This window comes from Curcuma longa, chromosome 20, assembly GCF_044706935.1.
Source record: "Curcuma longa cultivar G26 ecotype Majalengka, Jawa Barat chromosome 20, ITB_CL_G26_1.1, whole genome shotgun sequence".
Taxonomy (NCBI): domain Eukaryota; kingdom Viridiplantae; phylum Streptophyta; class Magnoliopsida; order Zingiberales; family Zingiberaceae; genus Curcuma; species Curcuma longa.
Genome location: NC_133880.1, coordinates 8,385,949 through 8,458,037, shown reverse-complemented (window position 1 = coordinate 8,458,037; position 72,089 = coordinate 8,385,949). Strand labels below are relative to the sequence as shown.

General features: G+C 35.2%; 1 protein-coding gene and 3 long non-coding RNA genes across 4 annotated transcripts; 3 read left to right on the top strand and 1 right to left on the bottom strand.

The window, feature by feature from the left end:
- Positions 1 to 18,242: 18,242 nt before the first annotated feature.
- On the top strand, positions 18,243 to 19,578 carry LOC141813953 (uncharacterized). Its single transcript, XR_012600416.1, has 3 exons — positions 18,243 to 18,479; positions 18,551 to 18,812; positions 19,083 to 19,578. It is a non-coding gene; the product is annotated as an uncharacterized LOC141813953 (long non-coding RNA).
- Positions 19,579 to 19,633: 55 nt separating this feature from the next.
- On the top strand, positions 19,634 to 20,553 carry LOC141814037 (uncharacterized). Its single transcript, XR_012600429.1, has 2 exons — positions 19,634 to 19,870; positions 19,961 to 20,553. It is a non-coding gene; the product is annotated as an uncharacterized LOC141814037 (long non-coding RNA).
- A 28,638-nt stretch (positions 20,554 to 49,191) lies between these two features.
- Positions 49,192 to 54,503, top strand: LOC141813799 (nuclear transcription factor Y subunit A-7-like). Its single transcript, XM_074701782.1, has 6 exons — positions 49,192 to 49,261; positions 50,261 to 50,518; positions 52,489 to 52,637; positions 53,052 to 53,123; positions 53,272 to 53,436; positions 53,918 to 54,503. Exons 2-6 carry the CDS (start codon positions 50,491 to 50,493, stop codon positions 54,143 to 54,145), a joined length of 642 nt encoding a protein of 213 aa, XP_074557883.1. The 5' UTR covers positions 49,192 to 49,261; positions 50,261 to 50,490; the 3' UTR covers positions 54,146 to 54,503.
- Positions 54,504 to 62,983: 8,480 nt separating this feature from the next.
- On the bottom strand, positions 62,984 to 65,839 carry LOC141812836 (uncharacterized). The gene is made up of 4 exons (XR_012600355.1): positions 65,788 to 65,839; positions 63,767 to 63,910; positions 63,583 to 63,687; positions 62,984 to 63,458 (listed from the first exon to the last, which is right to left on the bottom strand). It is a non-coding gene; the product is annotated as an uncharacterized LOC141812836 (long non-coding RNA).
- Positions 65,840 to 72,089: the final 6,250 nt, after the last annotated feature.

Below are 72,089 nucleotides of genomic sequence, written 5' to 3'. Positions count from 1 at the left end.
ATATGAATAAGAATAACTTGATTTGTCTAATTATAAAAAATAAAAATTAAGTTCCATTTAAAAGATGGTACAATGAACATTTGTCCAAATCTGATCAAAAGCATATTTTTATCGTTATATGATCATATTATAAGAAAGTTACAAGGCCGAGGCCTTCCAAGAATCTCTAATCCGAGGATTTAGAGGTTTAGGCATACCAAGTGTTTGAAGAAATGCCAAGTATTGTAGAAAAGAAAAAGATATTAAGTATTTTACTTTGAAAAGGCTAGTACCCGACTTCCGAGGTTGTCGTAAAACAAATCCAGGTGACCAATTCCGAGGTCTTGGCCCTGGTAGGACCGAGGTCCTTACCCTCTTAGGATTGGTGGCTCGCTACCCCAATCTCTATTAGGGAGCGCGCTTTGGTACTACGCCTGGGCCCCAAGAGAAAGTTGATTATTATTTTCAAGTATAAGTTTTAAGTATTCAAGACAAGTAAAGCAAGTTTTGCAAAAAGTTTTTATAAAAGTTTCAAGTTTCAGCAAGTTTAGTTAAGAAAGAGTATCATTTGCAATTTCCTGTTATGTAATGAGAATCTTTAGTAATTGCATGATATTGTAGCTTGAGCATGAAAGATCACATGTTTTATGTTTTAAGAGTTTCAAAGCATGAAAAAGTTTCTTATCATGAGCATGTAGTTTTCATACTTTCCGTATATATATGCACATCTCAGTTTTTGTGAGCTAGATAGTACTTACTAAGCTATCCGCTTATAGTTGCATTTCCTCTTACTGCAGATAAAGGAAAAGGAAAGCAAATGTGAAGGAAGGCGACAAGGGGATGCATGATGGTGTGTGTGGTGCCTGGACTATGGAAAGCCTTGGGAATTTGCTAAGAGCAAATTAAGATATTAAATTACTAAGAGAACTTAGAGATTTTACTGTTATGCATTGTTAAGAAAATCTTGTGAATTGTTAGTTTTCAGTCGTTAGATTTCTATTTGGTATTTCCATTGCTAATAATCAATAAGATTAGTTCTGGTTAGTATTAGTAACATATTGTGATTCCATGTCTTTTCAATAAATATTCATGTAATTACAAAGCAATGACATGAACCAATGCATGATCTGTTTTTGATATTGCTACTTTTTAATATTCTTGGCACATGAAACATAGGATTTGATACTTTGTGTTTAGATTAGTTTTAAAGAGTTTAAGAAGTTCATTTATAATCCTATGCATGCCATTATAGATAGAAATGCTTTAGGTTATTTTAGAACTAATAGTTAGGTGTTTAAATGGGGTTTAGATTCATGTATGAAGTTGTAGAAGTTCTGAAATCCTGAGACCAGTCGACTGGTGCAGATATCAGTCGACTGATGCTTGATTTCGAACTTCACAGAAAAATTAGTCGAGTGAAAACTATAGGCCAGTCGACTGAGCAGTCGACTGAGGCTATGGGTAGTCGACTGATGCCCAGTCGACTGGGGATATGGACAGTCGACTGGTGAAGTATAAAAAGGAAAGAAAGGAGTTAAAAGAAAAGTCTGGAAGAAAGAAAAGCCACCATGTTTAATACAAGTAATAAATGAGCATGCTAGAAAAGTTTCCGCACAAGTTAGAGAAATTTTAAATTATGGTTAAATTAGAGTAGCATTGCAAGTAACAAAGTAAGTAAAGTAAGTAAGTAACCCCGCTCTTAGAGAGCCAGAAGGGCGGGCGTTACATTAGAAATACTATATAATAATTTTAATAATTCAAATTGGAATAATTCTAAATTAAATAAATTGAAAAATTCAAATGTAGATCCTAAAAACAAGGAAAATTCATCTAATCTTAAAAAATTAATTAAAAATTCTGAATTAAATAATATTTTAACAAATTTAAATCTAACCAATTCAAATATTAAAAATTCAAATACAATTAATCTAAATTTACCTCAAGTAAATAAAAAATTAGACCAAGTCTTTAACTCTTTCAACCAACATAATGATAAGGTTAATAAATTAACTTTAAATAATTTAATTTCAAAATTTTATAATTTAATAAATAAAAATTCAAAATTAAATAATAAAATTAATTATAATTCAGTACAATTTAATTATGACATATTAAATAACTCCACTATAAGTCAAGAAAGGTGATATTCAATAATAATTAGTTTAAGTAAGAAAATAGCTAAGTCCGAAGACTTGGCTGAATCACTCCAAAAGAAGTAGGACTTCTCAAGGAGAAAGTAAACAAATAAAAATTAAATTAAATTAAAATTAAATTGAATTAAAATTAAATTAAATTAAAATTAAATTGAATTAAAATTAAATTAAATTAAAATTAAAATAAATTAAAATTAAATTAAATTAAGATTAAGATTAAGATTAAATTAATATTAAAATTAAAATTAAAATTAAATTAAATTAAAATTAAATTAAATTAAATTAAATTAAAATTAAATTAAAATAAAAATTAAATTAAATTTGTAACGACCGCCCTTCTTATCCCAAGGCGATCTGTTACTTATACTTGCTAAAATCTACAATTAATTTAAAATTTTTTGCTATGTGATAGTTGAGTAAACACATGTTCCCAAATAGATGATATAATGTCTAACCATCTTAATAACAATAACCAAACCATAATTACAATCTAAGAGCATGGAGAAGGGAGTAGCAATTCTAGTTGCACTAGTATCAGACGACTGAAAAAAACTGGTTCCATGACTTCCAACCTTACCTTCCACTACTAATTAGCATGCTATTGTAATTTACCAATTATCAAATAATGCATAGAACTACTATAATTGTTAACATTCGAAAGTGCGGAAAAATAAATAACTCATAAAGACTAGTCTTTAGCATTCTTAATGATGCAAGTTCCCAAGGCTCTTTATTCTAAGTTCCACCACATCACACACTTCACATCGTCTTTGCCGCCTCCGCTACTCGAATTTTCCTTTGCCCTTATCTGCAGTACAAGGAAAATGAAACTATAAGCATAAAGCTTAGTAAGTACCATCCTACTCACAAAACGATACATATTTTAAAATCATGCTTTTGAAAAATATGAAAGACAATATCTTCATGCTTGTCATTTATTGCTACTGAAATAAATAAGCTAGATAAAGATCATAGCATACGCATCATATTAAGCACATGAACTGAAATCATAAATTGAATTAAGCTGAATCTTAAAAACTAATTTCACTTCAAGTTGGTAATGAGCTTTTGAAAACTTATACATATAGTAAGTGAAAATAGTAATCATCCTTCTGTGGGCTCGACATTGTGCTAACTATGCGCGCATCCCTAAATAGATCCGAGGTAGCTAATCCCGAACCCATTAGGGTACTACTAGGCGATCTCGGAGCCCACCCATGGACGAACTCGGGTCCAAGCACATGCCATAAATAAAAGTAAAATACTTTCTTTAATACTTCTTTTCTTTAACCTTGCATATACTAGGCGATCTCGGGCCTAGGGGTGATCTCGGAGCCCACCCATGGACGAACTCGAGTCCATAATTACTCAGGCAAGGTAAATTATTTTCATAAACATTCTGTAAGAGAAACTAATCTCCACATACATACATAAATTTTTGAATAACTAAAACTATGGATTTATGCATACGAACGGAGCTACTTATACTGCAGGTGAGAGGTATTTACCTTCTGCGCTAATTTCCTTACAATTCTTCCGTTAGAGAAGAAGATCTTCTCGGCGATCTTTCTATGTCTACCCGTTCTTCTCGTGGAGAGGAGCGTCCTTGTAGAAGAAGTTCTCCGGAAGCTTTCCTTGTGATCCTAAGGGACGGACTCCTCGTTCTTCGGGTTTGGGGCGCCGAGAGGGAGGAGAAAAGAGGGTGACGGCGTTCTAGGCGAGAGGTGAGGGAAGGGTTTTCGAAGATAATCAAAACCCTCTTCTAAGCGTCCTATTTATATTAAGTGATTCCTAGACCTAACTCGATGATAAATAAAATTCGGTTCTTTTTTTTTTGGAACAGATCTGTTGTCCTTTTGGTTATTGAAGATATTTTAAGAGTTGCAGATTCTTATAGGTTGCGGTTTCAAATCTCACCTCGGACACTTTTTTCTTATTTATTTTTTTTGCTATTTCCGTTAATCCAAAAATTCCAGAAAAATATTCTAAAATTCTAGAAAAATCATATAATATTTCTAAACTAATTTTCAAGAATTTTTGGGAAATCCTACCTCGGACTTAAGTAATTCCAAGACCTAATCTTGCCTATAAATAAAATTCAGTTTCTTTTTATTTGGAACAACCTGATGGGCTCCTTTGGTTATTAGAAATATTTTAGGAGTTACAAATTTCTATAGGTTACGAGTTCAAATCCCTTCTTGGACATTTTCTTCCTATTTATTTTTGTTATTTCCGCTAATCCAAAAATTCTAGAAAAATATTCTAAAATTCTAGAAAAATCATAGAATATTTCTAAAATTATTTTTAAGAATTTTTGGACGTTACAAAATTAAATTAAATTAAATTAAAATTTAAATTTAAATTAAATTTAAATTAAATTAAAATCAAATTAAATTAAATTAAAATTAATTTAACATTCAAAATTCAAATTCAAACTTAAATTCAAATTAAAACTTAAAAGCTATGAACCTAATTAAAATAAATTACCTTTATTTATAAACTAAATTAAAATATTACCAAATAAAACAATAAAAATAAAATTCAAAGTGTGTCAAAGTGGGTTGACACATTCGTAGGTCCACATGAAATGTATCAAATCGAGAATTTGATACATTCTTATAAAATAAAAATTATTGTGTGAATTGTTTGACTCATGTATACTTGCCATGACATGCATCTGATTTATTTTAAATGCATATAACATGTCATGTCATCATGTTTACTTAACGCTTAATCTAGAACGGTTAGTTAAGGACACATGAATGATTGATACTTACCAACATAGTACCAGGGTGGGGCGAGATGGTAGTACGTTAGGGAGGTTAGGTTAAGTGGTCAAGAAGGGTAAGGAGTACCTGACTTGATTTCTTAGTCGAACCAAATTGATCGAAGCTACCTCGCCACATCCTAGACTAGTTAGACCAAGGTTTCTCAATAAATCGGTTAAGGTTATAATTTCTTGAATCAGTTTTGTCTTAGAAAGTGGTCGTTGTTCCGATACCCAAGAAGACCCCTGTGCCTCGCCACGGCTTGAAAATTGATTTTTGAAATGTGAACTTAATCGATTGACGGTTAAACCTGAATCTAACATAAGGTCAAATATTCATTACAAATTAACCTTAATTTAATAAAGATAAAATTAACAACTCATCTCACAAAACCTATATGGTAACCCTTGTTTGCCATGTACTGAGGCACATAAAATGGGTGAGATGATAAGGACATTAAATTACAAAGATTTGAAAAACTTTTTCAAAAATTATTATAAATATTTTTATAAAAATTATTTTTGAAATTTTAATATTTCCTTGAGTTTCATGCTTGCTGGTTGTATCTATATTATAAGTTTCAAAACTTTATATATTTGAAAATTGGTTGACCAACACATTAGATGTAACGACCCGGCCCGTCCAACATGGGAATTCTACTTATCCTGACCCCTATTTTCTTGTGGGTCATGGGCGGTCGACCATCGACCGTGTCGTTACCTACTAGGACTTTCCACCCTTGCCCATTGGATTTTTACCTTCCCGAGATTCGAACTCTAGACCTACAGGCTAAAGTACTAAAGTTCCTTGAATCTGGTAACCAAGTGAGAAGCTTCTCACTTGGTTACCAGATTCAAGGAACTTTAGTACTTTAGCCTGCAGGTCTAGAGTTCGAATCTGGGGAAGGCAAAAATCCACTGGGCAGGGGTGGAAAGTTAACGGCATGGTCGATGGTCGACGGCCCATGACCCATAAGAAATTAGGGGTCGGGATAAGTAGAATTCCCACGGACGGACGGGCCGGATCGTTACAATAAAAAGGCACCTTTTTATTGTAACGACCTGGCCCGTCCGCCCGTGGAAATTCTACTTATCCCGACCCCTATTTTCTGTGGGTCATGGGCCGTCGACCATTGACCGTGCCGTTACCAACTAGGACTTTCCACCCCTACCTAGTAGATTTTTGCCTTCCCCAGATTCGAACTCTAGACTTGTGATAAGTTATGGTTTTATGCATTTTTTATCGATTCATTTTGGGTTTTTGCATGAAAATAAATTATAAAATGAATCGATTTGATCTTAATTGTCCTATATTGCATAATCTGTAGCTTGATTATAATTTTCAAGATTTAATGGTAATTTTTGCATTAATTAGGTTTTAATTAATTTTAGGGCTCAAATCGGATCAAACTCGAGCTCAATCGCGATCAAATCAAGTCAAATCGAGTCAATTCGCTCAAATTGATCAAGCCCACGTGGAGGACATGACCTAGATCAAGCCTGATCGAGATCCCTCAAATTTTTACAAGCCCTAGACTACCCTAAAGCTCTAGATCAAGTTCTGATCATCAGATCAAAAATGGATGGCCCAGATCCTTTAATTAATCAACCGGTATATAAGCCAAAAATCAAGAAGTGAACAGTGGCTATGCCACTATTCATCTTCGTCCCGTGAACGCCAACCCCTGCTCGGCGACGTAACTCCACGGGCAGTGCCGTCCACCCAAATTGACTCCATCGTGTCCCTGATCCCTGAGGAGGTGGAAGCCGGCCGATTGGGTATTTTCAGGCAGGTGGAGTTGAGCGGCGGAGAGGGTTTCTTCGCTGGCCAAAACCTCTGTTTTCTGCGTGTTCCGACCAATCACAACACAATCCGGCTTCGCGATTCCTTTGAGGGGTTCTTCTAGGATATGTTAGTGCAAGAAGCACTAGCAGATCGAACCAGAGTTTTGATTATGGAATTAGGATCAAGTTAAGTATATGGTTTGGCTAACCAAGTTAAATTGAGCTTACAGGAGACAGGTTAAGCCCTAGTGCAACTAGGCATGAAGTCTTGGCAAAGTCAAAGTGCATCAGGTGAAGTCTGGGCTGGTCAGGAGGACTACGCCGCAGCAGAAGTCTGGGCTTGGTCAGGAGGACCAAGTTGCAGCAGAAGTCTGGGCTTGGTCAGGAGGACCAAGTTGCAGCAGAAGACTGGGCTGATCAGTTGCAGCGCAAATCCTGGGAGGCAAAGACAGAGCCGAGCACAAGTCCAACGAGTCAGGAGGACTCAGTTGGCAATCAGGTAAATTTCCCGAGGGGAGTGGGTGAGGGCGCGTTCCCAAGAGGAACATTAGGCGTCGGTCTAACCTAGGGTCTCACTGGAGATCCGAAGTTAAGACTCGTAGTTGGTTCGATGAACCAACTTAATCCTTTGCATGTTATCATTTTAGCTAACATTTTTTGCAGGAAGGAAAAGTCAGACGAATGCGAACTCCGGACAAAAAGTTGAATTTTCGGGTCTGGAGTCGACTCCAGCCGAGTCAGCTGGAATCCGGAAGTCTGCGCGTCGACTTTCCACCAACTCAGCCTGGAGTCGACTCAGGTAAGGTTTTGAGTCGACTCAGGGTCAAAAGTTATCGCCACTGATGCCACCGCGACTGGAGTCGACCGAGAAGTCAATCGGAGTCGACTCAAGAAGGATAATGGGCGAAGACGATAAAGATTTATCTGCCACGCAAGTTAGAGTCGACCTAGATCGACATCTGAGTCGACTAAGCATGGCTTTATAAGCAGCCGCGACCAGCACCCGAGAACATCAATTCCAAAGCCTCCGAACTCCATTCTCGCGACTCCCGAGCCCTCTATTTTTGACGTCGGTGCTGTACCTGCTCCAAGCTACTCAACTTCACACCGAGATGCTGAAATCTACTTTCAGGGAGCGACCAAGAAAGCAAAAAGTTCGGTAACAAAGCAAACTCTGTATTTCCATTCTTTCTAAACTTGTAATCAATTTTTGTACTATTTTCTTGATACACTTGCTGCCGGAAAGGGACAAGTAACTTAGTGGATTGTTCAGAGTAAACGGTCAAGGACCGTGGGCCTTGGAGTAGCAGCGTTGCGCTGTGAACCAAGTAAAAACAAAAGTGTCACCTGCTTACTTTATTACTTACGTTTTCGCATCGTTATCTGTTTTAGCTTCCGAATCGTTCGAAGTTTTACGAAAATTGAAAATGTGCAATGCGCTATTCACCCCCCTCCAGCACGTATTTCGATCCTACAGGATCGTCGAGCCTCCCTTGTCATCATCAATCCGAGCGGAGCACGAAGAAGAGGGAAATCCAGTTTTGCAACTTCAATCCCGCTGTGCAGCAATCTGTTCTTAGCCGGAGAGGGTTTTTCTGGCCGATTTCGTGGTGCTGGCAACGAGCAACCCCCATGACGACCTATCCGAAGCTTCCAAATGGATTCAAAAGCTGATTGACAACCAGCTGAGGGGATTTGAAGGAGAAGAAGAGGATTGGATGAGTTTTTTTCTTGTTTCTACATTTCTGTTTATCGCATTTGTTTATGTTCAATCCCATTTCCGAATTCGTGTTTCTGATTAAACCTTGTCAATTCAGTTTAACTAGTTAATGATTAGCTTTGTTTGGATTTTAAATTGTTTTAGTGTTTACTTAGCTTGTTTCTGTTTGTTTGTCATTTCTGATACCGAAACTCATTTTTGCTGATAGGGTTTGTTTCAATAGTTCGTGCAATGGTTTTTCAGTTAATGCTTGAGCTGTTGTAGTTGATTTGATAGAACTTTTTAGCATTAAGCTTTCAAACCCATTCGAATATGAAAGTTCACATCTGAAAATTCACTCCTGAAAACCCGAAATCATTGTTCTGTGCCATTATTCAGACACTGTTCCGTGCCATCATGTTGAGTTAAATACAGGTTTTAGGTTTTAATTTGGTTGTTCAAGTTTGTGGTGATTGTGTTGGATGAATTGTAGTGATTAGTTGGATTGCATCTTGCTTTGATTCTTTTTAAGCTAGATTAGTTTCTTTAAACTCATTTCTTGTTTTAGTTTAGTTGTTAAAGTCCTAAATTTCTTGCATTGCATTTCTAGGTTAAGGATAATTTGGTTTTACTCACAAGTGTCATTAATTCATCCTTGTTTTAATTTCTTTCATTTGCATTTTGATTTGAAAAACCCCAAAACCCCATTTATATTCGAAAAACCCCAAAACCCCATTTATATTCGAAAAACCCAAAAAGAACGATACGTAAGCTCGAATTAAGTGATTCTCTACTAGTCCTTGGAAAAATACGACTCGAGGCCCCTATACTTCATTTATTTGAATTTATTATGGGTTTTCGATAAATTTATAAATTCTAATTTGCAACCCTACTCGTGACACATACCAAATCTAGGGTTGTAAAATTTTTGAAGCTTCGTATAGATCGGTTTCGATGGCAATTGATTGATCTATATTTCTGGAATTGTGTGAAGTTGAGAAAGCCAAAGAATTCAGATTCAAAAGGATCAGAAAAAAAAAGTGAAGAAAACAAGAAAAAAGAGAAGATTGTAAAAAGAGAATGTATTGGGCATTTGAGAATTGGTTTCATGGCCGGATTAAAGAGCAAAAAGAATGTTAAACAAGTGTTCAGAAATGAGTTTGAAAAGGAGTTCCAATTGTAAGAATTGAGCTTGTAAACCAAATGGAAATCAAGTGCAAGTCACATGTGCCAAGACAAGTGTCCAATGTGCCAAGTTTGCAAATTTTGAAGCCCTTGAGAGCTATTGAGAAACAATTTACTGAAGTTACTGTGCTAAGAAGCTATTAAGGTTTTAAGAAATGAATGCTGTGCTTATGATCAGGAATCAAAGTGAATAGAAAAAAAATTGAAAAGAAAACAATTTGAAAATGGAAAGAAAAATGAGGAGTTTTGAAGTTGTTGATGAATTTTTCTTGGATTGAGTCAACAAATCAGTTGAAACTCATTTAAAGAAGTGGGATTGATGTGTGTTAATCATGGGCACAAATTCAGATTCAAAATGCATTACATCAGAAAAAAATTCAGAGAAAACAGAAAAAAAAGAGACAAAAAGAAAAGAGATGAGAAGGAATGTATCAAGGATAGGATCAGTTGATGAATCCTGTAAAAATCCACTTCCATTCAGTTACTTCCTAAACAACAAATTTGGATTCTAAACCTTCAAAGTGCAGCAGCAACAGATCAGAAAAGAATAAAAGAAAAACAGTAGAGAAAAAAATCAGAAAATAGTTTTGCAGTTTTGGTTTTTTTTTCACCCCATTCCTACAATTTTTGAGCTACTAATCCAAATTTGAATTGCACAGAACTTTGCATGGTTATTAGAATTATCAATCAAGCTTCATTATGGAAAAAGAATGGAGGCAAAATAGCAAGAAACAAGAGAGAACAAGCCAAATTTCAGATTGAATTTCAATAATTTTCAGAATTAAGCGTGCCATTAATACATTGAAATTGCGGTTTCATGTGAAGTGAATTTTAGTTTCCGATGAATGGATGCTATTTCTTATCTCTTGTGAAACCTAAATGTGAAGAAATTGGGTTAGATTTCAAAGGAGAAACAAAAATGACACATTTGGTGAGTTTTGAGGTAAAATGAAGAGAGGAAGAGAACTTTGTATCAAGGAGGAGAATTTCAAAGATTTAGATCAGAATTTCTTCATGAATTCAAAGAACACACTTAAAATGGAATACAAGAGAAAGAAATCAGAAAAAGGGCAAGGGATCATTGATTAGCATTTAACTATATTCATGTCTACCACTTCCTTTGTTATCCTTGAAAATGCTTTTCTCTGGAATTTGTCTTTCTACATTTTATAATTTCTGTGCTTCAGTTATTGCTTCCTTAAATTTTGAATAAGCCTAGTATATGTGGATTCCAAATCAAGAGTGGTGGTGGAGAGTAGAAAACAAGCAAGCTTATGGTAATGCATGAACTTGGGTTGCTTGAGTGAGATCCATTTCACTTTGATCATGAATTAGAAATTAGGATGAGAGCCACTGATTTTATTCACTGAAAATAACCTTGTGAGATTTAGTATGATACATTTATCTCAATTAATCATGAAAGGTGAAACTTACTATGCGGTTAACCGAGTACAAAGGTTAGTCCATGGATTTAAGCTTTTGAGACTCTACAACTTAGATAATTCTCTTTTAATTGTTTCTAATCATGATTAAGAATGACCTAGGTGGGGGTACGATCTTATTTCATTTTGTTGGCTTGAGCGAGACGCTCAAGGGTAAGTGTGTGGGAATTCGATGAGTTAGGATTTTATGCATTTTTTATCGATTCATTTTGGGTTTTTGCATAAAAATAAATTATAAAATGAATCAATTTGATTTTAATTGTCCTATATTGTATAATCTGAAGCTTGATTATAATTTTCAAGATTTAATGGCAATTTTTGCATTAATTGGGTTTTAATTGATTTTAGGGCTCAAATCGGATCAAACTCGAGCTCAATCGCGATCAAATCAAGTCAAATCGAGTCAATTCGCCCAAATTGATTAAGCCCACGTGGAGGACATGACCTAGATCAAGCCTGATCGAGATCCCTCAAATTTTTACAAGCCCTAGACTGCCCTAAAGCTCTAGATCAAGTTCTGATCATCAGATAAAAAATGGACGACCCAGATCCTTCAATTAATCAACCGGTATATAAGCCAAAAATCAAGAAGTGAACAGTGGCTGCGCCACTGTTCATCTTCGTCCTGCGAACTCCAGCCCCTGCTCAGCGACGTAACTCCACGGGTAGCACCGTCCACCCAAATTGACTCCATCGTGTCCCTGATCCCTGAGGAGGTGGAAGCCGGCCGATTGGGTATTTTCAGGCAGCTGGAGTTGAGCGGCGGAGAGGGTTTCTTCACCGGCCAAAACCTCTATTTTCTGCGTGTTCCGACCAATCACAGCACAATCTGGCTTCGCGATTCCTTTGAGGGGTTCTCCTAGGATTGTCGAGCCTCCCTATGTCATCATCAATCCGATCGGAGCACGAAGAAGAGAGGAAATCCAGTTTTGCAACTTCAATCCCGCTGTGCAGTAATCTGTTCAAGGCCGGAGAGGGTTTTTCCGGCTGATTTCGTGGTGCTAGCAACGAGCAACCCCCATGATGACCTATCTGAAGCTTCCAAATGGATTCAAAAGATGATTGACAACCAGCTGAGGGGATTTGAAGGAGAAGAAGAGGATTGGATGAGTTTTTTTCTTGTTTCTACATTTCTGTTTATCGCATTTGTTTCTGTTCAATCCCATTTCTGAATTCGTGTTTCTGATTAAACCTTGTCAATTCAGTTTAACTAGTTAATGATTAGCTTTGTTTGGATTTTAAATTGTTTTAGTGTTTACTTAGCTTGTTTCTGTTTGTTTGTCATTTCTGATACTGAAACTCATTTTTGCTGATAGGGTTTGTTTCAATAGTTTGTGCAATGGTTTTTCAGTTAATGCTTGAGCTGTTGTAGTTGATTTGATAGAACTTTTTAGCATTAAACTTTCAAACCCATTCGAATCTGAAAGTTCACATATGAAAATTCACTCCCGAAAATCTGAAATCACTATTCCATGCCAGCATGTTGAGTTCAATACAGGTTTTAGATTTTAATTTGGTTGTTCAAGTTTGTGGTGATTGTGTTGGATGAATTGTAGTGATTAGTTGGTTGCATCTTGCTTTGATTCTTTTTATGCTAGATTAGTTTCTTTAAACTCATTTCTTGTTTTAGTTTAGTTGTTAATGTCCTAAATTTCTTGCATTGCATTTCTAGGTTAAGGATAATTTGGTTTTACTAACAAGTGTCATTAATTCATCCCTGTTTTAATTTCTTTCATTTGCATTTTGATTTCCCACAAAACCCCATTTATATTCGAAAAACCCAAAAAGAACGATACGTAAGCTCGAATTAAGTGATTTTCTACTAGTCCTTGGAAAAATAAGACTTGAGGCCCCTATACTTCATTTATTCGAATTTATTATGGGTTTTCGATAAATTTATAAATTCTAATTTGCAACCCTACTCGTGACACATACCAAATCTTTGGTTGTCAAATTTTTGAAGCTTCATATAGATCGGTTTCGATGGCAATTGATTGATCTATATTTCTGGAAATGTGTGAAGTTGAGAAAGCCAAAGAATTCAGATTCAAAAGGATCAGAAAAAAAAAGAAAAAAAAACAGTGAAGAAAAGAAGAAAAAAAGAGAAAATTGTAAAAAGTGAATGTATTGGGCATTTGAGAATTGGTTTCATGGCCAGATTAAAGAGCAAAAAGAATGTTAAACAAGTGTTCAGAAATGAGTTTGAAAAGGAGTTCCAATTGTAAGAATTGAGCTTGTAAACCAAATGGAAATCATGTGCAAGTCACATGTGCCAAGACAAGTGCCCAATGTGCCAAGTTTGTAAATTTTGAAGCCCTTGAGAAACAATTTACTGAAGTTACTGTGCTGAGAAGCTATTAAGGTTTTAAGAAATGAATGTTGTGCTTATGATCAGGAATCAAAGTGAAAAGAAAAAAATTGAAAAGAAAACAGTTTGAAAATGGAAAGAAAAATGATGAGTTTTGAAGTTGTTGATGAATTTTTCTTGGAATGAGTCAACAAATCAGTTGAAACTCATTTAAAGAAGTGGGATTGATGTGTGTTAATCATGGGCACAAACTCAGATTCAAAATGCATTACATCAGAAAAAAATTCAGAGAAAACATAAAAAAAAGAGAAAAAAAGAAAAGAGATGAGAAGGAATGTATCAAGGAAGGTACCAAGAATCGGATCAGTTGATGAATCCTGTAAAAATCCACTTCCATTCAGTTACTTCCTAAACAACAAAATCGGATTCTAAACATTCAAAGTGCAGCTGCAACAGATCAAAAAAGAATCAAAGAAAAACAGTAGAGAAAAAAATCAGAAAACAGTTTTGCAGTTTTAGTTTTTTTCTGCCCATTCCTACAATATTTGAGCTACTAATCCAAATTTGAATTGCACAAAACTTTGCATGGTTATTTGAATTATCAATCAAGACACATACCAAATCTAGGGTTGTCAAATTTTGACGCCGTTGCCAAGGATTAACTAGTAGGAATTGTTTGATTTGAGCTTATGAATAATCTCTTTTACTGTTACTAGATCATTGTTGGGTTCTAAAATGTATAAAAATTCTTTTTATCAACAAAAGAAATTTATTAGGACTTTCTTTTAGATGAATGATATCGAGTAGATGTTTTCCAGTAAACTACATTGATTTTTTCTTTTTGTGTTCCGTTTGTACATTGATTTACATCAAGAAGGAAAGAGAACCCACTGTTGTATTTTTTTTCTTATCTTCTGTTTCTACGATGTTTTTTCAACGTATGCTTAACTTTGTCAAGTTTATCAACTTCATCAATTTCGTCAAATACTCCCCAAGGATCCTCAAGGGCATCATAACTAAATAGAATGAAATTGTGACTGGTCTAGATGCTTCTTCAAGAATAGCACCTCATCCACTCATTGCTAGACCAGTTGTCCCAATTATTTGGCATCAAATGCATGGATCTTATCTCTCCATCAAAATTGATGCAAGGCTAAATCATTTGTAATATTCTTCTCTCTCAAATCATATTGTATTATGTTAACTACTCTTCAGGATTACCCACCTGATGAAGCTCCTGACTTTGCATAGGTTGTCCAAGTGAAATTGCTTTGGTATAAGATTGGCATGCTTATGATAACCATCAAACTGGGAAATGATCACATTAGCATTAATTGTTATATGAATTCACTCAATCAAAAAAATTGGAAATCATAGTGTACTGCAATCCTATAAATATTTTCTTTTATCCTAAGAGGCAGACGACATATTTCAACAAGGAAATACCCATCCATTTAACTTGATTATTCCCTCATTTCTTTCGTAACAGTTGAAATTGCATTTCATATTCTGTTTCAGCTCTGTTTAATTTTAAAAAATTGCATTTCATATTCTGTTTAAAATTGCATTCCATCAATTTAAAAAAACTCAAAGCCTTTCAGTTGTTATGTAATTTTATGATTGTTTTGTAATAAGCTTTTATTTCAGGTTGGTATGGATGTTGTTCTTCTGAGTATAACAAATCCTTCTCAAAAAGTTGCGTTGGGAAAAGTATGTAGTGTGGATCCATCAACTGAAGTTGGAGACGAAGAATTAGGTTCAAATTGGTGTGAAGTAAATGTTCAGATTCCTATAGTCTGGGAAGAACGACTAATAAGGTCTTATGGATCATTCAAGATCATGGGAGATGCTACTGGTGCTTCAATCGCTTGGCCTCTATCTTTGGTATTATTATGAAGATTAATATTTGTTCTTTTATTGAATTCTTTTTATTTAGTTTAAATATTATATTTAATCATTTCATTTTTTGTTGCAGCTTCTAGTAGACAATGGTGAAAATCACTTTTGAAGAAGCTGTGTTGGTATTCTTGCACTTCCACTTTGCCTTACTGAAACTTTTGGTATAGTCATAAGACTCGGATAGTTTTTGCTAGTATGAATTGTCACATTTCGAATAAATGTATTAATGGATGATAGTTTTGACTTTGCGATTAAAGTGCAATATTCTTTTTTGGATGATAGTTTTGACTTTGCGATTAATGGATGATAGTTTTGTCACATTTCAATGTTTTGAAGTTAAAGTGCAATATTCTTTTTTGCAGTGGTATATACATGTAATAATTTTTGTCTTTTAAGGCATTGTAAAAGTCATAACAAAAGCTAGCGAGGCACAAGCAAATGCCTCAACAAATAACAAAAGGGGTCCATAATAAAGAAGTGCCTCAACAGATAAATAATTGGATATTGAAGAAAAAAAAGTGCCCCAACATATAGCAAATGAGTTGTTTTTTGTGTCTCAAAATAAAATTTATTCGTGCCTCAAAATGAAATTTATGAGGCATAATAAAACGCCTCAACATATAGCAGATGAGACACTTTTTCATGCCTCAAAATGAAATTTAAAAGGCATAATAAAACGCCTCAACTTATGACAGATGAGGCACTTTTTTGTGCCTCAAAAGGAAATTTAAGAGGCATAATAAAACGCCTCAACATATGATAGATGAGGCACTGTTTTGTGCCTCAAAATGTAATTTAAGAGGCATAATAAAACGCTTCAACATATGATAGATGAGACACTGTTTTGTGTCTCAAAATGTAATTTAAGAAGGCACAATAAAACGCCTCAACATATGATAGATGAGGCACTGTTTTGTGCCTCAAAATGTAATTTAAGAGGCATAAATTACCTCAATATATGGCACTGAGGTACTGTTTTGTGCCTCAAAATGTAATTTAAGAGGCACAATAAATTGCCTCAATATATGGCAGGTGAGGCACTGTTTTGTGCCTCAAAATGTAATTTAAGGGGCACAATAAATTGCCTCAATATATGGCAGGTGAGGCATTGTTTAGTGCCTCAAAATGAAATTTATGAGGCAAAATAAAACGTCTCAACATATAGCAGATGAGGCACTTTTGGATGCCTTAAAATAAACTTTAAAAGGAACATTTAGTAACGCCTCAACAAATATCTGTTGGGGCGCTAGTATTTGTTGTGACACCTGCTTGTACGACGTTTTATCCTAACGCCTCAACAAATCAAAGTGTCACAACATAAATCTATTGAGGCACTTTTTGAGCGCCCCAACATACAATTTTTGTTGTAGTGAACCTACTCTCAAACATTTTGAGTTTTAGTATGTTTAGTCTTGTAGCAAGATGATTCATCTCCATAATGTACTTTCTTATACTTTCCTTACCATTATACCACATTGAGACAATCTTCAATAATATCGTAGTTGTCTCGACCTTTTCATTTGAGGTAAAACGGTTTGCAAGTTGCTTCAAGAAAATTCTAGCATCCTCCCCTTCAATTATTGAGCCCCTAATTGGTTTTGGAATTGAAGCTTCATGATACTTAGACTCATGCAATTTGATTGCTTTTACTTTTCAAATTCAGCTCTTTGCTCTATAGTGCTAGCATTGGTCAGAGGTGTAGGGCGATCATCCCTCAATGCATAGTCTAAGTTCATACGACCCAAGACAACATTAACATATTCCTTCCTTTAGGCAAAATTTGATTTCGTAAGTGTAGGGGTGCATGTCTATCGTGCCTTAATGTATAGTTTAAGTTCATACAGTCCAAGACAATGATAATGTATTCCTTCCATTAAGCAAAATTTAATTCGGTAAATGTAGGAATGTTGTAATATTAGTAGTTACTGATTGCATTGGATTAGAAGAGAGAAAATATTGTAAGTTCACATCAAAGCCACGAACATAGATAGATAATATATAAGTGAATTATGCAATATAAATATACATATGAATGAGATTTTAATGAAATATCAAATATAATATTACATTTCATCTTTGGACTATAATGCAATTTGTTAGTGATACTCTCTATCTATACTTTAAATCTTAATTGGTCACATAATGTATCTTTCTTTGGACTGACGTATTATACGCATAATTAACACCTTAATTGGTCACGTAATATATCTTTCTTTGGGTTGACATATTGTGAGCATGATTGAACACAATTTATTCTTTAGTTGTGAGCTATCTTTAAACATATATTTGGCCTAAAAGTAATTTTCTTTTGAGTCAATTATTTTTAACATAGATATATGTCTATTGACACAAAATATACTAAATTTACCGAATAGTTTTCACTTTAGTGATAATACTAGTTCATTTTGGTAACATATGTTTAAATAGACTCAAAAAAAATCATAGAAAACACTACTAAAAAATTACGATTTTGCGGCAGTTATTTAGCGACGGTTCTTAAAACCGCCGCTATTATCCGTTTTCCCGGCGATTTCAATTAACCGCCGCAAAAACAAATTTTTAGCGGCGGTTATTTAGCGGCGGTTTTATGAACCGCCGCTATTATCTGTTTTCCCGGCGGTTTCAATTAACCGCCGCAAAAACAAAATTTTTAGCGGCGGTTTAAATTTGATTTGCGGCGGTTTAGTAATTCGCGACGATTTAAAATTTAATTTACGGCGGTTTAAAATTTAACCGCCACTATATTCTATTTTTTCGATGATTTAAAAATAATTTTTTATTTAATCAAAATAATACTAATTAGCATGGACGTGGATCTCTTAGATACCAGGGAAAGCCCTTAGCCCTTAGATTTCAATCGGACGACCGTCCTTCGTTGACTGCTGCCCTAACTCTCTTTCCTAACCCTAATAAAGCCCCGCCTCCGAAAGAAAAAGCTCTGCCAAGTTGAAGAGACCAATTTGCTGGGAGGCGACGGCGCCAAAGGTACCAGCAACGGGGGCAAAGAAAAAGGCGATGCCGTGGCCAGGGAAGATCGAGGGAACAGGGGTGATGGAGAAGAGGAACAAGGACGAGAAGGGTAGGACGGCGGACGAGAAGGGCAGCCGCTACTGTTGCTGGCAAGATCCGATGAGGAAGGTAGGGCTCGAGAGTAGCGTTGCCGTAGAGGGTAAGATCGTCAGACTTGAAGCCATTGAAGAGGAGTTCAATCGCCGCGTCCTCGAAGCCTACCAAATCTCATAGAGGAAAGCAGAAGAAGAAGGTAGGTGCATGATTCCTAGGTTAAAGTTAAGGTCTTGTTGTGTTTATTTGTGCCTTTTTCTGTCCTCGAAGCTGTCCACCTTCTCCTCCATCCCCACCTCCTCCAGTGTCACGACCTCCACAATCTAGGTCGCCGCCCACAGGTACTCCACCACCTAGGAGTTCGCACACATGCCATTCGATGGGGGTGATGCACAGGGATCTCAAGCCGGAGAACTTCCTCTTGTTGAACAAGGACGAGGATGCACCGCTCAAGGCCACCGACTTCGGCCTCTCTGTCTTCTTCGAGGAAGGTTAGGAATTCATCAACTTCGGCCAGCTATGGAAGTTCTAAGTAAGTGAATTTACCTCTCATGTTTTTGCATGATCAGGTTCAGTCCATTTGATATTCTCTAGCTAGCATATTTTGGTTAACACTCAACATATCATGCTTTGTTAGGGCATGGACTGTTTATGATAGTACTCTTTTATTCATCTTCAATGCGATCAGTGATATGTTAGGCATTGTAGACGAAAGCAACTATGCATTGCTTCATATTGATTAAGATTGATATGCCAGATTGTTTTTTATTAGTTCATGGAGATTGCTTTAAAACAATTTCAGGTGAACCAGATCCTGAGGTCAAAATCCACTACTAGAAAAGAGCTGCTTAACAGCAGTTATTTAGCAGCGATAAACTGGCCACAATATTGAAATTTTTTATTTTTGGAGTTTTTATAGTGAAGATTTCCATTCAGTTTATATTACTGAATTAAAATGCAACACCAAAATTATCTTTGGCCACAATATCCTATGATGCATTGATCACATATATGATACACACTTTCAAGAGTCAACTTTGCTGATCTGGTCTTCAGGAGTATGCCAACATCTGCTGCCCTTGATGTAGTGTTCAATTTGTGGTGAAGAGAGCTTTGGGACAGGTTTGTTAAATTATTTTATTCCCTCTATGCATTTTGGTTGTAAAATGTAGGCTATCTTTCCATTAATCTTGTAATAAAAACTGCTAGCTAGCTTTCAAACATAACATATTGTTATAATGTATATCATGTTTATTGGGGCAAACTTGGTACATCTTCCTTTGAGTGCCCCTTTCTTTGAGTGGGTTTTTATTGAGAAATGCTGGTGGAGCTAACACTTTGGCACATGGTGAACCTTCAAGCATCACTTCCTAATCTTAACAAGTAATTCTACTTGTTATTTTCCCTGCAGCATTCAGATATCATGCTATTCACTATAATTGTTTTCTTGAATGCAAACCTAATGACATTTTATTTTGCCGAGTCTACACTGATGGTTCTGTGGGCGCTACTGTCCGAGTCTACATTGAGTAGTACGAGAATGATTCAACAAAAACATGAAGAGATTCACAGGAAGCACTTGCACCACTTGTGAGTAAATTGCTGCAATTTCTTTTCCCTTTTCCTAATTCATTCGTGGAACTTTTGCAAATAATGAGTTGGACGCTGCTGGTGTTGCAGGTAGAGGTGGCCGTTAAACTCTCAAAGATGGAAGAATTTGTGGAACTTTTTGGTTTATCCTAAAGATTACTTTATTTTTTCCAACAGTTCATATTTGCCAATTTTTCTACTTGGTTTAGTATTTTTTTTTGTGGTTTTTATAGTCCCTGCATTCTTATTATTTATTATGCTGCTTTATTTTTTCTAACGGTTCATATTTGCCAATTTTTCTACTTGGTTCAGTATTTTTTTTGTGGTTCTTATAGTCCCTTATACTCTAGTTTAATCATTGCGAGCTAAACCAAGTCTTTGTTACAGTTAAATTGGAATATGTGAAAGTTGTTTGCAATTAACCTGGATGTATGAAGACATTCACAAATGCAGAATGCCTTAAAGCACATATCAAAACTTCTCTTCTATACGTTGATTGTGTGATTTGTGGAACAAAACAGCTGAAGAAGAATATTAAACGACATGAACACATGCATGAAGCAAGCGAGGTGACTGAGAGTTGCTTCAAGGTGACTGAGAGGACAAAATGTAACTTTGAAGGTTGCGAACGCACCTTTTAAAATGTAACACCTAAATTTTGTGTAATTATCGATTCTCTCTCAGGCTGTTAAAGCTTAATTGCTATTTGGAAGCAATCTAGTAGAACATTTTCAATTAAAATGTTGAGTACAATTGTAAAATACTTTTACAGTTTGAATGTTTTATTGGATGTTGTTGTTTATTGTTATTTTTCTTTGACAATCGAAACAAATCAATAAAAATTTTAAACCGTTGTTAACGTAATTTATAACGCTTTTAAATAGTTTTCCGGTGGTTTCAAAGCTGTCGGGAAATCAACCGACGACATATTGAAATTGCCGGGAAATCATTTTGCGGCAGTTTTAGCAAACCGCCGGGAAAACTTTTTGCGGCAGTTTTAGCAAACTGCCGAGAAATTAATTCGAACCGTCGCAAAAAATAAACCGCCGGGAAATCATTTCTAACCGCCGTTAAAAGAACCGTCGGGAAATTATCTCGAACCGCCGCAAAAATAACCGCCAAAAAATTATTTCTAACCGCCACTAAACAAACTGCCGGGAAATATTTCGAACCGCCGCAAAAACAACCGTCGAAAAATCTACTTTAGTGGCGGTTATTCTAGCGGTTCTCTAAAACCGCCGCTAAATGGTTTAACGACACCGGTATCAGCGGCGGTTTACCAAACCGCCGGGAAATGATTTTGCGGCGGTTCCAAACCGCCGCTAAACGATTTTAAAACCGCCGGGAAATCCTTTTTTTCTTGTAGTGAAACATAATCGAACAAAAATAATCGACTGATAAACCTTCTGTACTCAGGTTTAGCCATAGCAGTCGATTGCTACTTAATTAATAACAATTCACTGATAATCAATCAGTCGAATGTCACAATCGATTACCAAACCTTCTATATACGACTTTGGACATGACAGTCAATTGATACAATATAATAGTCTAGTACCTCAATCGATTATAGAACCCTCTGTGTCCAACCCTAAGACCAACAATCTATTGTTGTAAAACAACATTTAGTTAATGGAAGCAATCGAACCCAATCGATTAAAAATTATTTTGTGCTCAATTTCAATGTCAACAGTCAATTGCTATAAAACAACAATTGATTGATGATAGCAGTTGAATCGGTCAATCGATTAAAAGACCTTTTGTATGCAATTTTAGTCACAACAATCGATTGATACAATCAGTCGAGTGCCCCAATTGATTAAAAATCATTCTATGTCTAAATTTACGTCCGACAGTCAATTGCCACATAATGACAATCGACTAATAACACCAATCGAGCACCTCAATCGATTCAAAATCATGTTCTTCGCTAATTCTGACACATTAGTCGATTGATATAATTCATCAATCGATTGATTATCGGTTATCACATTTTCAAAGATCAAACATGATGATTTTTCTAAAAAAATCACAACGGTTCCTAAAATCATCGTTGTTTTTAACGATTTAGGATCACATAGAACTTCAAATCCTAGGTTTTCTTATACCAAAACTCAATGGATATTCATCGTTTTAACACATTAGAACACAAGCTAACGCAAAACATACACATTCAGTTAGAAATTGTCGAAAAATCTTAACTCTATACTATAAAATTGATGAAACGACCAGTGACTCTAATACCACTTGATGAAAGTTTTCTAAATATAAATTATAATCCTTATGAACTCAACAAAGAAGAAAACATACACAAGATCTAATATCATCAAAATTACAATGAAAATTAGATACATAAGATAAAGACGATGAACCTGAATGCAGCAGAATTGTCATCGTCTTTATGTTTTCTTGTAATTGAGTGATCTTGGAAGAAGCAGTAGGTACAAATTTTCCAAGAGATTTGGATGACAGCATCATACTCTCCTCACCAATGGGCAGCATGAAGATCTCAATTATCCAATCCTATGGGGACTACATCCTATCCATAGCAATGGATCTGATTCCATTATCAACCCATCATTAATAACAAAATGGGTTAACAGCTCTACATATGTAAATCGACATCCAATAACACAAATTCATAATTAATTTTAATTAGATCACTTAATAGGTTTGTTTCATAATGACATAAATTCACGTGTTACAAATAACATGTAAACCCACAAACAACGAGATGAAATTCAACATTATAGCTATAGTGGTATGATGTCGAAACTCTCATTCCCCTTCTTGTGACAAATCCAGCACCTGCAACTCCACAGATGCTTACCAATGTCATTGACATAATGCCGCCATTGCCATCGCAAGCTCAGACTATCTATGCCATTGATGACCCAAATGAAGGTGAAAACCATAACCGATAGAGAAGATAGAGCAGGGTGCTCTCTTTGTCGAGTGGATCAGCTACGTACTATAAAAATAATCACATTTAGTGATCGAAATTTCGATCGCTAATCGATCGTTAAACCCGTTTAGCGACCGAATAGTGATCAAAAAAATCATAAAAAAATTTCATCGTAATTCAATTTAGCGATCAAATTCTAATTTGGTCGTTAATTCCGCCGTTAATATTTTAAAAATTTTGACAGCATCCCTCTATTTTTCTATTTCATATTTTATTTACATAAAACCCATATCAAAACTCTGTCACATACAATCCATATTTACAATTTACATTCAAAATACACATCATAAACTTATCATATATACAATCCATATCAAATAATTTAACAAAATAATATTTAAATGAAACAAATAACTAAATTATTCATCATCCAAATGTTATAATATCCAAATGATACAAAATAACTAAATTAGTCATTACCCAAATGATACAATATCCAAATGATACAATATATATCTAAACGATATAAATAATATCCATAAACCATAAAATCAATATCCAAATGATACTCTATGGTACAATCAATATCTAAATGATAAAAATATGTCATCATCCAATCATGCATCAAATAAAATCATGATACAAATTAGTTTACGATATAATAAATATCCAAATGATAAAAGCATTATCCATAACTAAATTAATCTATGATATAAACCATATCAAAATGATATAGATAGCAAAAACATGAGAGAGTCAAAACGTATATAGGACTCTAACATGAATGAGGGAGGTTGTCACATAATCAATGATCTCCTTTAAAGGGATTACTTGTAACAAACCTAATGCTCCAAGAGGGGCTCTAAAAATATGATAAGTGGGAGGATAATAATGTTGCATTGATATTATTTCACTTTGAGAGGTCTATTACATGGTGCATATATAGGACTCATCACATACTAAACATAAAACACTATATGTAAGGCTAAATCACTTAACACTAATAACTATTAACATTAGCAAAAGTTATTGTAAATTATATGCAAGTACTTTTCTCTCCGTTTTAAATTAGTAGCTAATTTAATAAATAGCAATTATTGTTAATCTTCTCAATATGAAATCAAATTTAATAAACTAACTAGACACGCCATAAATAGATAAAACATCAGAGGAGTGCATCTGAAATAGGCTCCATATAACACTATCAGATCTAACAACACAATAAAGCTTGCATTAGTGGAATAAGAATTAAATCAAATCAAATAAAATATAAAATTAATAATATCATATAGGTGAAATAATATTGAATCTAAAATTATAGCCAACTTCATGATTTAAGAATGATCAAGTACCATCTAAGAACCAAGCAACAATGATGATCATCAAATCCAACTGTTATTAACTATCAGTCTATGCTACCAAAATCAAGTTGGTAAATCAAAATGCATCAACATATTTGTATCCCTCATGGGCACAACTATTTTCACTAGTTCTTGAAGCGAAGTTCCCTCCATGCACACTTAGTTAATCACTTCATCCGACTTCAACTCTCAACAGTTTGATCGATCGTGATTAATTTTTGGCGTTGCACAATTAGTACAAAACCATTCTTTTTAAATGTTGACGTGCCAAATGGACCAAGCCAAATGAGGGTAGCACTGTCTAATCCAACAAGGCAAGACCATTTTTTATAAATATAACCATTGCTATCTCTACGGAGGGCTCCCTCGCTCGTAGGATTCACATTTTTGAAATTGCACCGGCTAATTTAATTGGGTCCATGCCTTAGAAGGCTTGTTGGTACTTCTACATATATATATACATGCCCTACCACCTCCTTCCATTCCATGTCCAAAACCACCAACTTCCTCTTTTATTTGGTCATACTGATCATATCACTATATATAGAGACATAGATTCTTCACTGCATTAGCTATGTGAATAGAAATGCTGCAAATAAAATTGAAAATTAACATGTGCTCTAATTTAATCTTACATGTTGGGTTGAGGTCTAATGGAGAAGCTTTCTAAGTTTAGATGAGATAGCCCCTTGGTCTTGAGCATTTTGGATCAGTAGTTAACCTGATAAGTTAATAGGTCAATTGGCTCATTTAAGTGAGTTGTGACATTATATTTCTAACTGCATGGAGGCAAACAAATGAGTTCATTTAAGAAACAAACAAAATTTTAGGGATAGAATTGAGCACTCTAGGCTGGATCAACACTGAGAGAGTTAGAATCAAGCACTCTAGGCTAGATTGGTAGAGTTGTATACTTCATTATAAGGAAAAGAAGTCCAAGACAGTATCAGGATTCAAGCAGGAACAGCTTGGCAATCGTTTTATGAAGATCAATCAATTACATTAGTAAGTGAAATTAGTGAGCCCATTTGCAAAGACAATTCAAGCCCTTCAAGTCCTTACAGATAATGTCTATGGTCAAAGGGTTTGAAGTTAAACTGTTTGTATGTTGCATGAAATACGTAGACACTGCAAAAGACAAGAGAGCATTATGAGCCTTGTGTGTGAGATAGTCATCATCCTATGGGAATGTGGTTGTTGTTGTTGTTTCTCTTTGTTCATAGTGAGATATTCCTCCTCTGGCATTAACTATATCTGACTCAAGCATTCCAAGTGAGTTCCTATTAATTATTGTCAAAATGAACAAAAGATGCCAAAATTGTGTCTGGAACAATTAATTATAATTAGAATCACATATGACTTAATTATGTGTCCAGACCATGTTGACAAATTACATGCTAAATTATTTGTCCATTATTACACCCATGAATAACTATTTCAAAAAAGATATATTCAGATAGTAAATTACTTATCCATTATTGCACCACCAACACAACTATTACCAGAGAAATAAATTCAGAAGGTAAAATACACCAGGATAAACAAGAGAATCATATAAATATATATAAGATAATTCTGTAAAAAAATTATTGAGAATAGATTTAGCTATTAATTATTCATGATAAAAATTTCAGAGTAGGTGCAGCTAATACTTGGATGTAAACTAATTAATTTTTTTCATAGCTTGGAAATAAATGAGAGCGAAAATTTTAAATTTAACTGTCATCTGATTAACTAACTAGATGAAATTGTTAATTCTCAAAGCTGATCTTTGCAAAAGTTTTGAAATATTCTGATGTAGCAAGAGCGTGGATACTATTTACTGTAGAAAAATAAGCACATCATTAAAATTTTCTGGAGAACCCATTAATTAGAACAGTCTCGTGCAGACATGGATGTGTGGATAAAACATCTTGTAGATCAATGAGCAGAAACCAAATATATATGAATTGTATAACAAGAGTAACTAAAAGAGATACACTTCACAAGCTACATTATTTCCTGATGCAACATGATAAAAATGCATTAAAAAAAGAAAAAGAAAAAAGGAATCCAGGTAACCAAATAGCTGACCTTTAGAAACTAATTTCAAACATATAGAAAAGACTTATTCAAAAGAAAATCTTCATGGGCATCGTAAATAATCTACACATGAAATTAGCATCCCATTACTCCATTATAAATAGCAATGCACTTTTTTATGTCAATCCAAAGTATATTAAGCATATCACTATATATATATAGAGAAATAGATTCTTCACTATATTAGTCATGTGAATTGAAACACTACAAATAAAATTAAAAATTAACATACCTCAAAATATCTACTCATCAGGAGCATTTGAGTCTTGAGTCTCCTGTGAATCGAAATGATGCGGCATGGAAAAAGCAGAAAGACTCATGCCTAAATAGAGATCAAAAAAATTCTCATATTTGGTGATCGACTGTTATCCTGACCCAATCATCCATCCACCGATCTAACTGTTCTATAGTTGTCCTAACCTGATCATCTATGGATTGCTCGGACTGCTATAATGTCGTGGCACAATCTCTCAATGTTTGATTTTCTAGTGTAATTCTCTCACTTCATTAGATGGAGAACTAGATCGACCCCTGACCCTAGGAGCCATAACACAATCATATGCAACCCGCGCATGAGAGCCAAGGTCATAAAGGGCATTCTTTTTACTTCCACTAACCAGATCATAATATATCTTTATCGCTTCATCTGATAACCTCACTAGGTCATGCCCTCTACATCAAACTGAGATGTCTGTGTAATTCGATCAGTCATATTGTCCTATTAAAAAAATTATTAGTGTTAGATAATAAATAATTAATAAATCTAGTTATTTTTAAATGTGAGTAGTAGTAAAATTTATATTCTTTTGTTTATGACCTTCAATCTCATATCCACAAAAGTGTCATCCTTTTTCTTGTGGGTATTGCAAAATATCTCCCAATAAATATAGAGTCTATGTATAGTATTTGCTTAAAAAGATAAAATATTTAAATTAAAAATTATTATCAATTATAAAAAATTTAAATAATATTATTATAAACTCACCAAGTTTATTGTATATTTTATAATAGATTGTAATCTAGCTGTATGCTTTGATGATTCAGTGTTCGTGCTATCGACCTCAGGATTTCTATTGCTTTGAGCAGTCGTTGAATTTCGTTATTATTATTCTGCAGCCCAAACGCTTTGCTATTCATCCCAAATCTCATCAGGTATATATGAAAGTTTTTTTCCATTTTTTTCTCCACTTGTACATAAGATTTTAAATTATTTTAAATTCTTCTTTATGGCCAGAAGATAATTAGATTTGAGATAGGATAATTTAGGATTATATCGCAGTATTTTGATTTTTTTTATATTTTAAATTAGTTTCTAGCTTATTTCATTAAATTAGATTTATTTGAGGTCTTCATCTTATTTTTTTTTATTAATTTGAGATAATTAATAATTATTAATTTGTTGTATTGAGTTTTGCAAGATCAGAAAACTAATTCATAAAGCTCAAGAAAAGGTCCAATTTGAAAAACACGGGACTGATTCAGCGATTTGGTTCAAACTGGTCCGGTTTACTTGTGGTTTATAAGCTAATCCGGTTCACTTGCTGCGAGGGGCTCGGCCAGCGTTGTAGGGTTCTTTCCCAAAAATCGCAATCTTGTTTCTTTTCTCTCGCGATCATTATCGCTGATCTCCTCTTCCCGATAGGCAACAGAGTAGCGGTGACATCAATGATAGTCGACGAGCACCGACGATCCGCAAGAGTCCTCGCCGGAGTGGTCCAACTCTGGCGATTGCTTCTTCACCCCCTCCGGTCACATATTGCTCACCGAGAGTGGTCCAGCTCCGACGATTGATGGTTGGCGGTATCTTGCCAAGTAGGGACACCCTCCCAGAGTGGTCTATTTCCGAAGAACTCCCTATCCCTTCGCATCCACTGGAGCTCTGCAGGGTCTGACTTTGCCGACGTGGTTGGTGAACGCGGGGGAAACTTTGTTCAGCTACGACCATCCTTCAACCACTAGAGAATGCAAGGTAATGAGTTCTGTTTTCTTCTTTCTGATTCTCTATATGTGGTTGCAGCAGGGAATTAGGGCAAAAGAAGGGTCCGACTCTTGTCTTCTCTGATCAAATCCCGCCAGAGTGGTCCAGCTCCGGCGATATTCTTCATCCCCATTGGCGTGAATCAATTGAAGATGTTGCGGGTCTCTATTCTGTGTCAAACTAGGGAAAATAATTCCTAACCTTAGTTCTGAATTTTTCATTGGAGATCATTTGGTTGTTTGTTGTTCTAATCAGACGGTTAAATCAAACCCCCTGTTCTTTGTTGTTCGTGTGTTGATTCTACATTTTCTATGATGTTTGTAATGGATGTCTATAGGAACCTATTCTTGATTTAAGATGGATTAGAATTGATCATATGTATGTTGTTTGAGTTTTTATAAATGAAGTTGTTCTTGTTCTTTTGCATCTATGGGAATGAATTGGATAGTTTGTTGTTTTGAAGCTATAAGACATAGTGTGGTTGCTTAGCTTTGTTGTTTGATGTTGTGGGTAATGGAAAAGCTTGTTGGTTTGATGTTGTGGTGATTGAACAAGTTATGCTTGTTTAAGATGTTGTTGAGTGGGGCACATGATGTTGTTGTTTAGAAGTTGTTGAATGGAACATGATGTGTTTGCTTACAATATTGAATTGAACATCTTTTGTATTGTGTACTCTGAACAATTGTTGGTAAGTGAATCGGTTCATGTTAAGGGTTTGAAAATGATTTGATGTTGTGATGGTTGAAGTTGTTTGTTAATGAAACCTGTTTGTTGCTTGTTGTGGAGCTAATAGGAATGGACTTGAATTGCAGTAATTGAATGTGAAATTGGTTTTAAGTAAATTGAATGTTTAAATAACTTAGATTTAGTTATAATTGTTTATAGTTGAATAAATTATAAATTTGTGAAAATATGGACTTGAATGTAATTGTGTCAACTCTTTAGATTTAACTGTAATTGAGTTACTTGGGAATGATATTGTAAATTTGATTCTTATTTGAATAAATCTGTAATTAGGATGAGCGATATATTTTGATTTGTAAATTATGTATAATTGATGTTCATTAGTTAATTTTGTATAGCTAAATGCTTGTATGTTACATGCATTAGTTAATTGTAATATTAAATTATTAATAAAAGGATTTTGTCAATGATTAGGATGATGTTTGTTAAGTAAGGTCAATAATAAAAATTTCTTGCCATGTTATCTAAATACAACTCTCTATCATTGATTCCACGAAAGTAGGGGTGTAATCGAACCGAGCCGAGTCGAACAGTAAGAGGCTCGAGCTCGAGCTCGGTTCGTCTTTTTTAGTTCGATTCGAGCTTTAATTCTTAAGCTCGAGCTCGGTTCGTAATGAAATTAAATAGTTCGCGAACGGCTCGAGCTCGGCTTGAAAAAGACTCGTTTTAAAGTTAAACGAATTCAGTTCGAGCTTGGTTTGAAACTAGCTCGTTTAAAAGTTAAACGAGCTTAGTTCGAGCTTGGATCGTTAATATATAATATTTATAATTCATGTAATATATATATATATATATATATATATATTCGTCTCTAACAAACACGTTCATGAGCCTTTAAATGAATATGTTTGCGAGCTCACGAACCAAATACTGTTAAGCTCGAGCTCGGCTCGATAATATTTTTGAGCTCGAAATCAGGCTCGAGCTCGGCTCGTTAACTTAATCGAACGAACTCAAACGAACTTTTTTTCGAGCCGATAGAATAGCTCGTGAGCAGCTTGCACGAAAGAGACGATGGTATGCTACCTGAGTAAAAATTAAGAGTTGTGGTTAATTATAAATTATAATTTTGAATGATGTGCGTGATAAATAAAATATAAATAAATAAAAAATAAAAATAAAAATAAATAAACACACCATCAACTAACTTCCAAGTATATTTTTTCTAAAAAATATTAATATTAAGAATAATGGTTAGTAAAAATAATATTCAAATTACTTATCAAAAATTCATGATAATAAAAATCTTTTATTTCTTGGTCTACATGCCTCGATGTAGAATTAGAAGTGCACTATTATTCTTTAAATTTTTTAAAAATATATGCAGTGACACTATGACCATTCGAAACAAAACTGCATGAAAAATATATATTATTATTTATTATAAAAAAGGAAATGAATTTGAATTACTGATAACATTAATACATACCAACCCCCAACAATCCTCAAAACAATTTGACCAGTGTGTACTGGTGGATTGTCTGACATGATTATATCTGTAAAATAATATTATAACACATACACAATCCAACATGTAAAAAATAAGCATATACATAAAAAATAACAATTTTCAACTCTAAGGTTTAATCATCATTACAATCCGAATCATTAACATTAACAATTTCTAATTCTCATCGCTAGACTCTATTAGCTCCTCACTATTGGACATCTCTTCATCATCTATTTTCTCGTAAGCGATATTTACATCTATCAGTAATTAAGATGCAGATTGAATATCTGAATCAACTGAATGACTTTCCACTTTCTCATTCTGAAATGCATCATGATTTTGGATCGTAATAGAGTTCAACATTTCTATGTTTGACCGAGACTTGATTCGACAAACTGATAACCATTCACTAGAAATAAGGATATACATAAAAAATAACAATTTTCAACTCTAAGGTTTAATCATCATTACAATCTGAATCATTAACATTAATAGTTTCTAATTCTCATCGTTAGACTCTATTAGCTCCTTACATTGGACATCTCTCCATTATCTATTTACTCGTAAGCGACATTCACATCTATCAGTAATTGAGATATAGATTGAATATCTAAATCAATTGAATGACTCCACTTTCTCATTCTGAAATGCATCATGATTTTAGATCGTAATGGAGTTTGGCATTTCTATGTTCGATCGAGACTTGATTCACAAACTGATAACCATTCACTAGATCTCCTTCTCTTCATCAGGTATTCAAGATAAAAAACTTATCAAGCTTGTAACTTGAAAATGAAGGGTTCAAACTTGGTGAATCTTTTATTTGCATGAACCTCAATTAAATTGTAGTTTATTTGTATTTGAGTACATGTTCTTAGAGTCTGATCATATCAAGAATATTTGAATAACACACACTTTTTTATGAATCAAGCAAGATATTTGACCTCAATGATTTCGTCAAGTGTGTCATAGTAATCATATTTAATATCCATGTTGGTGGTAGATTCTTTTACGCAAATACCTGAATTAGAGGTCATTGTATGTGCATCATGTTGTGCCACGTGAAATTTCAAACCATTCACATAATAACTCTAAAAGACTCTTATATTACGAAGAAGTTCTGATGCAATATTCTTTATCCTTTCATCTTGCACATTTGAAATTCTATAGTCCTTCACTTAAAAAAATTGATGATATAAATTTATTATAATATACAAAAAAAGATATATCTCAAACTTACATATATTTCAAACCAAATTGTAAATTTCATCTCTATCTTTTTGTTTATCCTACTTGCACTTATTGATGGATTTTGAATTTGTAGTTATTGTTCATACAAGCTATCAATACAAGTAAATTAAACACATATCTTATGACCAGAAGGAATAATGAGAAAAATATTTCAAATTATAAGTTAACTCACTTTAAGTAGGGTTTGACCTCATCACAGTTGAGGAGCATATATGTTCTTATTGTATGATATTCTTGTGGATTTAACTATCTATTAATGATGCACCCATTGGCTTACCAGAAAACTTGAAAATAGAAAGCATCTCTGGATCTATCGGTTGAGCATCATCCAAATTTCGAGGACACTTGCGATGTCTGATTTTTACATTATCAACAAAATAATATGAGCAGAAATAAGATGCTTCTTTAACTAGATAAAAATTATATATATACCCTTCAACTCAACTGTTGATTTGTTATGAACAATAATCTTTAATCTCTAAAAAATCATTCAATGGATACATCCATCTGTACTGCACAGGACCAGCTAGTCATGTCTTGTAAGGTAAATGAACTGGTAGATGTTTCATTAAATCAAAAAAATTATATAGGAATATACGCTCAAGTTTACAAAGAATAATTAAAATTTCAGTTTCCAGCCAAATCATTTCCAATATCATGATAACCCTAATGTCAAATTTTTAAGAAAAAAAGACTCAATTATGTAAGTGCTTGCCAAACATTATCAAGAAGTAGATCATGGAAGGCAATTGGAATAAGCCTTTACATGAACATATGACAGTTATGACTCTTCATATCAAACATTTTTAATTTGTTCATATCCATACATCGAGCCATATTCAAAGCATAACCATCAGGGAATTTGACTTCTTTCAACCAACTACACAATATCTACTTACTTTCTTTATTTAATGTATAGCAAGCATTTGAAAATTTATCGGTTGTTTCATTTTGATGCAACTTAGGTCTGTTAACTAATTGTTTCAATTCCTCATGTGATTTTACCTTGTTTTTAATTTTACCCATAACATTCATCACAGTATTGAAAATATTATCAAAAAAAATTTTCTCTACATGCATCATATCTAAATTATGTCGAATGAGCAAATATTTTCAATCTGGCAACTCCCAAAATATGCTCCATTTCTTCCAACTACACTTGTATATCTTAGCAATATATTTATTTAAGTCATCAGAACCCATCTGATTTACTGATACAAATCCATAGTTGTCTATTTTCTGAAGGATACAGGTGGTTGTTTTCTGACCACTACATTTTTTATGAACTCTTTCTTATTTCGCCTGAAAGGGTGCTCTTTTAATAAAAATTTACAGTGATTATCAAATCAAGATATTTTACTACTACAAGGTAATGAAAATACATCCGACTCTGTCATGTAATGTGGACATGCTAACTTATCAGTCGTGCTCCAGCCAGACAACATTGAGTATGCTGAAAAAATCACTAATCATCCAAATAAAGTAACATGCAAGGTAAAATTACTTTTACTTACAATATCATAAGTCGGAGATCCTGCATTCCATAATTTTTTCAACTCCGCAATAATAGATTGTAGAAATATATCTATCTTCTCTTTTGGATTCTTTGAACCTGAAATAAACATGGTAAGGAACATGAATTCATCTTTCATGCACATCTATGGCAGTAAGTTGTATAGTGTTATTATGGCTGGCTAAGATGAATATTGCTGTCTTGATCAAATGGCTGAAATCCATCTACTGAAAGCCCTTGTCTTACATTACGTGGTTCCATTGAAAAGAAAGGAAATATTATATCAAGATGTTTCCATGGGCAAGGGGAGTCAACAGGTGAACTGTATATTATATCTCCTTCGCACTTGCTCATGATGTCATCTCATGTATCTTGCTATTGCAGCAGATGCATACAAACGTTGAAGTCTAGTAGTTAACAGGAAATAATACATAACTTTTGATGGTATATTCTTCTTCTTTTTCCTTGATATACAACTGTGCTATCTATACCAAGGGTGATTACACAATTTGCATTTAGTAAGTTCACTATCTTCATTCCAAAAGATCATCCAGTTATTTGTACAACAATCAATCTTTTCTATAGACAAACTTAAACCCCTGATCAATTTTTTTGTACTATAGAAACTATCAGTCATTATATTATTAGCAGGGAGCAACTTTGACATCAATTGACAAATATCATCATAACATCATTAAAGAAAATGATGTTCTACCTTGATGTTCAGTAGTCTAGCAGTAGCTGATAGTTAGGAATGACCAGAAAGAATGCATTCTCATACTTCTCTTTCACTAGCATTTAACATGTCATATAATTTTTAGATTTTAGGTGTTGGTATTTCATCAACATTTCTATGATCAAATACATTCATCGTATCATAAACCATTGATTGCATTGTATTGTCATTAAATGATAATTCATGTTGAGCAAATGATGATTCATGTTGAGCAATGATAATCAGATGTAATTAGATGACGCACCAGAATGCCCAATTGGCTCAAACACATAAGGTTCTCCATGATAGTACCAATTGTAATAATTTTGAATAAATCCATTTTTACCTAAATGCACTTTCACAGTATCCTCATCACAGAAAGTTGTATTTCTACATTTGCAATGATTATATGGATATCCCCATAATTGATCACCATTCATACACTTCTAGATGACGCTTAGTCAAATTCTACAAACTGTTCAACTCCATCGAAGTATTCTTCAGTAATAAATTTATTTTCTAATCTATTATACATCTAAGCTTTATTCATATACATTTTAACCTAATGAGAAAAAATTTATAATATTAATAAATATGTAAAGCTAAACATGCATATAGACATAACATAAACTTAATTAAATCATAATACCACTTAAACTTAAACTAAATAAGATATTTTAAATTCAAAATTAAAAGTACCACCAATAGAGTAGATCACAAATGGATGTGAGAGATAATGCTCAGAATATGCAGCTAATATACCTGAAGATAATAAAATAACATTACAAAATTAACATCAGTTATATTACATAATGTCTTAAATATAATAATCAAATTATTTCAATATACTTGTTTGTGCACCTCATCTCCCGACCAAGACTGCACGTGCGCCCAAACACAATTGTACCCATGTTCAGCAGCATGCATTTCTGTCAAGACCTATCCTATAACCAACCACGTGGCAGCCCTGACCCGATATCACAGTGAGCTATACAATTGACTTCGACAGCCACGTAGCCCCACGGTCGGCCCCGCCTCGTAGCCCCGACAACCCCGAGGCCGACCTCGATAGCCCCGTAGCCCTTGGCTAGCTCATCAACGCCATGTTGGGCCCCGACATCCATGCTCTTGACCCCTACAAACTCGCACCTCGACTCGATCAGGGTTGAGCCCAGACCTCCGGTTACGCCACCACCCCACAGTTGAGCGCGAGATCGGTTGCGCCACCACCCCATGGTTGGGCGCGAGATCGGCTGAGCCACCACCCCATGGTTGGGCGCGAGATCGGCTGAGCCACCACCCTGACCACGACACTAGCCCTGGACGCCCAATGACAACCCCTCCGCGCGTCACCAGCAAAAAAAACCAAATCGAAGTAAGAAGCTTACAGCCACCAAGGGCGGAGCTAGGTTGATGCCTACCCGGGTTGTAACCCGGGGGCTCAATGGCGATGAAAAAGGGATAAATTTTGATTTACTATGGGAGAAAAGAAAAAAAATGAAGATTAGCCCGGGTGGTGGCTCACAGTTTGGGATCAGTCCGGGTAAATCATCCGGGTTGGCTCCGCCATTGACCGCCACCAGCACTGCCACCCCGCAACGCCGGAGAGAAATCCCATAAAAAAGATCACATCGGAGAGGAGATCGGAGATCGGAGATTGGGATAAATATTTAGGGTTTGAGAGAAGAAATCAGGAGGGCGCATGAACTGATTTTGAGGGTGATTCAACGGTCGAACAGTGATTCAATTGATAATTTAGCAACCAAATCATGGTTTGGTCGTTGAATCAGCGACTGAACCGGGTTTGGTCATTAATTCTAGTGACAGAATCATGGTTTAGTCATTGAATCAGCGATCGAACTCAGTTCGGTCACTGAACTAGCAACTAAATTACAATTCAATCATTAATTTTAGCAACCAAATCGCGTTCGATCGCTAAATTTTCAACTCACCACACCCTAAACCCTTATCCATCTTGCCCGAATCAAAATATAGCGATCGAATCTAGAGTCAGTCACTAAATTAGCGATCGAACTATAACATCTGAAAATATACATTCAATTCAATACATAACTTGTTTTCAATTGTTCATTAATTCAGATAAAACTGAAACTCATAGAACAACAACTCAGTCACAGAAAAATAATAATAATAATAATTTTCTAGAACTCATTTCTCTCGATCTCGATCTGATAATTAACCTACTTCACACAGCTAATTCAACAGGACAATTGTGAGGGAGGGACAATTAGCATGATTGTAGGAATAGAATTATAAATCCAGTACAAAGCTATCTATCCCTCTATCCATTTAAAGTCCATTAATTAGCTAGCTAATCTTTGCTTCAAGTTCCCATGCCACCAATACCATACCTACCTACTTAAATCTCGATTAAAATGTCATTAAAAGTACACCATTAACAGCTTAGCAATTGACTTCTTTGGCCAGCCATCCATTTTATTAATTACACTTGTGATGAGTCAAGTCAAATTTAAGCAAGATCATCTCCATTGTTTATTTTCTTGTCCTTGCTTTGGCATTTTATTTGGCCTCAAAGTCCAACTCGACCTCAGTAGAATATATTAAAAAATAAATAAAAGACAGCATCAAATTCTAAAGATGCCAAGGAGACAGCCATATTTTGTTGAATATAAATGTTGACTACTTTCTTGCCTTTGTCTTATCAAGTGTTGACTTAATTGCTTCTATGCAAAGAACTAATTAATTAATTCATTTTGTTTTCTTTTAGAAATTTGGGCCATGAGTGGCTGCCTTTACTTTCTGTATAAAGGGAAGGGGCGCCATTTTTTTCAGCTTAATAATTTTTTTTTCAAAAAATAAAACATAAAGCATCCATTATATTAGTCGACTAATTAATTCTCAAATATATATATATATATATAGATTTGATATACTGCGCGACGAAAAAAACGCGACCCCGTGCGCGATCGATCCACGCCGTCCACGCCCGATCGCGATCAACCGCAGCCGTCCAAAAATCGCGATTGCACAGTGTTTCTCCTCGGACGTTCGCCGCTTCCCGGCGTCCGTTCATCGCCGTCCGACCACCGATTGCCGCCGGACCGGACCCGTTGGAACCGCAACTCACCGGCGGTCCGGCGGGTGCCGGAGTCCGGCCCCGATTCGGCCGGAATCCGGAATTCCGGCCGAAATCGGCCAGCCCCGATTCGGCCGGAATCCGGCCGGATTCCGGCCGAATCGGGGCCGGACTCCGGCCGCGGTCGACGCGCCGGCGCCGGGCGCATCGGCGGCCGGATTTCGGCCGGAATCCGGCCGGATTCCGGCGAAATCGGCCACCAGCGCGTCTGCTGTGTTTCGGCCGGAATTTCGGCCGGATTCCGACCCAATCCGGCCGGAATCCGGTGCCGATGTGTGCGCCGTCGAGTTGCGCTTCCAACGAGCCCGGGATGGTGGCCGGCGGTGACCGGACGGCGAAGAACGGCGGCGATGAACGCGGGGAGGTCGGGCGGTCGCGTACGGGAGTCGGGTTTTTTCGTCGCGCGGGATATCAAACCTCTATATATATATATATATATATATATATAGAATAATGAATCATATCTATAATTTCAAGAAGTGTTGAGTGTTATAGATGAATCTGTGTAAGTTAGTTATGATAGTCACAGTAAATTATTTTTAACCATAAGATTGTTGAATGTCAAGATAGAACATAATATGTATAAAAATTATTTTAATGATTTTATTCAAATTATTAGAAAGGTATTGTCGCGTGATCACATAATGTCGAATAATGTATACAGTATAAACAAATTTATGAAAGAATTAGATCTTCCAGTGGAAAAAATTGATATTTGCCAAGATGGTTGTATGTTATATTGGGGAGATAATACAGATATTCATAAATTCTGTAATCAATGCAAGTACAAGAGTATTAGGAGGTCGGGTCATAATCAGCGATGTAAAACATACAAGCAAATATTTTATTTACCTTTAACTCCTAGGTTACAAAGGCTTTATGAATCAAAGGTCACTATTAAACACATGAATTGACATGCAAATCATGAAATAGAAGAGAGGCTAATGTGTTATCTATCAGATACAGATGCGTGGAAATATTTTGATAGAACATATCCTGAATTTGCGAAGGAGATTCGAAATATTATGTTAGGTCTTTGTGTTGATGAATTTGCTCTATTTGGTAAATTAGGAAAATCTTATTCTTGTTTGCCAGTTATGCATGAAAATATTTTGATAGAATATATCTTGAATTTACGAAGGAGATTCGAAATATTATGTTAGGTCTTTATGTTGATGGATTTACTTCATTTGGCAAATCAGAAAGATCTTATTCTTGTTTGCCAGTTATCTTAATTTCATATAATCTTCCACTTGGTATATGGATGAAAACATCATATATATTTTTAATATTGATCATGTCTGACTCATAAAATCTGAAAATGTTATTCACCTGGTATGTTTTTAACATTATTTGTTTGTAACTTTATGATAGATTTACAAATTATGTGCGTTTTATTCATGAGCTTAATAGAATAATGAATAACTATTGGATAGGGGATTCAATAACTTATACAAACACTCTAGATGAAACAAAAGAGCTATGGTAGAACGATTTCAAGGTAAGCTATTCTAATCAGTTTGTATATGAAATTAAAGTGAATGTAATCAATTGCTTTTTATCCATTGCAACGGTCATTCACTTGGGATAATATTGAAGAGTTAAAAATAAGGAGGATTTATAAGAAAAAATATAACGATCATATTCAACATACATTAAATCATGCAAAGATCAAGGGGAAAACGTCAAAGTGTATCACCGAGGAAAATTGGAGCAAGATTGTGAATTATTGAGAATCTGAGGAGAGCAAATGAAGGAGTCAACAGAATAAAATAAATCAAGTTTATAATTCTAGAGATTTGTCTGCAACACATGTGGGAAGCTCGATCACTATCAGTGAACATAGACAAAGAATAATATTTTTTTTAAACACTAATTTTTTAATGTAATTTATCCTATTACATTATTTCTAATAGTATTTTTTAGGTCAAAAAAATAGGGATCGAGCCATTATTCATAGACACTTTCACACGCACATTTCAAAAAAAAAATAAGACGTGGAGCGGGGAGAGCTAGAGCTAGAGCAATTAAGGTTAATAATGTTAATATGAATGTTCATAATTTAGATATATAGTCTCACGATCTTATATATCTAACCAAGATTATATTGTTATTGTAAATTTATTTTAATTTTTCTTACAATAATACAAGATAGATATGATGAGCTCGCATAAAAAAGTTCAAGTGCTAGTGATAATAATGACGGATCTGAGTCATCTATTAGCAATAATATGAATCTATGACTTGAGGCGAGTCGTGGACCAAAAGGGGAAGAATCTTGGGACTGGATTCTTTGAGCATAAATTGTAAAGTCGCTAGTACATCTTATTTCACCCTACTAGTAGCAAGGGTAGAAAAAATCAATTGAATGAAAAAGTTAGCAATATTAAAGAGTTACTAGCAATGAAAAGGGGCAATGAACTTCAAGAGGTCCGTTCAGTCCAGAGGCAAAGGGATTAGAAAATGAGGCAAAAGGATCAAGAAATTAGTGAATTGTGGCAATAACAGAACTTCGATTAGCCTCTGTTCCAAGTCGTATTCCTCTTGATAATGGTGATGATGGTGGTATATGAATGTTATTTGACAAATTTAGTATTTTTGAACATTGATTGTTGTTTTTTATTGGTTGTTTGATTTTGATATGGATTGTTGTGTATGAGTACTCAATTTATCATATTTATAGGTTTGTGGTTTGTTGCGTATAAGTATCTGATATATCAGAAGGTTTGATATGTATTAATGATGATATAAAATATATATCTCGATTTTTTGTGTGAGAAATTTGAGGTTTATGATGAATTTTGTAAATTTTGCAAATATTTTTTATAATAAATATGTTCATTTTACGACGAAAATGCTTTTCAACATTGATCAGTGATGAAAAAGATTTTTATTGTTGATTAACGATGAATTTTACGATAAATACTTATTTATTGTAAAACTTTGCACTATTACCTTCTGTTTGCTCGGAGTTGATGACAGTCGACTGATGAACACATCCAGTCGAGTCCATCACCTTCAGTCGACTGACGTGAAGCTCCAGTCGAGTCGTTATACCTTCTGATTGCCATCAGTCGACTGGCCTTCAAGGTCAGTCTTCTCCAGAAACGACTCGATTGGAGTTAAATCCAGTCGACTGATAAGGCGTATCAGGTGTAATAACTTAGTGTCAGTCGACTGATCTTACCACTTCAATCGACTGTCACTAGTGAAAAATGACTGAAATGAATTCTTACCGAGTTTTTTCCTCGCTGGATCAAGACTCTGGTCGTCGACCTTATTGATCTTCATTTGCCTTACCTCGTAAGGGCTTTCCCGTGCCAAGAGCCCGCTCCTCGACCCTCTTGGACTTTTCTCTTGCCTTGCCTCCAGTCTTCTCACCCACAAGGACTTTCCATGCTTTGCCTTACCCCGTAAGGACTTCCCCATGCCAAGAGTTCGCTCCTCGACCCTCTTGGACTTTCCTTTTGCCTTACATCCGATCTTCTCACCCGTAAGGACTTTCCTCTACTCGCCTTACCTCGCAAGGACTTTCCTGCACACTCAACATACAAGTTAGATATCTCAACTTGTGCGCTAAGGTTTATTGGTGTCAAACATCAGAATATAACTTATGGGCATGATTGCAACAACACCTAATACAAGTAATTTTTGTCTTCCTTTTTAATTTCTTATTCAATTTTGCTATAAATACATTCAATTGATAATCGTATCGGGACGAGAATTATTTGAAGGAACACGTCTTTCATTTCACAAGCAAGTCAGCCCAAACACAAACCTCATTACGATTCAGAGTTCAGCAGAGCATTTCGAGTGGTGAGTAGTTCTGCAAGGCGCAGGTCAAAACAAGACATAAACTCAAAAAGAAGATGGACAAGTCCATACAATATCCGGACTTCGGAGGCGCATCAAGCAGATTTTATTGAGATCTCCACCCCACCAGTTAGAGCCCCAGGTTGCATTCTGCAGGTTGGAAAAACTAAGCTAGGACCCATTTGTTTGAGTTGAATAGAGAAAGAATCTAATGAGATTGATCACAGGAATAAAGATATTAGTAATTGAAGTACACAAATCACATAAAATGATACATATATAAATAAAAGAGAGATTAGATGCCTCATTCAGTCATTTGTACAATCAAAAACCAACATCACACAACACAAACAACCATTCATTGCTCAACATACACTCACAAACCAACCCTTATAACTTCACTACAAAACCAGTGCACAACCAATACCAAAACACCACAACTACACATCACCCACATCACATGAACCACACATCACAAAAAAACTATCACAAAAGACATGCAAGCACTACAACGTGCAAATTCAAAACACCACAACCACACACATGAATCACCCATCACAAAATGTCAAAAGTATCACAATAGCAGCCCTACCAACAGCAGCCACCAGCATCCACCAACAGCAACCCTACGGCAAAACCAACAGCATCCACCAGCACCACTAACAGCAACCCTACCAACAGCAGCCACCAGCATCCACCAACAGCAACCCTACCAACAGCCCACCAGCAACCCTACCAACAGCAACCCTAATATACAAAACTAATCCTAGTGTTGTATTATTGAATGCTCTTAAATCAGTAAATAGAGGAAAAATACAAGAATCAAAAAGGAGAAAAATAAAATACCTGAACAAAATACATTACTCAACAGCAGCCACCATGCACCGATATTGTTGAAGAAGACGAGTCCATTATAATTTTTGAGAATTCTGACAAAAAAATACAAGTTAAATAAATAAATTATAAATAAAAATCTAATTGTATTTTTCTTAAAAATAAAAACTTACCGCTTTCAAGTTTTTCTACATCTTCTAAAATTTCTTCAATGTCGAGTGGTTTCAAACTTAATCGAAGCCAATCTTGAGTACAAATAAGACATTCTACCACCCTAGGAGTCAATGAACTCCTAAAACAATCAAGTACCCGACCTCCAGTACTGAATGCGGATTCTGAAGCAACTGTTGATATTGGAATAGCTAATACATCACGAGCAATTTGAGCAAGTATAGGAAATCTGTGACAATTTTGCTTCCACCATCCCAAAATGTCAAAAGTATCACAATACTCTTCAACTATTTCATTAAGATACTTGTCTAATTCTGACATATTTCCATCACCAAAAATTTGTGCCTTTTGTTTCTTATACTTTGCAACGATTGATTGTCTTTTCAAATCCATTTGACTCATATTTTTTGAAGCATTGCCTTTGTCAACTGATTCTGAAATAGATGGAACACTTGAAGTATTGCATTGAGGCTCCATTTTTTCCTTATAATTCTTGTACAAAGCAAATAAAGTGTCCTTTATTATCTTTCCTACTCTGATGCCCTTCTCATCTCCATATAATTCAATCAACATAAATTCTACAAAATCCAATTTATGCCTTGGATCAAGCACCACCGCAATATAAAGTAATTTATTCATCTTCTCAGGATCTCCCCAATACTTGTCAAATTTATTTTTCATTTTAATTCCCATTGAATACACATCAATATCATCACTTTCTTGCCAATCCTTCAATATGGTATGAATAGAACTAATCTCATGTGCAAAAGTATTAGATGTGACATATAAAGATCCTGAAACTTTTAATGTTAGCTCATAAAAAACTTGCAGTAAAGATGCAAAAAGTCTAACATTATTCCAATCTGCACTTGTTGGCTTCCCATCAAAAGTCTTCAACTCTTTTTTAGGTTTACCATCTGATTCAAGTATCATCTCTCCATTTTCATTCAAAACAATATGTCAATCTGTATGTTGAAGATCTAATTTAAAACATGGATCTTGTTCATCAAACCTATCAAAAGCTCTTTCAAATTTTTGAGCTGTATTCAACATCAAGAAAGTTGAGTTCCATCTGGTTGGTACATCTAAACATAATGAGTTCTTGCTTTCAATTTTTTCAATCTCTACACATTCTTTGAACTTGCTTAATCTAGAGGGAGATTGCTTAACATATTTAATCGCATTCCTAACCCTCATCACAGATTGATTTATATCTTTTAAGCCATCAGCAACAATCAAATTGATTATATGAGCTACACATCTCATATGGACATATTCTCCCTTCAAAATAGTAGAATCCCAATTAATCATCTTTTTTCTGAAACTATTGATAGCAACGTCATTTGAACTTGCATTATCAACTGTAATAGTGAAAATTCTATTAATTCCCCAACCCCTCAAGCATTTTTCAATAGCTAAACTGATAGCCTCGCCTTTATGACTTGTAATTGGACAAAAATTGAGAATTCTTTTCTGTAAATTCCAATTGGTATCAATAAAATGAGATGTTAGACACATATAGTTGATTTTTTGAATCGATGTCCATGTATCAGTGGTTAAAGAAATTCTTTGTGTTGAATCACGCAACAAATTTTTCAATTTTTCCCTTTCAACTGTATATAATTCAACACAATCACGTGCAACCGTCCATCTTGAAGGAATTCGAAACTTTGGACATACCATGGCCATAAATGCTTTAAATCCTTCTCTTTCTACAAATTTGAAAGGGAGTTCATCCATTATAATCATTCTAGCCAATGCTTTTCTAGATGCATCTTGATCAAATTTCCAAGAAGTCAAATGCACCTCACCCTCTTTTGAACCTAATTGTAAACTTAACTGTGCTTGAGTTGTTTCAACAACATGAGGGTGTTTTCTACATGAGGTCATATGAGATTTCAAACTTGTTGTTCCATTCTTGTATGGATCACAGAAAAATTCTTTATCACAATATTTACATTTGGCTTTGATCTCCGATTGATCATTAGTAAACTTTATAAAATGATCTCATACTTCACTTCTTGGTTTCATTGCTTTTCTTTTCACTGCCTTTCCTTTAGATTCTACAGTAGCTTTTGTTCCCACTGAAGGACCAATATCAGATTGTGGTATTGAACAACTATTATTAACATCCATATTTGATAAATCTCTTTCCATCAGTGTGATATGCACAGATACAGAATGCTGTTAAAAAATATAATAAGATGTGATCATACTATTCAAATATAATTACAGAATGCACAAATACAGAATGCTATTAAAAGACAAATATGAAACTCAATGACTCTAAAACTAAAAACATGATGATACTATCAGGATTTGATATCTACATAGTTAAATAGTTGAATTCAATAAGAAATATTTGTTGGGTTGCAAGGGTGCAAACATAGTCCCACATCTAAAGTACATGAAAAAGATCATGGGGTTAAAAGGATGGAAAATATCTCTATTGGTATAAAGCCTTTTGGGGAAAGCCCAAGAACAAAGTCATGAGGGTTTAGGCCCAAAGTGGACAATATCATACCATTGTGGAGATATTTTGATTCCATCGATTTTAACAAGTGGTATCAGAGCGAGACCGCTCTTCACCGGACTAACCGCCGGATGAGCCATGATCCAGATCTAACCATGTGGTTTGAACCTTAAACAAAGGAAGTGGGTGCTCCCGTGTCTGAATCAAGAGGACCAGACATCAGGTGAGAAGTCCTAGTAGGTCGGATGGACCGGGTGGACCGGGGCAAAAAGTTCTAGCTGCGGCTAGGTGGGAAGTCCTAGTAGGTCATACTATTGTTGAGATATTTTGATTCCAACGATTTTAACAATATTATGGAAAAAATAACATAGATATCATGGAACAGTGGCTGTAGATATTATGGACATAGAAATATACCTGTAATCTGTGGCCGTGGGCGGTGGCTGTAGACTTGAGGAGAGACTCGAGTCTCGGGAGAAAAGACAGAAGAGGCGGTGGCTGTAGACTGAGGTTTGACTCGAGTCTCGGTGGCTGTAGAATGAGGTTTTAGGTTTAGGGTAAGTCGGCGGCGACTGGCGAGCACAGGCGGGATCGAGCGGCCGGCGGGAGAGGGGATCAGGCGAGTGGGAGTGTGGGACGCGAAAAGACAGAAGAGGCCAAGACCGGGACACGAATCCCGCGAGGTCGCGAGGAGAATCGCGACTCGCGACGGCGCTGAGGAGCGAGAATGAGGGGAAGAACCGAAGAGGAAAGTTGGAGAGTCACGGCGGCGTAACGAAGCTGCGGTCTGTGGAGAGTCACGGCGGCAAACTCGCGACAGTGAGGGAATCGCGATGAAGAGGCAAGGTCTGCCGTCTGCGGGAGCGGGAGGGAATCGCGAGTGAGGCGAAACTGCGAAAGGAGTAGGGTTTTTTTTACTGCAGGTTCGGACTTGTGCCGTAGTTATTCGGTTTATTCGGGTAAACCGAATAAGAACTTTAAAAATCGAACCCGAAACCTGAACCGATTAAACCAAAAAACCTGATTTTTTTATTAAATAAAACTGAAATTCTGAAAAAACTGAACCGAATTAAAAATTTGATTCGATTTGATCGGTTTATTCGGTTTAACCAAAATTTTGTTCAGCCCTAGACACTAGCGCAGTAGTAATCAACCTGATCCCTATCTTTCTTGACTCAGCTAGGACATTCTCAAGTAGATCGACTTCTTGATTCTTTGAATCCACCTTTGGATTCTCTTCTAGACCCACCTCAATCTCTTCCAGATCCTCTCGGAGGGGTGATCCATAACTATCCACACAGACTAGATGATGAAGTAGTTCTTTTTCATTTCCACATACGTGATGCACCCTTTATAGCATCCTTATATATGGTGTGCTACTTCATTGAGGCGTTTCAGTAGTGATCGAACCAAAGTCCTAATTATCCAGGATAGAAAAATCTTATTGCTTGAGTCTCTAAAATAATTTATCAAGCCTCCCAATGTGTCATCTGACTCACAATCATATACTATCTCCTCAATAGACTCTCTCAGTTTATTTCGTAACATATCACGATGAGTCATAATGCATATCGTTCGTGCCATTTGAAATTGAAATCAATAAAGTCAGTATAAAACCGACTAACCAGTAATAAAATTGACTCGTTCCAATTTAAAACATGCATAGAACCAACACACAACACATATACAATCATGAAAAATAAAATATGTTATTATTTAGGACTTTCAATCGACTGTCCAATCAACTATTAAATCCAGATTTCGAATAGTCCAAGTGTGATCGACTCCTCCTGAGTGCTACTGCTCTTCGTTTGCCCGAATCTGATCAAAAATAGACTCCTCAAGTCGAAGTCAAATCCGAATAGGTACATCTCAGATGACTCAGCTAGCGTCTCCACTCGACAAACTTGAGTCACGCTGTTAATTGAGTCCGAGTACCCACTCGACATATTCGAGTTGCTCAATTTTCGAATAATGCCTACTTCGTAAGTCAATCGAGTCCAAGTTGTTTAATTTTGAGTCTAAGTTATTTTTCAAACAACCACTCGACATGTTAAATTTGCACTCGGCTCATTGAATATTCTTTTTGACATCCCGAGTCTAAGTTATGTGTGCCGATTCTGAGTGAGATTTAGCCAACTCTTAAATCGGAACTTGAGCATTGTGATTTGAGTCCAAGTCGGATTCATCATCCTAAGTCTCATTCGGCATCATCGTGCAGAAACTACTCGGCACGACTTGATAGTCAAGCCAAATCACTCAATATTTGTGCTCCCAAGTGTCAAAATACTTAGCAGTACTCAACTGATCAAGTCTGAGTGAGTTGTCAAGTCTCGAGTACAAATTTAATCCTTTTCGTTAGAACTAATTTAACTGGACTTTTGTTTAAACTCAAATGAGTTTTTTTTCAAGCCCAATTCTATTTCAATCCAATTGAAATAGTAAAGAGAAACAACACATCTCATCTCTTTCACTCTAATTGAAATAGTAAAAAGAAAATCACATACGCATTTTAATTTTTCTAATACAACGGTTTTTTTTATAACATGCAAAAAAATAAAAACCGTTCCAAAAAAAATGCTAACATCGTTTATGCCATCATCTCATGCATTTCAAAAAAAACTTATGATTACTGTTCATCGCGTTTTTATCGTGAACGCTACTATCACTATTCATAATACAGCTAAACAGTAGGTGAACAATAGTGAGGATGTTGTGAATAGTACAGTTATTTTTCATAATTTTTTAATTTTTTTTGCATGATTATTATTTATTCTATTTTTTTTTCTATTTATGAACAGAAATTGGTAAAAATACCCGTAAATCGTACAAGTACTGCTTATAATATAGCTAATATTTATAATTTTATGAATAGTATATTTACTGTTCATACAACATGAACACTAAATTCTTAATTTTGCTTTAGCGAACCATATAGATTATGCCTAAGCATATTTATCATGACATAATCGTAAAATAGAATTATACATTCAAAATATCGCTATGATACTATTGTTATTTTGAATGCATAAATTATCGAATAAAATAAAATTTTAAATATTTACAATGATTCTTTGTCAAACTTATTATTTATGTTCATCATCCAAAATTGTTACAACAAATCAAACAATCCTTCCGTTTCCACAAACCAAAATCCCTTTACTCTTGAACTTGGATGTCTCCCATTTTAAAGGCATACAAAGGAACAAAGTGCAGACGTGGACGATTATCACGTCTGTACAACATTCCCGTGTGGAGACATTCTTACAACCCAGACCAGCATGTAGAGGATGTTTTTGGATGAGGATGCTCCTATATGATTATACAATAATACAGTTGTAGCATAAGAGATTCAAACGATCTCCCTGAATGTAGTCGGACAAGTATATTCTTGAGCGGGTAAGATGCAATATCTTTCTGAGAATATTCCTAAATGAAGATGTTTATTTTCAAAGATTTTACCTTCTGGTTCATCCTCTTGCCTATTTGATTACATATTTGGTCAGCACATATAAATTCGTTTGGGTATATATGCTAGGGTGGGGATTGTGAAGCACACCATATGCCTCCTTGATTTAACTTAACCAAGGAATAACTAACAAGGTCTAGTTGTGGACATGGTCAGGCATAAATGATCCAGGTCGACATTTCCACTTACTTGTCAGAGACAATAGAATTATGAGTCGGAGGAATCTGACCTGGGATGGATATTCCTAAGCAGGGAGGTTCTCGTGACCTGGACTCCTATATGCTAGCTGGTATTGAGGTTGCAAGTCCGTGCAGTCTTTCTAGGAATGTTCCCGGGTCCCAACGTCTTTCTGGCAATATTCCCAAGTTGCAACGTCTTTCCGGGGATGTTCCCAAATGAGAATGTTTTCAAGCCGCAAATATCTTTGATATTCTCGAGCAAGGATATTCCTTAGTCACAATGTCTTTTCGGAGAGAATGAAAGCACCTAAACACCAAACCATTGTCAAACCCTGTGTCAACCCAGAGTCAAGGGGGAGATAGTAGGAACACCATAACACTAGAACAAAAATTCTGAACCTCTTTAGGGAGAGAAGATCGATCTCATGAAGTTGGAGGATAATAGAAATACCAAAATACCAAAAAATGAATATCAAAACATCATAATAGAATATCATAACACTAGCAGATTGATCTGTCCAAGGATAATCATGATAATAAAAGATCATAATACCAATTTATCAGAATACAACCATATCAAAAAAAGTCAATCCTTATAATACAAGGTGAAATTCACCATTCCAACGAGTTCACACGATCAGTCCGATGATTATCTGTGAAAAAGTAAATCGAGAAGTTATAGTTGACAACTACGAAAGATAGATGAGATTATTTCAATTTTATTGAGATTCAATTTTTATCTATTATAATAAATTTAGTTTATAAAAACTAATTCAATCGTATCCTACATCAGAAAAGTCAATCCAAAGTCAATCCCAACCCATTCAAGGGTGGAACTTGTTCCGTAGAGTTGAAAAATAATAGAAATACCATAAGATTAAAAGTCTGATTGACCGAACGCACTGACGTTTGTGAGCCGGTTCCTGAGTACATCACGTGTCTGTGACAGTATTTTTATGTTAAAGATAGTAGTAAATGGACGATCCCGATGGCATTTTTAATTGAAGAAGAAAAAACGTGGAGACGATCACTAAAATCCACGCAGGATCACCTACCACGCCGTGGGATACGTTACTGACGTGGCAGAAACACAAGGCCCCATCTATTACTCCAATAGAAACACAGTGTGTGATCGGGTAACGTTACACGACGTAGCGCTTTTAAGGAGCCAATATGTTATTTATTCTTCTTTTCGTGTATTTTTTAAATCACTAAATCGAGGAGGATAAATGCCGAGGGAAGGCGTACTTCTCCGCTGAGAGGGCGGAAGGGATCGTTTTCGAAGTTCTGGAAGCTTCGCCATTCCAATCAAGCACAAGGCGGGGAGCGATCCAGGTACGCTACGAGCGAAAGGCTCGTTCATGCATGCAGCCGCTCTTCTCTGCTTCTTAATTCCGCTTCTCTGATCTTCTTCCCTTCTGTGTCAATCTGTGACGCGCGTCGTTAACTTTTATCGCAATTTGTGTTTGATTTGGTGGCATTCGTTTGGTTCGGGATGGCTACCGGAGATGCCACAACTAAGAACTGTTTTGTTCTAGAATTATTCTAGGGTTCGCTTTTTTCCATCGAGGATACGGTTGCCGGAACTGAAATGGACGATTTTGTAAATGTTTTCGAGACGGTGTGGGCGCTTTTCTTGTGTGTGATAATTTCTTGTTGAACTCGAATGTTAAGTTGGAAATTTAACATCTTGATTCATCAAAAGCTCTGCTTTCGCTAGAATTGCTGTGAGTTCACGGTGAGAGCTCGATTTAGAACCGTCACAGTTTAGTGCATGAGTAATTCACATGTAGTGTAAGGCGAATCGTCAAAACCAACTAATAATAATATTCCATTGCAATTAAACACTGACTCGTAATTTTCCTTTACGCATGATCGACATCATGATGGCACAGTTTAGTTCTTATCTTGATTATTTTTGTTGGACTTTTAGCTCTTCTTCATTCAGATGTAATACCCAATTGTCATCTTTTTGCCTAATGGAATTTTCCTCAATGGTTTTGTTGGACAAATTTGAACAATTTTCCTTCTTGACACTCATCTTTTTTGTCTTTTTGAATGTGGTTTAATACTGTATCAATTTTTTTATTCATTATTTTCTCATGCCATACCATATTATTTCGTTTTACTATATCTATTTCTAGTTTATTTTTTATAGTCATGACCCTATTCATGTCAGAATTTGACTGATGGATACCAGACCTTTTTCTTATTTCAAATGAATAATAAAATCTATGTCCATATAATAGTTTTTTATGTAGTATATCATCTGTTTCATGTAAGGTATTTTGTATTATTTGTGTTGTAGTTAGTCACTTATGTTTGACATTTCAGGATAATATTCTCTGAGAATGTAAGGCTTCAAGCTTTCTGTTGGATATATTCAAGACCATCTTTGTTGGAATTTCACTACAAGCTTGCTTAGCTTCAAGTTCCATTGGGAATCTATCTGCAAGACGTTTTTTTTTAATGTCGCGACAAGTTCCTGCACCGTTCAGTTTAAATAGGGCCTGACTTTGACCATACTCTGGTTACATTTGTGAAGTTAGAAACTTGAATAAAACATGAGTTCTTCGGGTCAAAGCTTGTCAGGTAATAGTCACTTACAATGATAATTTTCTGCTATTTTACCTGTGTGCTTTGTTGATGCTTTCTTTCTCAGTGAACCAACTCATAATCTCAAATGGTTAGACACTCTCTTTTCAGCGACATGTATTATTGATACTTCTTATTCTGAGGTCTTCTGTCTTAATTATTTAACAGGAGACGACTTTTATAATTGGGAGCTTAATAGGTGTCATGCTAGTAGATTACCCTAACTCTGTCGGTGCTTAAGAATTGGAAATTGAACCATTACTGCCTTAAACATATAGGATTCACTATGCTGAGTGTTTTTTTTTTTTGGTGTGTGTATGTGTGTAGTGGAGAATGCATTTAGAAAGTATTCTGAAGAAGTCAGTTCCTTATGATTGCTGTTCCATATAGTAATATGCATTATCTGTATGAAGGGATTGCTCTATCAAAAATAGGAAACTTAAATTATTATAGATTTTCTACTTGCTTTTGCTTGTAAAGGAAAATCATTCTGTTTATTTCTAGATGATTCACTTGACTTACAAATACTGTTTTAGATATAGGAATCTCTGCTGAGTGTTAAAAGGTCTTTTTTTCAGTGGAGAATACATGTGATAAACATCCTGAAGGAATCAGATCTTATGATTTCTGTTCCATATAGTTATATATATTCTCTATCTGAAAGGAGTGTTTATTTGATTATATCTGGCCTTTGTTTGTTAAACAAAACTTTTCATTTTTTTTCTGGGTGATTCCCTTGAGTTGCAGATGTGAGATATGCTTTGTTTTGCTAGTAGATGTTAGTATTAGATATGGCATTGATAGAAGAAAAGCATTTCAGTGCATGTGTACTACATTTGGATGTATCTTTGAGAAGCGCAACTCCCTACAAAGCAATAAGTCACCAGTGGTATAAATTGACAACTGTGATGTTTCACAATTGAATAGTTTTGCACAATAAATTCATTTGGTCAGCTCTTTACATACGCCTGCTTTCAATATATTTTAAGAATCTTACATACGCATGTTTTCATGTTATTTCAAGAATCTTGCAACAATCACTCAAGATCTATGAAGTCAGATGTTCCTATTCTTTGAATTTTATTTTTTAATGGATTTCATCAATGTAGAATATCACATAACAGCATATTCCAGTCATGGTGAGCAATCTATCATGTTTGTTGACTATTGATTTTTTTTAATAAGTTTTTCTGTATGTATATATGCTTTTCCTCCTATTGATGTTTTGATTGACTATTTCAAACACCACAATGAAATTTTATATATATTTTTATGTTATAGTAAATTAGTAATGCACTTCTGCCCTTTTTCTGTAGACTGAAACCATTTCATAAAAATTTCGAGCACTTTCTGGCCTGTATTTTCAATTTTTGTGATACTAACCATTAGGGCTTTGAGAATAATACTTTTTTGGAAAATTTATAAAATAACTGGGATGGATTTTTGGCAATTTTAGGTATTCTATGTTAGATTCATCCAACATTATACAATGATGTATTTTCTATGCATAGTTCCTGTTTCTGAGATTCTGTGTCCATTTGAGTATTCGACCAGACAAAGAAACCCTTACAAAGTCGTTTGGAATGTGTACATTTAATAAGCACTAGTATTGAATTTGTGAATCTGATTTCTACTCGACTGTCAGGTATGCAAACAATGGCAGTGCACTCCAATTCTTCTATTTCTCATCTTATGTCATTTGCCTCCTATTGTTAATAAAAAAAACATTTTTAATTGGGGGATAAAGTAGTACTGCTGTTACTAGCAGACCTATGTTATGTCTTCTTTTAGTTTTGAACAATGGTATAAATGATGGTCTATGTAGGGACACTTAATTGCTACTTTATACCCATTGTGGTCATCTACTATTATGGATATTGTTATTTATATGTGTTAGCTCGAACCATTTTTGTATTTCGGCTGCTCAATGGTCTCTAAATTATTTAATTGGTTCTCAAATTTTCCAGATAATAGCGAAACTGATGAGCAGCAGGGGCAGGCACAATCTGAAAACCAACATCAGCCTTATGCTACTGCATGCTTCCAATCTGGTGCGGCAACACCCTTGATTGGATACATGATGCCCAGTGGTCAACTTGAAGCAGGGCAAACTATGGTATTCTTGAAATTGCTAACTATATTAAATTTCTTTGATGCATCTTTGACATTATGTTTTCTGAACTTGCCATCTTTTGTATATCTTTCTCACAGTTTAGTCTAGTCATTTTTTGGTTGGATATTGACTACAAATTGGAGATGACAATGGAATAATATAATATTTCCTCCCATACAGTACTATATCTACTGGTTAAGTGGTCTGCCTATTGGAATGTTCCTAAATAGACGTATTTGGAAGTAAATTTTTTCAGAACTTTTTTCCATGTCTTTTCAGTTATGCTTACCTTTGTTTTGCTTTTATTAGAAGTGCAATCCTTGCTCAAGTTCTATTAGTGGTGGATTTGATTTCAAAAAAATAATGATGATGGACTGATATTGGCTAATCGTTGTTAAAATTACTTTTTTGTGGCAGTCTCCGGCAGCTTACCCGTATGTGGATCCCTTCTATGGGGGAATATTTGCAGCCTATGCTGGACAGCAAGTGGTAGAAGTTATCCCACCAAGCATGCATGAATTAATTACCATTCAAATATCAGAGTCCTTTGAGCATCTACAAATTTGTTTTTACTATGGTTCTAACCACTTACCAGCTATTACTTATTTTCTCTCTTAAAATTGACAATTTCGTTTAGATCCAACCACAACTGATCGGGGTGCATCATCCTGGTGTGCCTTTACAAACTGATGCTGTTGAAGAACCTGTTTATGTCAATGCAAAGCAATATCATGGTATCTTAAGGCGTCGTCAGTCTCGAGCAAAAGCAGAATCAGAAAATAAATTAGCTAAAATACGTAAGGTATGTGTATCTAGATTATAACTAGAAGTGCATTATAGTTTGGTCTGCTATCACCCTTTCATTGATGATTTTTGTTTTCTTAAAAGCTAAATAAATAACAAATCATATCAGTATCAAATTTAATAAAATGAGTTATTTTCATTTATTTATCAACATTCTTTAAATTCTTATGCAGGGGAAGTTTACCTCAAGTTTTGCTTCTTATTTATGAATAGGAATAATTTGAAAACTTTCATAAGCCTTGCATGTCAGATTTTTTGCTTTCATCACCTGTAAAAAATTTTGTGATTCTGGATCTGTAGTTGTTTTTGCTGATCATACAAGTTCGACCTTCTAATTCTTTTAGTTTGTTTGCACAAATGTATATGTTATGGCTATGCGATGACTAATACGTTTGCTTGCTAATGTCACGTTTCCTTTAACCCTAGACAACCAAAACATGTAGCAGCTATTAACACAATTCAATGCTGACTCCCCACAGCCTTACCTTCATGAATCACGCCACTTGCATGCTTTAAGAAGAACAAGAGGATGTGGAGGTAGATTCCTGAATTCCAAGTCTAAAGCAAATAATCATCAGAGCGAGTCAGAGGGAAATCAACCAAAAGAACTTGCTTCAGATAACAAGCCCCAACAAGATGATCCTCCAGCTTCTGACCATTCTGATCACATACAAGACCTGGCTAAAGCCGCAGAGTCCGAAAAATAGACCTCTGAAAATCCACAAAAGACCTCGTAAAATTCTTGCTGTGAGAGATCTGATGAGCATGCCAAAGAACCGTGTGCTTGCAAGATCAAACTACAGTCTCTAAATCTTTAACTGTCACCATGTTTATGGGAGATTTTTCTCGGTGTTAGGAATCTCGGTAGGATCATGTAAAGGCTGTACTTTTTCAGTTGTTATCGTAGCTTTTCCTTGAGATGTGTTTCATCAAGGAGTATCAGACAGTATTTTATGATTTTTCACAATTTGTCTTTGAAATTAATAGTCAGCCTTCTTGTCCAAATCTGAACAAGTCTGTTGCTTTTTTGGCCGTATTATATGTAAAAGATCATGATTATTCTAACTGTAGCATTTTTTTTGTTTTGTCATTGCATGATCGTGAAGATGCTTTTGTTTTGGTTATCAAATCAATCACATCCTCAGACTTAACTCAAATAATTCATTCTTTTTTTTTACTTTTTTTAAAAAAAATATTTTAAAAGGATGTGACATCATGATTATCAACTTTTTCAAAAAATTATTTTTTAATGTTTTTAATATACAACTGCACAGATTGGAAATCAACTTGAGTACTTGCTCCAGAAAGAATACTTGATCATCAAGGTGGATGATATCATTACACTTCCTTTCTCAATGCCTCTGCATAAAGTTTTAACAAGAACTTTCACACAATCGAAACCCTAATTGGTCAGATCCCTTGAACAGTTGGACTCACTATTTATTATGCAATGAGTGAGATGTTTTGAGACAAGATCTCTAGCTACAGATTTTGCGCCGCCAAATATAACTCATAGGTCTTTCTTCTCCTCCTGGTCAAAGTCAAACTGTGGCATTCGACTTAAAAAAACAGTGGCTATTGATGAACAATTACTATGCCTGCACCTATGTTTAATATTTTATTAATCTTTCTAACTATTTTAATATTTAAGTTTTTAAAAATTTTCAAATTCCATATCTTTAAAAATTTAATTTTCTTTAAAATAAATCCTCCTATGTGGTGATTGATGCATGCAATGTTAACTTATATAATTGTGCATCTAATTTAAATTTAATTTAACAATTTTTATTTCTTAAATACTTTAACAATTTAATTATCTTAAAGGATTACTGAACGACTAAATTTATAAAACAGTAAAATATTAATCCATGCATGTATTTTTATTTAAATTTACCTAATCTTTAAAATTCTTAAACAATTTATAATGTTAATTAACTAGTTAAGTTATCTGAACCTTTCAAATCTCTTCTTTTGAAATTTACTTTATTTAAATTTAAAATTAATTAGATGAATTTAAAATTCTTGTACTCTTGATTAATAATAAATGTATTTATTAGAGCATCCCAATGCTATGTTAATAGGATGTTAATAATACCCCTTGAGTGTTAATGAATCTCCACATGAACGTGTTCAATATCTTGAACGCGTTCATGTGGCAGTGGGGTAGGCTAGCCTCTTTTTTTATTTTTTTATTTTTTTATTTTTTAATTATTACTATTAAGATATTATAACGAAGGAGCGTTGCAGATGCTCTTATGCATTATGTATGTCATTGATATTTATAATATCTTAAATAATACAAATAATTGGTGTTTAATGTATAACATCAATCAACTATAATAAACTTTTTATTTATTTAAATTTTTAATTTTTAAAATAAATTAACATTGATATTAATAAACTATTTAATTTTTTTAACCCTATTAATGTAATAAAATATTAATTTTTATAATAGTGCATTATAATTTCTTTTTAATATATATTGATATATTTTTAAATTTTATATGTTTCAAAATTATTATTATGTTATAATTTAATATTTATACTTTATAAAAGCAATATTAGTCTACATAATAGGGCATCTAATAGTAACTTTCTTTTAAATATATGAATTGATTAATTAAATATTGTTCCGGTTGAGATCCGCTTCTGGTGCGCAGCTACTTCAACACCTCACTGGAGCGGGCTTGGGTGGGGAGGAAGGTGTGGAGCTTCTGGAACCTGCACGTACAAACGCCGTGAGAGGGAAGGCCAGGGGTTGCCCCGGCGCGACCACGTCGATGCTTAAGTTAGCTTCTGTCGAGGGAGGAGGAAGAAGATGAGAGTGAAAAGTGATGGGAACCTTGAAATTCCGCTCCGTTGAATTCTTGCCGGACAAAAATTTTTCGAAAACGAAATCTTATCAAGTGGCCCTCATAATCAATCAACTAGGAGGTTGATCGATGCATTAAGATCATTGGGCTCTTGTGTTTGGTATCCAGGGTCCATACGAAGAAAAATAATTTACGCAGCGGAGTAAATAAATTGTACCTTTCTTCTTTGAGATGTGTAGGGGACTTTTACCCGAAGACCTCTTGATCTTCTGCTGTATTCCTCTTCCTCTTCTCGAACGTTGTGTGGGCAACGAACCTTCGAGATTACTCCACCAAAACTTCTTCCTTCCGATGGCAAGCAAGCTAGAAGCCTTCTCTTCTCCTTCTCTTTTTCTTCTTCTTCCTTCTTCTTCTTGGCCGCCGGCCCTAACAAGATGAAGGCACCTTGTGTGCCGGCCTTAGCAAGGAAAGGAAGAGGAGAGGGGCTTAGGCGAACAAGGGAGAGGCTTCTTCAAGGGGCGCCGGCCCTAGGATGCAAGGAGGAGGGAGTAAGGGAGGGGCGCCGGCCTTAAGGGAGCAAGGGGAAGGGGCTTATGAATTGATTGTTATTCCCTCTTGCAAGCCTTCCCTTATATAGCTAAGCCATCTTAGAAAATTTAGAAAGATTCTAACAAATTTTCTTATCCAGATTTAGTTAGAAAAAATCTAATAAAATCTTTAAGAAGAATTTATTAGAAACAATCTAATAACCTTATCTTATCTAGATTTATTTAGAAATAAATCTCTTGATAAGATTTTATTAGAAAGAATCTAACAACCTTATCTTATCTAGATTTATTTAGAAATAAATCTCTTAATAAGATTTTATTAGAAAAAATCTAACAACCTTATCTTATCTAGATTTATTAGAAATAAATCTCTTAATAAGATTTTATTAGAAAGAATCTAACAACCTTATCTTATCTAGATTTATTTAGAAATAAATCTCTTAATAAGATTTTATTAGAAAAATCTAATAAACTTATCTTATCTAGATTTATTTAGAAATAAATCTCTTGATAAGATTTTGTTAGTTTCTTAATAAATTTCCTTGTTTAAATTTTATCTTTCTCTTAATAAAATCTCTTAATAAAATTTCATTAATTTCTTAACAAAATTTCTTAATTAAGAAACTTTATTTTCTGATAAAATTTCTTAACAAAATTTTTAACAAATTTTGTCTGCGGAAGAAATAGAATTCTTAATAGAATTTCGTAACGGAAATTCTTAACAGAATTTCTTAACAGAAATTCCTAACAGAATTTTTCTCCGGAAAAAATTCTTAACAGAATTTTTCTTCCAGAAAAATTCTTAACAGAATTTCCTATCCGAAACTCTTCCAGAATTCTCTTAGGTGGATTCGAGGCTTTATCCAGAGGCTACAGCAGGGACCTAGAGGAGGAATTGGATTTGGCCTCCTGATGGGCTTGGGCTTCCTGTGTTCTCCCTGAACACCCAACTCAAGTCCATCAATAATAACTCATACCACTAAAGGGCTATTATTGAACTACCGCACCAATCCCATATTATAGTATGGGCTCCTTCTTACCATGAGTGCATTAATCTCCCTGTGTTTAAGATATCGTATGTCCGTTAATTAATTGAATTACTGACAACTCAATTAATTAACTTCTGAGTCCGAGAGTAGTACCACTCAACCTTATTATCATGCGGAACTAAGTCCACCTGCAGGGTTTACATGATAATCCTTATGAGCTCCTCAAGGGGACATCATCAGCCTAGATTATAGGACACAGTTTCCTTCTATAATCAACAACACACCATATACATAGCATTATCTCCCAACTCATCGGGCCTCTTGATTTAACGAGATAAATCTCACCCTTTGATGAATCAAAGAAATATATACTAAGTATATGTGCTTGTTATTATATCGGGATTAAGAGCATGCACATCCATAGCAACAGAGATCTAGTTCGATTATATAGTCAGTATAAATCGAACGACCTCAAGCGGTCCTGCTCAATACACACAAAGTGTACTAGTGTAATTTAATAGTCAAGATAGACTAATACCAATTACACTACAACCACTCCAATGGTTTGTCCCTATCCATTTTGGTTGTGAGCTACTGTTTATAATTTATAAGGAACCTGATAACATGATCTTCTGTGTGACACAACCCACCATGTTATCTACAATATAAATTAAGTGGACAACTGCATTACATAAGAAATGCAAACATTCTGACCAAGGTGAATTCTCATTTCAATATTATTGCAAAATGGATGTTTATACAAAAAGCAAGACTTTATAGTATACATCCCAACAAGGCTCTGTAACGCTCTGAGCCCGACTTGAGGACCCGGCTCGGCTCGATACCGAGCAGTCGGGAAGATGAGCCTCGATCCGGTTACGGCTCCGTTGGAGGAGTACCGTCATCGGGTCCTACTCGATTCCTCCGATTTGACTTGCCAGACTCGCCTCGGGGCTGAGGCGTCGGGTATCCGGCTTGACCCAGGTTTTGTGACGCTCTAAGCCCGACTCGAGGATCCGGCTCGGCTAAGGCCGAATTATCGGGGAGAGGCCTATTTCTTTGCTGAGTCGGACTAGTTCTGGCCTCGCCTTGAAGGATTCGATTCGGGGATTCGGTACCGAATCGCTTGAGAAGGTGAGACTTGATTCGGCACTAGCGCCGCCACGGAGTACTCCCTTTGGGTTTTCCTGATCCCCCTGATGCGGCTTGCAAGGCTCGACTCTTGGCCGGGGCGCCAATGGGGTAGGCCCGATTCAGGCTTTATGACATCCTGGGCTAGACCCGATGGATTACTCTCGGACTGGACTAACCACATCACACTCCTTACTACCATAACAAATGCCTTTAAATTATTTATATTATTAACTAACAATTTAAATTATCTTTAATCTTTTCAAATTCGGTATTAATTTTATATATAACCATATGAATTAACATTATTGTGCAAATTTTTATTATTTATCCTTTTTAAATTTCACACAAATATACATATATAAATCGGCAATGCTGAGGTATTATATGCATGCTCTCATAATAACACCTTTATATTTAATGTTTCCTCTTTTATGGAAAGTGTGAGTAGCCTTTCTTATAATATATTATTCATTTTTAATTATGAGTTTTTTTATATAATCCAAATATATAGGTTTGCGCTTAACTAGTTCTATAGATTGATTTTTTCACTAGATAAATCCGAAAGCACAAATAATTCAACATTCACAGTCGAATTTTTTAAGAATCAATCATACTATTCTATAAAAAGTGGAATTTGTTACTTTAGTAACTCCACACGGTCAGTTCCACAACTATCTGTGAGAAGATAAATCGAGAAACTACAATTGACCACGATGGAAGAATCAATCATACTGGATAATGATCTCGGAGTCTTTGGAAATAAATCATATTGGATAATGATTCTGGCTAAAAATTAATCTCAGATATTTCCTTGTGCTCGGGAGGAAGTTAGAAAAATCACATTAGAACAACATATTAGCATTTACGAGTTAAGAAGGGGCGGTCGTCCATTCACCCCCTCATTCATCCCCTATTCGTCTTTCATTTTTATACCCTTATACTTCTTTAAAGCTGTCAAACGGGCCAACTTAAGCGGGGCGGATCAACCCACTAAAAATCCATCATATGGTAGGGCGGGGCGGGCCGATCCACCAACTTGGTGGGTTAAAAAATCTTCAACCCAACCCAACCCAAGACGAGTTGCGAGTTAGGCGGGTCAACCCATAGGCCTGTCAAAAAATAAAAAATATTAAAAATTTTAAGTTTGAATTATAGTTTAAATTGATAAGTTGAAAATTTTAAGCTTGAATTGTAATTTAGATGGATCAAGTCCACTAATTCATTAAATTTTTTACTTTAATTTTGAAATTTAGAATAAATAATTTGTCAATCCGTGGGCCAACTCGAGCCCGCTGTGGGCCAACCTACACGTCGTCGCAGGCCTAGGTGGGTCAATCCATCTGAACCCATCTTAAAATGGATTAATAAAATTTCAACTCAATTCACTTAAATTGTTTGATAGGGCAGACCAATCTAATAAGCGCCAACTCAAATTGATGATTATATACTTCTTACATTAAAAAATTGAAAGGAAAGGGGGCAATCGCCACCCCTCCTTTTGGCTCCATGTCCCTATTGTATCTATGGGCTAATTATGAACCCTTGACAAAAGAAACTTATAATATGCAATAGTCATATTATTTTCATTTCATTTTATGGAAAGCATTAATCTTTTAAAATAACTTTAAATTTACCGAAAGTAGATAAGGATAATGTTCTAGCCTTTTCATTAATGTTAATACTCATTTCATTAAAAGCACTAAACCTTTGGAAATGACACCACTTTCATATAAAACAACTGCTTTTGATGTTTAGTGGATGGAGATGGAATTGCTAAATTTAGAGTCATCTTAGTGTTTTCACAAATGATTAAACAAATTAGAGGAAAATAATTAATGTGGTGAAATATTCTTTGTTAACTCATAGTTCGATATATTCATTCCGATCTTTGCCAACTCATCTATGATACTTTTCTGCAAAAGGTGGAATCAACTCACGACCATCTGTGAGGAGGTAAATCGAGAATACTTGACTTCGTCAGGATTCGAAAAGTCTGTACATCCAACTTAAGTTTCAAATGTTCCATTAAGTTTCAATCATCAATCATCGTAAGATCAATTAAATTAATTTATCCGGTAGGGATATTTAGGAATAACATAGACTTCGGGTACGATGGGAGATACAGAAAAAATAAATAAAAGTAAACATTCATCAATTCAGGAAGTCCCGATCTCTCTCTCGGGTCTTGGTATGCTACCTTAAACATTGTGTTGAGCTCTTTCTGATTTCAATCGGTCTCTTTAAGCGAACACCGAGCTCCTGCCACAATCTGTATATATCTCCCACTTCATGCGTCGACCTTATGACTTAGTCCCCGCTTCATGCGTCGATCTCATAATCTAGTTCCAACATCATGCGTCAACCTCATGACTTGGTCCTAGCATCACGCACCGACTTTATGGTTTGGTCTCAATATTGCACACCAACTTCAGAATTCGGTCCCAAAGCTGAACAAGTACATTATAATATTTTTCAAACGGTTGTTGATACTTCGGAACAAAAAGTAGCTATTATAAAAAAGGTAATACATGTCAATGGGCAGAGGTACACACATATATCTATCCTAATTTCTTCAAGCTTTTGAACTCCTTGCGCCGAACACTAACTTGAACATCGGAGTGGCTTGTCAGGATCGAACCTCGACGTTATTCTAACCCTCTTCTTTTTAAGTACTTTTTAGGACCTCTCTTCTCTTTTCGGATGATTCTTTTGGAGGAGAGTGTACATCGGCCTAACCTTGAACCAACGTTTGTATCATCCACGGTGTATTGTTCGGAACATTAATGATATTTTCAATTATCAATGAAAAATTAAACTTCTCATGAAAACTCTTAATGATGAATCCTCCAATTCAAAAGAGGAAGAGGAGACTAAATATGATTAGTAGACAAATTTCAAATTCACCCCTTCTCTAATTTTTGCATCAAATAAAAGAAGAAACTATTTTCATGGAAATTATCATAAACTTCTGAAATAAAATTTTCATTTAACATTAAAATCACAATAAAAAATTATATTGTCAAACTCAACAATGTCTCTTTAACCAAGCCAATGATTTAAAGGTACGTCATTCTCAAGGAATGTGCCATTTTCTTTTTAAAATTAAAATAAAAATTAAATGGAAGCAAAAACTCAACTATATATATTTTACTGCCCCATAAAATGCCAACATATGCTTTTAAGGATATTCATCAAAGTTGCCTTACTTCAGTAATTGCAAACCCACTTTTTCCAAATTTAGACTTACTGCTGAACCGCCAATGCGACCACCCGATCCTAACATTGTCCAATTGCGTGCAGCCCAGCAGGTCTTGGATTCGTGCGTGCAATCCACTTATTGATTCTCCTTCCATCATCTTGATGTTGTAGAGTTTGTTGATGAGGAGATTGCATTTGTTGACTTTTGTGTCAGATGTTCCTTGATGAAGTTCTATGAGCTTGTCCCATAGATCTTTAGTGCTGATGAACGGACCGACTTTGTTTAACTCTTCTTTGGTCAACCCACACTACAACAAAAACAGTCATAGACATCGGTGGAAAACCGATGTCTATGAGAAAATCGACTGATGTCTATGAAGGCGTTGTAAAAGGTCTGACATTTTAGACATCGGTTTTTAACCGATGTAATACCACTCAACGACATCGGTTACAAACCGATGTCAAACCGATGTAATATCACTCTACGACATCGGTTTCGCAACGGTGTAAATCCGATGTAATATGTAATAGCATAACAACATCGGTTTCGCAACGGTGTAAAACCGATGTAATATCTGTTCAACATCAATTTAACAACGGTTTTCGACCGATGTAATATCACAACGACATCGGTTTGGCAACGATGTAAAACCGATGTAATATATGTTTAACATCAATTTTAACAACGGTTTTCGACCGATATAATATCACAACGACATCGGTTTGGCAACGATGTAAAACCGATGTAATATATGTTTAACATCAATTTTAACAATGGTTTTCGACCGATGTAATATCATAATATATAAATTCATCAAACAAATCACAAATACAAAAGCATCAATATATTTAATCACCTCAATATTTACAAATAATCAAAAGTAACTAACAAAAATTATTCTTCTTGCAACATGTTACATTGTTTTCATCCTCCTCAACGTTTACAAATAACCTTTTGACTGCTGTACTACAAATCCAAAAGGGAAAAGTAAACAAAATCTCCATATGCTGCTGGCTGAAGCCCATAAGTACTTCGGAATGGATCAAATCCAGAGGAAATATTCTTTTATTATATGTTCCATGAATTCAACATCTTTGCCTTGTTGGCAGCTAGCTCCAGCAATAATGAAAAAAAAAAGGCAAGAGTTGATCAGCACCCGTAGATAAATTTGCATGTCCAAATCTGTGGTATCTTATTAGCAAAAGAGGAAACATGCACGAGCTCTTCTTCTATTCGAGAAGAAACTCCCTAGCCAGTTCAGGACTCTTAGCATGCTTCTGTGATCGGGAACCATCCGCATCAAGCTCATTTCCATCTTTCTCCATTGCATCATCATCCTGTTTTTGTAAATAAATTAAGAAGCAAAAAATAATATCAATTGAATAAAACAATTTCATGAGCAATAGTCCAACTATATCATCCTTGTAAAGCTAATAAACAACAATTTCCAATGGCAAATACCTCTTCTTCATCAGCTTCCTCAGCTCTAAGTGATCCGCATCAAGCTTCTTCATTCTAACGCTAACACCTTCGGTGATTGTCACAAAACCATCGCCTACTATAAGCCTGTGATGAACACAAAACCTAAAATGTCAGTTTGTCCTTTACTTGTGATGAACACAAGATCAAGTCCAGTTACTTGGACCTTTACATTCAAGCCAACATCTTCAAAGCCTAAAATGTCAGTTTGTCCTTCTCCAGTGCCAATTGCCCATTCAAAATGGTGATAAGATCCAATTGCATCAGGAAAAGACTGCTGCCAGTCAGCTTGAACAGTATCTTCCGTTACCTGAGAGGTGAATATATCAAGGTCATCTGTTAGCTTCCACTTTGAATAGCACTCTCCATAACAAATTCACTAGCTGTTTAAAATACTGACCATCTGACCAACTGTGTTTCTTCTACATCTAGTGTAGATGGTTTGACTAGATTCTCCTACAAATAAAAGTGCAACCTATTGCATCGGAGATTTAGGGGATACTCAGACAAGTTGGCACCCAAAACTATACTTTCGTCAGAATATTTTATAATATGGATTTTGTTGGCTTACATATTCTAAATTACAAGAGAAACAATATTTTGTTTTAAATCGTGCTAGCATAGGAGAACCATCTATACAGATCCAATACACCTACAACAGAGAAGGGGAGAACCATCAGCAGCTAGGCATGACAGAATGTTGGAGGTGGCTCATTCATGTGTAAAACAATGAGAGGAGAAGGTTGCAATGGGAGGGAAGATGCAGAACAGTTGAGCAACACTAGTTTACTTGGCAAATGCTGGTTTGGACAAAAAACACTTGACTCAGATCCAGTTCAAGTCAACCAAAATCATGTCCCAATCAATTCAATTCTAATACTACACATTTAGAAGCTAAAAATCCTCTAATCTAATACTACAAATTTAGCAACAAATCAACACCTAATACCTTGGTCCATTATTAAATAATAAAATTTTAAACAATAATCAGGAAATCCTATATGCTAATCTGTTGTGTTCCAGTACTTATGTCCAAAATTTGGTCCTTCTACCAAGTCCCCATGCCCACATTTTCAAAGAAAAAAAAAATCTATACACAAACCAAATACTAATCTCCGAGTCTAACTAATATAGTCCTACATTATGATCGGCATAAATGCAACTTAATATTACAAAAGATTCAGACCAAATTCATATATTGCAGCAGAAAAATATAGGTTAACAAACTCAATATTTTGAAGGGTGGAATACACAAATATAACACAGATATAAAGATAATAGGAAATAATGAGACAATTTTCATTTTAAATATTCATTGATGCACAATGCTTTCAACTCTGAGCAAGTGTTGACCAGATTGATTCAACTATCATCTCATAGCAACACTGCAATTCTCCTATTTGTATCTTCCCATAAAATGTTCTCTATTTTTTTGTCTTCCTACTTCCTCTCTAATTAGGGAAGATTGTTAAATCTATCTTCTCTCTGGCTATTAGCTGGTCGGAATTACAAGTAACTTAATGCCATGTTTTCTCTTATTGTTTCTTTTATCCTGACCATACTATAAGTTACACAAATCAAAGTTCAGTAAATACATCAGATAAAGACAGGAGGGTCTAAATCCTGACAAAGAGAGAAACATTGCTATGAACTATGAAAAAATATAGTATTTTTTATGGAAACCTGTTAGCCAAAATCATCTTATCACTCTCTATCGAGATTTCCAGAATTAAAAACAATAACCAATAAAATGTAAGAATAGTAATTGAAACATAATAAATTCCTAAGAAACACACAAAATTAGCAAAGCGGATAGTTGCGAAGCTTTGTTATTCGGCGGAGGATTTGTTTCCACAAAAGAGCAATTCATGATCAACATCACTTCAGATAAAATCACCCAAACAATCATAACAAAAACTAAAAGATCAATGCAGCAGAAGTGAGGTGCACAGCTGACGGGTTGAGGCGGAGGAGAATATGGGATTTCCAGAGGTAAACGCTGAGTCGGAGAGAGGTGGGAAGTTGAGGCGGCAGCGAAGACGAGGAAGTGGGGCCGCAACGTTGGGGAAGAAAAGGGAGGCGGGGCGACTAAGATGGGTCTGAGATTCCGGGGAAGATGGGAACGTTCAGCAGCAGAGACAACGATATGAGGTGGAGATCGGAGGAGAGAGGTTGAGGAGTCCGTACCTGGTTGCGGCGGCTGTGGCGGTGACGATAGGGCAGAAGAAGCGAGGGTTTGGGGTTTGGGATGTGAACGGAGGAAAAGAAACAGTCTATATATATATATAATCGAAGAGCCCTGCCAATATTCCAAAAATTACCAAAATAGTGCCCCTCTATAATTTTATAACTCATAATATCTCTTACAGGTACTTTGCTCAAAATAATGATAATAAAGGGTGTCTTTTTAATTTTTGCTTATAAAAAATAAAAAAACCCTAGTTATTTATAACCCTAGTTAATTTTTGCTACAAATCTGTTAGCTTCCACTTTGAATAGCACTCTCCATCACTAGATGTTGTATTTGTAACCTATAATCCATCATAAGAGGGTAAAATGATTAAAGTTCATGTTCAATAATAAATATGTAAATATTTAAGGTACTTACATGTTCATGGAACCATGAAATAAAACTTCGGTGGTGCTTATCTTGTAACCACTTTGCACCTTTCATAGGATATTTTTGCTTCAGGTATTTACTCATGATCAAAGAAATGGTTAACTAGATCAGATTATACCTCAATTAAAATCCAAGAAAATGTAGGACCGATCTTGCCCTAGTTTCCCCTCAAGCTCTGGTCTTCTCCAAGCTGGCAGCAAGGGCGGAGGACTGAGGAAGGAAATCAACGGCGGTGGCTCCCCTATCTTCCAATTAAAATCGTTGTCGAAAGCGCAAATAGACATCGGTTTTAAAATGTTGTTATAGCTTCCAAAACCGTTGTTGGAAGCGCAAATAGACAACGGTTTTCAAACCGTTGTCGTAGTCTTCAAAAACCGTTGTTGAAAGCGCACATAGACAACGGTTTAAAACCGTTGTTGTATCCTCAAAAAACTGTTGTCGTAGTCTCCAATCAACCTCTCAAAGACAACGAAAATAGACAACGGTTTTAAATTGTTGTTATAGCTTCCAAAACCGTTGTTGAAAGCGCAAATAGACATCGGTTTTAAAATGTTGTTATAGCTTCCAAAACCGTTGTTGAAAGCGCAAATAGACAACGGTTTTTAAACCATTGTCGTAGTCTTCAAAAACCGTTGTTGAAAGCGCACATAGACATCGGTTTTTAAAACCGTTGTTGTAGCCACCAAAAATCGTTGTCGTAGGTTCTAACCGATGTCTCAAAGACATCGGTTTTTGTTAAAACCGTTGTTAAAAAGTAAAAGACATCGGTTTTGACATAAAACCGATGTCTTTTGAGTGTTGTTAAAGACCACATTGTAGAGTTTGGGATGCTTTTGCGTCAACTTCAATCTTTTTTTTGGTGGTTGCATCTCATTTGTCGCAAGACCATGTGGAAGGCTATCGTTATCGGTTAGGATTGTGGATCCTGTTTAAATGACGATCCACATGTTCACTTATGTCTTCAGGTGGTACTCCATTTTACCTTTCCAGTAGATGAAGTTATCTTCAGAAAACAGAAGTGGTCTTGCAGTACTGTATCATTCCTGATGGGCCATTAAATCTCACACACAAGAAAACAATGAAATGTACCAAGACTTGGTCTTGGATTAGTAGTGCGAGAGAAAATTATAACGAATTAAAAAAATATGAAAAAACAAAAAACTTGCTCGACTAGTGGTTGCACTGTGTTCAAGCATCCCTCACTTTGATACAATTGTAGGATCATTGAGAGCGCTAAAGGGGGGTGAATAGAGCTATCGAAACATTTTCAAATTATGTAAAGATGCTAGTAAAATCTTGCGATCAGAGTTGTATAATAATGTAGTGAAAAATAACAAACACAAGAAGCAAACACATTGATATTTACTTGGTTCACAGCCACAAGCTGCTACTCCAAGGCCCACGATCAGATGACCATCTTCGACGGACAATCCACTATATAACTCCCCCTTTTACGAAAGGGAGTTAGCGAATACAAAAATGTAGGATCGGTAACAATGATATCGTCCTTTAAAAATGAAGTACAAAATTAAGTGTTATCGAAGGAATGAAGATGATGACTTCTTGCGTAACTCTTCGGCGTTACGACGATGTTCCTGGTTAATGTTTCGTGTGCAGACGGTCGTCATTTATTTGTAGAATGATGCTCTGAGGGGTCTCCCTCGATGCTCTTTTATTAGGCTTTTCGGGCGCCTGGAAACCTTTCCATGTGCCTCCACGTTGTTTGTCGATCCACCATCGGCGCTACTAGCTTAGCATTTCCAGACGCCTGTATCCCTTTTTGGGTGCCTATATACTGACGTGGAGGTTTCGGATGAATCTTTGACTCTGTAGCACCTATCCAGATCCGGGGTGCCTGGAACCGATCCGAGCGCCTAGAAGCTGAAGTGTCTCGACCACTAGGACTCTGTCATCTCACTGTTTCGCTAGTCCCGTTCCACTGACGTTCGTCTGGAACCAATCTGGGCGCTTGGACTCTGGTCGCCTAAATCCAGATAAGGGTGCTCGGAACACAAAGTTTCAGCCCCCTACTTTTTTACATTACAAGTTAGCGCAAAACTGAAAAACTAACAGGAAAAGATAACAGTTTCACAACTGTTTTGGTCTTAACTTCGGATTTCCAATGAAATCTTAGGTCAGATTGACGCCTACTGTTCCCACACTAGGAACGCATTCTTATCCACTTCACTTGGGAGAATTTACTTGTTTGTTAACCAAGTCCTCCAGACTTGTTGAATTTCTGCTTAGCCTCAATCTTCGACCCTCAGGATTTTCTACTAGACATCTAGTCCACCTGACCTACCTAGACTTCCACTGCTAGTCATTTGGTCCACCTGACCTGTCTAGACTTCCACGGCTAGACATCTGGTTCATCTGACCTGTCTAGACCTCCACTTGGTGCACCGGAGTCTTCCTACCTAGTCCTCTAGACCAGGACTTCCCGCCTAACCATCTAAGTTAGGTCTGTCTAGCCTCAGTCAGGACTTCCACTATTTAATTTCCACTAGGACTTGCCTGTGTTTAACCTCAACTATGACTTTCCTGTGCTACCTACACACTTAGATTAGCTCATTAATAATCACCACAAACTTAATTAACTTGAACCTTTTGTCATTATCAAAACTAAAGTTCGATTATCTGGTGTTTCTTGCACCAACAGCTAACTCTTGAAATACACACTTAGTGAGTCAAAAGATTAAACTTGAATTTAACTCAAGGTTAATCAAATTTTAGACAGTCAAAATTAAGTTAACCAAGATAAAAATAGAAAATCATCTCACACAACTCATAGGATTAACTGTGTGATAATCTAAAAATGAGATAAAATTAGAAATAAATTAATTTTAACTTTAACAAATTAATTTTTACCTTAATAAATTAATTTTAATCTTAACAAATTAATTTTTTTCTTAATTAATTTAACCTTAAAATTACTTTAAAATTTAACCAAATCATTAATCCTAATCTTAATTAATTAAATTTAACTTAAAATCTTAATTAATTAAACTTAAAATCTTAATTAATTAAACTAAATTTAAAATCTTAATTAATTAAACCAAATTTAAAATCTTAATTAATTAAACTTAACTTTAAAATCTTAATTAATTAAATTTAACTTTAAAATCTTAATTAATTAAACTTAACTTTAAAATCTTAATTAATTAAACTTAACTTAAAATCTTAATTAATTAAACTTACATTTTAAAATCTTAATTAATTAATTAAACTTAAAACTTTAATTAATTAAACTTAACTTAAAATCTTAATTAAACTTAAACTTTAAAATCTTAATTAATTAAACTTAAACTTTAACTGAACTCTATTTAATTAAACTTAAACTTTAACTGAACTCTATTTAATTAAACTTAATTTAAACTTTAATTAATTGATTTAAAATTTAATTAAATGATTTAAACTATAATTAATTGGTTAAAAAAATTCAACCCAATTAAAACCCATAAAGGCCCAACCCAACCTAATCCGAACGCCCGGATACAAATCTAGGCGCCCCGAATCTCTTTCTCGAACACCACCTATGGTTTTGCGCAGGTGCCCCCGATTTTAGGATCCAAGCGCCTGAAAATTTTTTTAGGTGCCTCGCACCGCGCAAAATCCGAGCGTCCCGATTTGAATTCAGGCGCTCGGATCGCGTTTATAAAAATAACTCGAACCCTAACTTTTCAAACCGCATCAAATCCTCTTCCAACCTCAAAAACTCTCTTCCCATGCCATCACCAAGGTTCTAGGTCATCACATTCTTATTTCTCTTTCAAAAAATACCTAGGTAAGTCCCCAAAACAATCCTAAAGCAATTTAAAGTTAATTTTTCCTTAGTTAAGTCTTTAATTTATGCATTAGAATTAAGAGGAAGACCACTGAGGCTGGTACTTCTAGTACTCCTAGTACAGACCTCAGATTCCCCACTGAGAAATTTAGGATTAAGTTTGCATCATTAACTTTTATACCCCTGCATTCTAGATATTTATGTAGGATATTTTTCACACGTTCATGCATACCATCCATGGAGGTCGTAGAGCATTACGACCTTCAGCGACTAGTGTATTGTACTAGCCTGGTTAACACGAGTTTGTGTGTCGAGTTATACAATAACCTAGTTCAGATCGACGATCTGACCTATTCCACCCGAGTAGTCAAGAGAGATTTCATTTTATCTCCCACCATCATTAGAGAACACTTAGGACTTAGACATTCATCATGTACATTTACTTGCTATCCCCTAGGGATGTACCTTTTGGGGATCCCTACTCACACATCACACTAGACCTCATGCATTCATATTTCTTTGGAGAGGAGAGGGTCCCAATTGTGACCCAGTTCTCTTCACTTAGACTCAAAGTGCAGGACTATGTTCTGTACAGAGTCTTAGTGACTTGCATTTTACCCCTGACTATTAGGGATGTCGTAATGATGCGATCATTTCATACATTTCTTCTTATATGCATTACATCATAGATTAGATATAGACATTAGTTTGTATATATTCTATGTTATTATTTTTTCATCTGGTGTCACCACCAGTAGGAGGGTACATATGTCCTACTATCACATTTTGACATCGCTCCTAGCATCACTTGGATTTGACATCACCGCAGGTGAAGTCAAACCAGCTAGTGAGTTTGACATGTTAGGCATTAGGAGTTTTTCCTTAGCTGGGGTACATATAGATGAGGATGAGGCTCTGTCTTGGAGATAGAGGAACCAACCTCAGCCACAGCCAACCGCAGCCACGGAGGAGGAGGACAACGACATTGACCTAGCTAACCTTCTCCAGCTCCCTCCACCTCCACCTCCACTCACTCTGGAGCAGAGAGTGATTAAACTTGATGAGTCAGTCCACAGTTTACATGAGTTAGTTACTTCCTACCAGCAGACTGTGGCTAGCAAATTTGAGAGTCAAGATGAGAGAAGTAGAGCTAGACATTCTGAATTGATGGACATAATCAGATCTAGGGGGCATGAGCCACCCCAGCCACCTCCCTAGTAGACCCAGTATTTTAGTTTTATATTTGACTTATATTGACTCCGGTATTGACCTTTTCACTATGTATTGATTGATTTTTATATTTTCATTATTACATTTCCCTATTGCACTTATTATTACATTTATTATTGCATATTTATCTACAATTAGGAATGTTTTGTAGACTAAGTATAAAATTTCTTATATTTTAAAATTTATATTTTCAAATCTATTATTACTTAATTTTTCAAAATGGGTTTAAAATTTTATTTTATATTTGAAAAACTTAGTTTTAAATTTTAGATTTCAAAAGTAAAAGGAATTGTTAGCCCTAATCTAGGTATTTCCAGTAGAGATCATGCATCTATAGACTTAGTTTAACACATCTCACAAAGCATACTAGATAACTTGATTCTGTATTGTGAAACCTAGAATGGGGTGAGATGCATAGGGTCATAGTCTGAGTTTCAGATGCTTATGTCATTGCACCAAATTAAAACTTGGGTTATAAACATAAACTATGAATCAAGTTAAGTATTTTTGCTTAGCATAAGCTAACTAGAATAATACACTTAAACTTGACCAACTTGGTCAAGCTACTATCCTCTGATAGTTAGTCAAAACCTAAGTTGGATATGTGCCTAAGAAATTTTTTTTGTCTAAGTATTTTTTATTATTATAACATGCTTGGACTCAAACATATTTTGTCACATGATTGGGTAAGATAAAGTTTTTATAATTTTTTTTTATTATGTCAAAGGGGGAGAGAGATAGTTAATTCAAAGTTAAATTCAAAATATTTTTTCAAACATTAAAAATTCAAAATCTTATTTTTTAAAAAATATTTTTGAGGAAAATATAAAGATTTTCAAAGTAAATTTTTATAAA

Coding starts and splice junctions, on each gene's coding strand:
- LOC141813799 (XM_074701782.1), top strand. CDS start 50,491: ATGAGTTCTTCGGGTCAAAGCTTGTCAG. Junction 53,124..53,271: donor CCTATGCTGGACAGCAAGTG/GTAGAAGTTATC, acceptor AATTTCGTTTAG/ATCCAACCACAACTGATCGG. Junction 53,437..53,917: donor AATTAGCTAAAATACGTAAG/GTATGTGTATCT, acceptor GACTCCCCACAG/CCTTACCTTCATGAATCACG.